Source organism: Solea senegalensis, unplaced genomic scaffold, assembly GCF_019176455.1.
Source record: "Solea senegalensis isolate Sse05_10M unplaced genomic scaffold, IFAPA_SoseM_1 scf7180000015295, whole genome shotgun sequence".
Lineage (NCBI taxonomy): Eukaryota > Metazoa > Chordata > Actinopteri > Pleuronectiformes > Soleidae > Solea > Solea senegalensis.
The window spans coordinates 1-69,624 of record NW_025321287.1 but is presented as its reverse complement, the minus strand read 5'-3'; the positions used below and the strand labels follow the sequence as shown (position 1 = coordinate 69,624).

General features: G+C 42.7%; 6 protein-coding genes across 8 annotated transcripts in view; 3 read left to right on the top strand and 3 right to left on the bottom strand.

Moving 5' to 3' along the window:
• The window catches only part of kcnh3 (potassium voltage-gated channel, subfamily H (eag-related), member 3), a 75,206-nt gene extending 49,449 nt beyond the window's left edge, over positions 1–25,757 (top strand). The window contains exons 5-15 of the mRNA XM_044017324.1: positions 1,274–1,574; positions 4,074–4,231; positions 5,029–5,230; positions 8,112–8,525; positions 10,348–10,547; positions 11,087–11,336; positions 15,854–16,068; positions 21,349–21,608; positions 23,053–23,153; positions 23,252–23,304; positions 23,813–25,757. Of these exons, the coding sequence (XP_043873259.1) occupies positions 1,274–1,574; positions 4,074–4,231; positions 5,029–5,230; positions 8,112–8,525; positions 10,348–10,547; positions 11,087–11,336; positions 15,854–16,068; positions 21,349–21,608; positions 23,053–23,153; positions 23,252–23,304; positions 23,813–24,712 (3,054 nt within the window). The 3' untranslated portion in view covers positions 24,713–25,757. The remainder of the gene's footprint in view (positions 1–1,273; positions 1,575–4,073; positions 4,232–5,028; positions 5,231–8,111; positions 8,526–10,347; positions 10,548–11,086; positions 11,337–15,853; positions 16,069–21,348; positions 21,609–23,052; positions 23,154–23,251; positions 23,305–23,812) is intronic.
• A 3,227-nt stretch (positions 25,758–28,984) lies between these two features.
• armc8 (armadillo repeat containing 8) lies at positions 28,985–41,769 on the bottom strand. The gene is made up of 22 exons (XM_044017314.1): positions 41,712–41,769; positions 39,775–39,851; positions 37,259–37,330; positions 36,257–36,399; positions 36,067–36,164; positions 35,847–35,939; positions 35,626–35,706; positions 35,470–35,545; positions 35,307–35,397; positions 35,155–35,215; positions 34,576–34,776; positions 33,640–33,735; positions 33,467–33,549; positions 33,297–33,378; positions 32,819–32,905; positions 32,460–32,552; positions 32,175–32,324; positions 31,751–31,846; positions 31,496–31,591; positions 31,295–31,367; positions 30,965–31,058; positions 28,985–30,453 (listed from the first exon to the last, which is right to left on the bottom strand). Exons 1-22 carry the CDS (start codon positions 41,754–41,756, stop codon positions 30,420–30,422), a joined length of 2,022 nt encoding a protein of 673 aa, XP_043873249.1. The 5' UTR covers positions 41,757–41,769; the 3' UTR covers positions 28,985–30,419.
• Positions 41,725–47,924, top strand: dbr1 (debranching RNA lariats 1). Of its 3 annotated transcripts, none has more exons than XM_044017315.1 (9): positions 41,725–41,856; positions 43,990–44,210; positions 44,303–44,427; positions 44,511–44,591; positions 44,678–44,763; positions 45,341–45,565; positions 45,643–45,720; positions 45,798–45,943; positions 46,838–47,924. In XM_044017315.1, the coding sequence occupies exons 1-9, from the start codon at positions 41,725–41,727 to the stop codon at positions 47,616–47,618; spliced, it is 1,875 nt and encodes a 624-aa protein (XP_043873250.1). In that variant the 3' UTR covers positions 47,619–47,924. The 3 variants fall into 3 exon arrangements, with proteins under 3 accessions (XP_043873250.1, XP_043873252.1, XP_043873251.1); XM_044017317.1 differs by lacking the exon at positions 41,725–41,856 and adding an exon at positions 42,004–42,060; XM_044017316.1 differs by lacking the exon at positions 41,725–41,856 and adding an exon at positions 42,830–43,051.
• A 2,005-nt stretch (positions 47,925–49,929) lies between these two features.
• Positions 49,930–56,146, bottom strand: rab5b (RAB5B, member RAS oncogene family). The gene is made up of 6 exons (XM_044017311.1): positions 56,063–56,146; positions 54,750–55,057; positions 53,132–53,283; positions 52,923–53,045; positions 51,234–51,327; positions 49,930–50,709 (listed from the first exon to the last, which is right to left on the bottom strand). The coding sequence occupies exons 2-6, from the start codon at positions 54,913–54,915 to the stop codon at positions 50,579–50,581; spliced, it is 666 nt and encodes a 221-aa protein (XP_043873246.1). The 5' UTR covers positions 54,916–55,057; positions 56,063–56,146; the 3' UTR covers positions 49,930–50,578.
• A 400-nt stretch (positions 56,147–56,546) lies between these two features.
• On the top strand, positions 56,547–66,923 carry lcmt2 (leucine carboxyl methyltransferase 2). The gene is made up of 14 exons (XM_044017318.1): positions 56,547–56,763; positions 57,387–57,511; positions 58,118–58,199; positions 58,281–58,461; positions 58,547–58,703; positions 59,212–59,401; positions 59,475–59,582; positions 60,020–60,107; positions 60,189–60,407; positions 60,959–61,216; positions 61,292–61,389; positions 65,437–65,624; positions 65,776–65,911; positions 66,442–66,923. The coding sequence occupies exons 1-14, from the start codon at positions 56,713–56,715 to the stop codon at positions 66,604–66,606; spliced, it is 2,046 nt and encodes a 681-aa protein (XP_043873253.1). The 5' UTR covers positions 56,547–56,712; the 3' UTR covers positions 66,607–66,923.
• A 4-nt stretch (positions 66,924–66,927) lies between these two features.
• crygs2 (crystallin, gamma S2) lies at positions 66,928–68,888 on the bottom strand. Its single transcript, XM_044017319.1, has 3 exons — positions 68,788–68,888; positions 67,919–68,161; positions 66,928–67,265 (listed from the first exon to the last, which is right to left on the bottom strand). Exons 1-3 carry the CDS (start codon positions 68,794–68,796, stop codon positions 66,993–66,995), a joined length of 525 nt encoding a protein of 174 aa, XP_043873254.1. The 5' UTR covers positions 68,797–68,888; the 3' UTR covers positions 66,928–66,992.
• Positions 68,889–69,624: the final 736 nt, after the last annotated feature.

The following is a 69,624-nucleotide window of genomic DNA, read 5'->3' as shown; positions in this document are numbered from 1 at the left end:
TCAGACTCATAAATGGAGGATTTATTACCTGAGCCATGATTTCCACCTGCTTCACTTTCGGCTCGCTGTGAAAACAGATATCTAATAATTATCCCCTCAGATTTTTTTTACTCCTTCAAACGTCTCCAGGTCTCATCAGAGTTATGGGATTAACGCTCAGCATCATTTTCAATCAGCGCTTCATTAAATCTCTGCATTTAAACACTTAAAATGAGTGAGACGCAATTTTCTCTGCCATAAAAATCAAATATTTAAATATAAACAATATGATAATAATAACCACATCATAGTTTGGTCATAACAACTAAAAAAGAGGATGCATTTACTGTTATAATATGGTAATTATCACAAAATGATTCTAAGGAAGACTTCTTCACAAACTCCATGTGCCTTTCAGTCAAAATAAATCAGATTAATGCAGATTATTGGTCACATGTTATGTTTTTACGTCTCCAGGTCTCATTAAAGTTGTGAAATGAGTGAATCACAATTTTCTCAGGCTATAAAATCAAATAAAAACACTCAAAAGTCAAATATAAAACAGTATGATAATAATTATCACATCATAGTTTGGTAATAACAAAAAATGAGGACAATGTTACAATATGGTAATCATCCGTTTTTATTCACAAAATAAAATAAAATACAATAGTATTCTGATAATACAGATTACAACATGATGGAATGGAGACTTCTTCATAAGCTACAGTAAAAACAAATCAGATTAATGCAGATTATTGATTATTGCATGAAGCACATTTTTCCATATTGAGCTTTTTAAACATCTCATCAAAATTATTATTTTTTTCAACGTTCAGCATCGTTTCTATGATTTTCTTAATAATTACCACGTCAAAGTTAGGTAAAAATGTTTGTGGAACATTAAAGAGGATGAATTTGAATGTTTTAGTATGGTAATTATCCATTTTAATAATCATCATAAAATGCTATTATTACTATAATACAGGTTAGAAATGATGGTCCGATTAATGCAGATTATTGGTCACTTGAAGCTCAAACAGATATCTAATGTTCCTTTTTGAATGTTATTGTATTTTCAAATGTCTCCAGAAGTCTCATCAAAGTTTTTTATAATGTTCAGCATCATTTTCTATCAGCGCTTCATTAAATCTCTGCAGAGAAACACTAAAAATGAGTCAGACGCAATTTTCTCTGCTATAAAATCAAATGAAAGCACTTGAGTTTTTTTTATTAATGTAGATTTTAATAGAGACTTTTGAGTGAAACATAATCCCTGTGTCGTCCAATCCAGAACATGTTCGGGGACAAGCCTCCAATCCCGGAGTACAAAGTAGCCGCCATTCAGAAGTCCCGCTTCATCCTCCTGCACTACGGCACCTTCAAAGCCGGCTGGGACTGGCTGATCCTGCTCGCCACCTTCTATGTCGCCGTCACCGTGCCGTACAACGTCTGCTTCACGGTGGTGGGGGGGAGGGACGAGGGCGGGGCCAGCAGCAGCAGCAGCAGCAGCAACAGCAACAGCAGCAGCAGCAGCGCCCCCCGCAGCCCGCCCAGCGTCAGCGACATCCTCGTGGAGATCCTGTTTATTTTAGGTGAGTAGAAGGTTTTGAAACGGTGAAGTTAAACACGTGTTTGAACGCGTTGTGAGCGCCCCCTGCTGCTTAAATCTACTTAAGCCTTGTAATAATATCTTAAGAACATGTTCACGTCTTTGTCTCACTGTTAGACAAACTTTTCTGTCTGAAAACTGAAGTTTGTAAACCACTCACTCTCTCACACCAAAGCCCATAGAGAAAACCAGTGATTTTAGCTCACGGGGACACAGGAGCTGCTGGTCCTCTGCTGCCTCGTGTGGTCACTTTGTGTCACTGGTGTAAATCAAATACATTGATTCTAAATGCCAAAGTCACAAAATAACACATTTGATTTTACTGATGGCCACAGCTGTGGATCAACTACTCCTGTGTGCTGTGATGTCAAATCGATGATTTTCTCTATGGACTTTGGTGTAGGGAGGAGGGGAGGAGTCTATGGTTTCTTCATCTCTCCATTAAACAGCCCTTTTTTCAGACTACAAAAATCCACCGCTGCCTCCGTCAGAGAGTTAAACTGGGTAGTTGTGTCACTTTGGTGTTTAACGTCCTTTGTTCAGATTTATATAAATGACATAAATCCAGCAGACGAGGCAGCTCCTGTGTTTGGTGTGGGAGATAAAGACATTTTGTAGACGTATGTGGGTGTAGATTATTCTTACGTGAGCCTTTTGTGAAGTGACAGAAATCTCTGTTTTCCATCTTTATACAAAAAAAACCCTGAACTAACCCTTTTAAACGTTGTTTGTTGACGTCGGTAATTAACAACACTGTAAAGTTCGGCAAATCTGTTCCATCGTGCGCCTCCTGCGTCGGGAAGCTCTCGCTCTCTGAGACGCCGTCACTCATAATTAAAGTTGCGTTGAAGTTTTGTAACGACGCACACACACACACACACGCACACGCACGCACACACACACAGCAGCGAAAGGAAATGAGTCATTCATACATTTACGTCTCATTTCCTCAAACACAAACAGTCGTCGTCGTGTTTGTAGGAAAGCGGCGCGGACGCTTTTCACTGGACAATTTCCTTTAATGGAAAAACAGCGAACACGAGCCGCCCATCAATAAACGTCTGCAATTAAATTATACGAGCCACACGCACTTAAACGGCCCGCTCCTCTGCGTCGATATCCCATTTGTTGGAAGGAAGAGGCCGGACTGTTTATCAATGCGCTCGCCCGTTCAAACGTGGTGGATTGAAAAGTGCCTCACAGGCTCCTGATTATGTGTTCATTTCCATTCATGTGCTGCTTTTAATCATCACTTCACCGCGACGTTAGGGCTCATTTGAGTCGAAGCAGGGGTGTTTCAAGAGACCCCAAGCAGAAGGGGCCCAAGCCAGACCCATCTGTACTCTTGTGTTTTAATCCAGAAGCATTAGTGCGCTTCATTATTCATAATTTGATTGAAATTAAGGAGCCTTTATCGTAAAGGGCTTCATTAAGGGGTTTCCAATTAGAGTTCAAAGTGATTTTTTTGTGCTGACTCCACTCTCAGCGCCCCCTGCTGCTGAGAACATGACGCTCACTGTCAGTGATCAGGCACAAGTTTATAAACCACTCACTCTCCCGCACCAAACCCCATAGAGAAAATCATCATTTTAAGCTCACGGGGACACAGGAGCTGCTGGTCCTCTGCTGCCTCGTGTGGTCACTTTGTGTCACTGAATTGAATCTGAACAAAGATTTTCAAAAGCCAAAGTGACAAAATCAGACATTTGAACTTAGTGATGGAGGCAGCAGTGGATCAAACACTCCTGTGTGTGTGTGTGTGTGTGATGTTAAAATCACTGATTTTCTCTATGGGCTTTGGTGTGGGAGAGTGAGTGGTTTACAAACTTCAGTTTCCTGTTGGAAAAGTCTGTCTAACAGTGAGATAAATATAGATATATAACAATATAATATAATATATCCATATTTTTCAGTATATTAAAGAGCACATATCAGTTTTCTAACTAGTATCTGACGTTTGTAAACCACTCACTCTCCCACACCAAACTCCATTGAGAAAACCATCATTTTAGAGAGACAAAGTGAGAGAAACTTCAGTTTCCTGTTGAAGAAGTCTGTCCGACAGTGAGATGAAGCTGTAAACACGTTATTAAGATGCCGAACACTGAAGCTGGAATTGATTTGATATTGTTAATGTGGCAAAAATGGGTTTTTATCGACATAAAAAGGCTGGTTCACTCTGATAAATTCATAAATGCAACACCGTGCGTGTCAGTTATGGCCAGTCACAGTCGTTTTGATCAATATTGAGATAAATTTAAGATAAATCATCGACTGAAAGCTTGAAAGCTCAGACTCTGTGACTGGACTCACACGTGACGACCACTGCTCTCCATGTTATCATCACCATGTCGTGGTGTGTCGGCTGAGCTGCAGCTCTTCTTGTTCTTCTTGTTCTTCTTGTTCTTCTTGTTCTTCTTGTTCTTCTTGTTGTTCCTGTTGTTGCTGCTGTTGTTATTGTTGTTGTTGTCGTCCTCTGCAGACATTGTGCTGAACTTTCGAACCACTTTTGTGAGCACGTCGGGTCAGGTAGTGTACGACGCCCGCTCCATCTGCGTTCACTACGTCACCACCTGGCTCTTTGTCGATCTCATTGCCGCCCTGCCCTTTGACCTGCTGTATGCTTTCAACGTCAGCGTGGTGAGTCTCCTCTGTGTGTGTGTGTGTGTGTGTGTGTGTGTGTGTGTGAAGCTGCTTAATTCCCCTCATGTCCTTGTTTATGCAAGACACAAACAAAGAAACTCCTGCCCAGGAGCAAGGAAATGGCTGAAGAGTGTGAATTAATTACATATCAAACTGTTTTTTGTTTTTTTTTTCTTAAATCAAACTGTTTTTTTTATTGTTTTTTGTTCTAAATAACCCACATGAATAATGCACAGCCACACTGGAGTTACTGCAGGTCGCATTAATCTCGTTCTGTGCTCAGAGTAAAAAATCACTACATAAGAAATTCAGACTCATTTTTTAAATTCAGATTTTTGAAAAAGCTGAATTAATAGAACCTATCTTAAGAAGATGTTTTCTGCTTTATTTTACCTTTCCTGACAGAAAACTCAAGTTTGTAAACCGCTCACTCTCCCACACCAAACCTCATAGAGAAAACCAGTGTTTTAAGCTCACAGGGACACAGGAGCTGATGGTCTACTGCTGCCTTATACAGCAAGTTTTTGTCATTTCAGTCAATCAGAACAACGTATTTCAAACACAGAATTCACCTCTTAACACATTCAAACTTAGTGATGGAGGCAGCAGTGGATCAACAACTCCTGTGTGCTGTGATGGTAAAATCACTGATTTTCTCTATGGGGTTCGGTGCAGGGAGTAAAAAGGTTTTCCAAACTTCACAACCAGCACCATGTACATGATTAAAGCTGTAAAATGTAGATTTGTATGTCATGGACACGTAGACAGAGACGCGTGTGTGTCCGTCTGTGCAGTACTTTGGCGTCCACCTGCTGAAGACAGTGCGGCTGCTGCGGTTGCTGCGGCTGCTGCAGAAGCTGGAGCGTTACTCTCAGTACAGCGCCGTGGTCCTGACGCTGCTCATGTCCATGTTCGCTCTGCTCGCACACTGGATGGCGTGCGTGTGGTACTTCATCGGACGCAGGGAGATCGAGAGTCCCGGCTCCTGGGATATCGGTGAGTAGAACTCTTAGTTCGTAGTTTTTATTTCTCAGTGCTTTTAAAGTTGAACAAACACAACCTCAGCTGAACTTCTATCCCACCAAGCAAAAAAAGAAAAGGCTGATCATAAAAACAACGAAATAAAATGATAATCTGGAGATTATCGTAGTTTAAAGGGAAACAGAGACAGGCAGGAAACGGGGTTTTAACAGTTGGTTGGTGTGTGTGTGTGTGTGTGTGTGTGTACAGTCAATATCCTGTCAGTGTCAGGGTCCGGAATTTAATTTGGTCCGATTTAGTGATTCTACAGCGACACAGTTAAGCTAAAAAGCTAAAAAGCTTCTCTGCACAGGAAATAATTTAGAATCAGATGAGCGCTGATCAGATTACAGCCTCAGTGTGATGAGCAGTGGCTGCGGTTTTTACATGAAAAATCTAAATCGGTCTCGTCTTGAATCAAACACAAGGTTTTTAATAGGATTTAATACATTAAAGTGATATTTTAGACGCTTTAGAATACGATACAATAATAAAGAAATCTGCTCTACAGTTCAGGACCATGGACAGCGACAGGGACGCTGCTGTCCGTGGTCCTGACCTTGTGTCTCCAGCTCTTCTTCTTAAACAGCTGCAGTCACAGCAGAATTTAGTTGAAAGACAAACAGATGAGAGAGGTTTTTTCTTTGTGTTTGTGAAGGAGAATAAAAAGCCCAGAAAGTTAAAGGAGAGCAGAGCTGAACTGAAAATGTTCCAGGATGTTTTTGTCTCATATTCCCACAAGACACAAGACAGTGTGTCTCGCTCAGTCTGTCTGTCTCTCTCGCTCTGCAACTGAGTGAAAAGTTGAATGTTGTTTACTGAGAAAAGAACTGACTTAGCTCCCGCGAGAAATAAACGAGAGCAGCGACGAGTGAACCCGGGTGTTTTTTTCAACTTTTCAATGTCATTTCTGCTGTTCAGTCGTATCTGTGAGGCTGTTTGTAAACAATTATCAGGATTAACTGCGACACAATACTCTATGAGGAGATAGAATCAGATTAGATGAGATTACAGTACAATACAAAACGATAAGATACGATAAAATAAGATACAATGACCTTATAATATACCTCATAATATGCGATACAATGATAAATTATGATACAATACGATAAAATAATCCAGATTAAGATACCATACTATATGATACGATAACACAAGATTGCGATACAATACAAAAAAAAGTTACGATACAGTAAGATACAATAGGATAAGATAAGAACATCAGTATAATATCTTATCATATATCGTCTGTTATTGTACCGTATCGTATAGTATCATATAGTCGTAAACTTATAGCTTAATTTACAACTAAATAGTATCATATCTTTAAAGTAAAAAGGAAAAAAGATAATAAAAACAAATCTAAAATGATCGTGAGCTGCAGTTTGTTCTGCTCTGCAGTTCAGGACCACGGACAGAGACAGGGACACTGCAGTCTGTGTCTCTGTCCGTGGTCCTGAACTCGTGTCCTGAAGCTTAAAGAGAAACAAAAATACACAACGTCATCCTCTGCTTTTGTGTTTTTCTTTGTTTTAGTGACGGAAACTTCAGAGCGGGGTTATCCATTCATTCATTCATTCATTCATTTATTTATTTAATAGAGGGAATGCAATTGTACAGAGCATGAAGCTGATCGTTATTGCTAATTTTCAACTCCAGTCACTCAAGTTGGACTTTTGTAAAATACACTATAAAAAAACAGAGCACATTCACATATCTCTCAGAACAGACTGAAGGTACGAGGTCAGGACCACGGACAGAGACAGAGACGCTGTAGTCTGTCTCTGTCCGTGGTCCTGAAGTGTAGAGCAGAACAGGGAACAGCAGGCACAAGTGTCTATAATTCTTCTTCTTAGTATTTTGTTTGTTTGTTGAAGACACAAGGTCAGGACCTCGGACAGAGACGCTGTGTGTTCTCTTTGTCTCTGTCTGAAGTGTAGAGCAGAACAGGAAACCGCACACTGTACTTCACTTTATTGTTTGTTTGATGGGAGGGACAATGCAGTTTAACGTACTGCAGCTTTTCTATGTACAATACAACTCACATTACCTGCAAAATAAAAGATTTTATGTCTGAAAAGCAGATTTTTTTACATCTAACATTCACTGTGTGACCCTCTAGAACATATACTGTGTATATTCCCATTTACTAGTGTTTTATTTATTATTTTAGCACATTATTTTGCTCCTCGTGTGTGTGTGTGTGTGTGTGTGTGTTTCCTGTCGTAGTCACTTCCACGTTTCCTCTGTGCAGCAGCAGATGAAGTTGAGTCTAATGACACAGTAATTAGGAAACTACTCAGGTGTTAAATCCTCTATAATGTTGTTGGTTTAACTGCCTGACTGTGACTCCACTGTCACTTCTGCTTATTTATGCTGACACACACACACACACACACACACACACACACACAGGTAGAGCTGTGTGTGATCTTAGAGATCAATGAATGGCTCCTCTCATGTTGTATTATTCATTCTCTCTCTCTGCTCACAAACATCCCTCCCTCCTCCTTCTTCACTTCCTACTTCCTACCTTGTCTTCTTTCCCTCCTTGCTTCCTTTCCTTTGATTTGAACCATATAATAAATGTTGTTCCTGAAGCCTGATAGGACGCTGCTGCTTTGTGTTTCTGATTTTCTGCATGTCTGTGCTCGTCCTCTCACTGAAAATGGATAGAAATGTGAATGTTGTGATGATTGAACGACTGTAAACACTCACACGTCAGGTTTTCCCAATAAAAAGCATAAAAGTAAAGGAATATTTATCCTCAGGTAGGGGCTCTTATTTTGAAAAACTGTGTCCTCTGAGCCTGTGTGTGTGTGTGTGTGTGTGTGTGTGTGTCTCTTTGTCTCAGGTTGGCTGCATGAGTTAGCCAAGCGTCTGGGTACGCCGTACTTCCTGTCAGCTCTGGTCCCGCCCACCGTGGGCAGCCTCTCGTCAAACAGCAGTGGCGGCGGCAGTGGCACTGGAGGAGGAGGAGCCAACAGCAGCCACTGGAACATGTTGGGGTCAGAGGTCATGGGTCAGGGCTCCTGGAACTCCAGCCAGTATTATGGGAACATGTCGGGGGGCGAGGCCACGGCAGTGGCGGGCGGCACAGGAGGCGGGGCGCTGGGCGGGGCGCTGGGCGGTGGCCCGTCCATGCGCAGCAGCTACGTGACGTCGCTCTACTTCGCTCTGAGCAGCTTGACCAGCGTCGGGTTCGGAAATGTGTCGGCGAACACGGACTCAGAGAAGATCTTCTCCATCTGCACCATGCTCATCGGAGGTAAGAGAACCCTTCTGTTATTCATCCATTCATACATTCATACATTCATCCACCTCAGTGTAAAATCGCTGGTTTTCTCTATGGGGTTTGGTGTGGGAGAGTGAGTGGTTTACAAACTTTTTTTCCTCGTGTCTCCTGTTTTCACTGAGCGTGAGCCTCTGGTTCTCAGCAGCAGGGGGCGCTCACATCACAGTCAGTACCTCATATAACCTCAGTTCTGTCAGAGATATGTCGACTCACAGCTGAGCACGCTGTGTTCTGTCCACTCTCTGAAAAATTTACCCTTTTACACACACAGGATAATCTGTCTTTTAACTTTTTCTCTCATAAATGAATAGAATGATGATGTCACCGTGTTTTTGGCTCGGAAACCATTTGTCGCCTTTGAGCATATTTTATTTATTTATGGTGTTTTTACATTTGTGAAAGTTTGTCTGATGTGACGTCCTCGTCCTCTTTGTTCTCTTCAGTTTCTTTGTTCTTTGTTCTGAACTCAATGTTCAGGAATAAATAAATAAGTATTTATAAAGGGGAAAAATTGCAGTTTTAAAGACGGCAGTGTTTGATCGTTCTTTGTTCTTTGCAGATCTTTAAAAAAAAACTCTAGTTCACACATGTTAATAACTCTTTTTTTCACTGCAAAACAAGCTACTTTTTATTGAGTTTATTTACTTTCATGTGCTAAAATCCAGTCTCCTACTCAAAATCACTACAGGAGAAAACTTTCAGAAAATGTTCCAAAATTATCATAATATTTTCCAACATGTTCATTCATTTTTTACAAAGTTTTCATGAAATTTAAAATAAAAAAATATTTTTAGAATAAAATTCCAGTTCTCTTAAAAAAATTCAGAAAAATGTCCAAAATTTTCATAACATTTTCCAAATAAAAAACTCAAATGATTTTTACCACCAAATGTTGACTTCATCTTGAATTGTGTCCACATTTATAAATAAAAAGGGACCATCTTTCTTCACCTATTAATATTTTACAGTCAAAAATGACTGATGACATCTTCAAATGTTGAGCTGAGTTCATCTTTAAAAAAGCTCATATGACAAAAATCTACGCCTGCTTTTGTCTATGATGTGTTTTTGACTGCAAATTAACTTTGTGTCACTTTGTAAAACCACTCACTCTCTCACACCAAAGCCCATAGAGAAAATCAGTGATTTTAACATCACACACACACACACACACACACACACACACACAGGAGTTGTTGATCCACTGCTGCCTCCATCACTAAGTTCAAATGTCAGATCTTGTAAATTCTGCATTTAAAATTCTTCATTCAGATTTATCTCAGTGACACAAAGTGACCACACGAGGCAGCAGTGGACCAGCAGCTCCTGTGTCACCGCAGCTATTATCACTCATTTTCTCTTCTCGTTGTTCCTTTCTTTTTTTTTAAAGATGAATCATTTTAAATGTAATTGACTTTTTTGTTCAACACAGACAGATACTGTCTCACCTGAAGTAATTTCTTGTTTTCTTTTTAATGAAAGCTGTCTTTGTGTGAATATGAGATCAAATGGTGTGGTTTGTTGTTTAGTGAGAGAAAGTATTTATTGAACACAAATGTTATTATTATTTCATCCAGTGAGAGAAATAATCCTCTCAAGATGATTCTTTATTGTCATTTTAGCAGCAAAACCATTTTTCGATCTTTCTTCTCAGGACTGATTAAGACAGACAGATGCATTGTGGGACAGAAGCCGGTCAGAGAACTTTAATGACCTGTGCATCATCATTAAAATCACATTTTCTTCTTCTTCTTCTTCTTCTTCTTGTTCTTCTTGTTGTTGTTGTGTGGTGCAGCGCTGATGCACGCCGTGGTGTTTGGTAACGTGACGGCCATCATCCAGAGGATGTACTCGCGCCGCTCGCTCTACCACACTCGCACCAAAGACCTGAAGGACTTCATCAGGGTCCACCGGCTGCCCAAGGCCCTGGAGCAGCGCATGCTCGAGTGTTTCCAGACCACGTGGTCCGTCAACAACGGCATCGACGTCAGTGAGGTGAGGACACAAACTGGCCTGTGTGGACACTTTAGAAGCCTGAGACATGGAGGAGACACATTTCATCTGCTATAAAATCTGCACCTGCTTATGTCCAAAATGTCTTAAGAATGTTTGTTTAGCTTTATCTCAGGAAACTGACGTTTATAAAACCACTCACTCTCCCACACCAAAGCCCATAGAGAAAATCAGTGATTTTATTGATTTTAGTGATTTTATTGATCCACTGCTGCCTCCATCACGAGGTTCAAATGTGCTATTGTGTCACTTTGGCTTTCAAAAGTCTTCATTTCTATTTATTTTCGTGACACAAAGTGACCACACGAGGCAGCAGAGGACCAGCAGCTCCTGTGTCCCCTCGAGCTATAATCACTGATTTTCTCTCTGGGCTTTGGTGTGGGAGAGTGAGTGGTTTTATAAACGTCAGTTTCCTGTTGGAAAAGTCTGTGAGACAGTGAGACAAAGACGTGAACGTGTTCTTAAGACATCGTAGACTTAAGAAGAACTTAAACGCTAAACTCCGCCCCTCGTGTCCTCAGCTGCTCAAAGATTTCCCCGACGAGCTGCGCGCCGACATCGCCATGCACCTGAACAAGGAGCTGCTCCAGCTGCCGCTGTTCGAGTCGGCCAGCAGGGGGTGCCTGCGCTCCCTGTCCCTCATCATCAAGACGTCGTTCTGCGCTCCCGGCGAGTTCCTCATACGACAGGGCGACGCCCTCCAGGCCATCTACTTCGTGTGCTCGGGGTCCATGGAGGTCCTGAAGGACAACACCGTGCTGGCCATACTGGGTGAGTCTGACGGGACGTTAAACTCGCACGTATGTGACGCGGTAACATCTTTTTGCTCCTTAAAAATCTCAGTCCTCATTAGGACCAGGTTTTGTTTTGACTTGTTTCAAAACAAAACCCGACACGACAGAGCAGAAACATCACTGCAGAGGGTGTTTCTTCAAGTGTTTGAAAGAGAATCTTTGATGAATCCTGTAAGTGTGAGTGTGTGTTTGTGTTGAGAATTCTGACTTTAAACAACAACAACAACAACAACAACAACAACAACAACAACAAACCGGGAACTAGTTCACATTCTGACTGTTGTCCCGACAACAGAGCCACAAACATCTGAGACGGAGAAGTGTGTGTGTGTGTGTGTCTCTGGAGGACGTGAGGGCGGAGTTGTGTTCCACTGAATCCTAATATAAACCAGACTGACTTGCAGACGCCGTGTGGGAGGGAAAAAAAGCAGCAAGAGTGGAGATCTGCTCCACTTTTTTCCTTTTTTTTTCTTTCTCCACCTCAGCCGTGAACATCACATGACATGTCACCACTCCCTCTCCTTTCATGAGTTCATATTCGTTAATTAACAGCCGCCGCCGTGCGTAGAATCCTCATTTACTGCGACAACTGTGACGGTCAACACGTGCGTAACAGTCAGGATTCGAGGGATAAATCGCCTCATGAAAGACAAGAAAACAACGAAGGTGACGACCAAACAGTCGTTTAAGTGTCCACACGCACATAAAACGCCGCTCATGAGGAAGATTCAGCATGAAAGTTCATTCATTAATCATTAAGATATATATTTACTGTATATATACATGTCCAGTCCACAATAAAGTAAGATTATGTGTTTGCTGCTTTATTTAATCAATCATCACACAGGAGTTGTTGATCCACTGCTGCCTCCATCACTAAGTTCTAATGTCTTATTTTGTCACTTCGGCATTTAAAGTCCTGTGTTCAGATTGACTTCAGTGACACAAAGTGACCACACGAGGCAGCAGAGGACCAGCAGCTCCTGTGTCCCCGTGAGCTAAAATCACTGATTTTCTCTATGGGGTTTGGTGTGGGAGAGTGAGTGGTTTACAAAGTTCAGTTTCCTGAACTGAACACGTTCCTGATAAACACGTTCTTCAGATATCATAGACTTAAACTGATTTTATCACACAATTCCTTTGTTAAGAGGCTGAAGTCTGTTTTTACAACATGTTCAAAATGGTAAAAAAGGAATTGTAAATTGAGTGTTCGGACAAATTGTTGCACCTGTGACAGCACGGTCGTCTCTGTCGTCGCCTGCTGTTTCACGGGGGCTGGAATCTAATTTCCTCTCATCGTCGCGCTTCACAGCCTCTGCATCATTAATCCCACAAAGTGGACTGAGCTGCACCGAGCTGTGGTTGAGACACGGGGACAGAGAGAGACATGGGGACAGACAGAAAGTCAGTTTGTGGAAAGGTCGAGGGTCGTATTAATGGTTTGTACCTGTGTGGGTGTGTGTCTTTGTACGTGTGTGTGTGTGTGTATAGATCCGTCTTCAAATGTCAACCCTCAGGCTCATGTTTGATTTTCAATCTCACACACACACACACACACAGCTATTGATGAAATGCAGTGCTGCGCTGGTATTAATAATAAATACATTTGTACATTATTTAAACAGCGTGATTATGAATGCTGACGTGTGGGCGGAGCCGAGAGTCATGCAGCGCTCAGGAAGTTTCCCTGTGGCTCGGCCCAAACACCACACTGACAGAACTGCAGAGAACACAAGGTACAAGAGGAGGCAGTCCAAAACATCACAGGAAACACAAGAAAACATTACAGAAAACATAAGAAAACATCACAGGAAACACAAGAGAACATCACAGGAAACACAAGAAAACATCACAGGAAACACAAGGAAACATAAAGAAAACATCACAAGCAAGAGAACATCACAGGAAACACAAGAAAACATAAGAAAACATCAGGAAACACAAGAAAACATCACAGGAAACACTAGAAAACATCACAGGAAACACAGGCAAGAAACATCACAAAACACAAGAAAACATCACAGGAAACACAAGAAAACACAAGAAAACATCACAGGAAACACAAGAAAACATTACAGGAAACACAAGAAAACACAAGAAAACATCACAGGAAACACAAGAAAACACAAGAAAACATCACAGGAAACACAAGAAAACACAAGAAAACATCACAGAAACACAAGAAAACATCACAGGAAACACAAGTAACAACGGCAACGGGGACATACTGGTAAAAGTGGAGTGTTCCAGTTGTAGTAGGAAGTTGGAATTTCAGGATTTCAGATTCCGAACTCAGGACAGACAAACCAGTCGGGCCCAACGTTACTTTAGTGTCCCAGTTTCAGGGGCGGGTGCGCCATTGCTCACCATTTGCTCACCCAGCTGTTCAGCTTCAGGAATCAGACTCAGAGTTTTTCCCTCATGCCAAATCTGAGGCTCTGTAATGAGGAACTGAAAACATCTGAGACGTTGATAAAAACAAACGACTTTCATACTTTCTACTGTGACTATTTTTAATCTGTCATCCTGAGCTGCTGCCTGTCATGTATGTGTGTGTGTGTAGATAAATAAAAATAATAAAGACGCTGTGTAGAAACAGACGTTGTTTTCTTGTGAGGAGCCAAATGAAGCGACACAGATCGGGGGATGGGGGGGGGCTTAGGAGGAGGAGGATGGTTTGAAGAAGATAACAGGATGTGGAGGTGGTGAGGTTCAGAGGAGGACGGCCGCATCCAATAACTGCTGTTGCTCACGTGGTGTTTCCTCCCAAGCTTTTCCTCCCCCTTCCTCCCCCTCCTCTCACCCCAGTTCCCCTGAACTAGTCTTCTCCCGTCTTTCTCCGCCACCACGCTGTGTCTCTCTGCTTCCTCATCTTCACATTTTCTCCATCACCCATTTTATATCCCTGTGCTTCACCCTGCCCTCCCTCCCTCCATCTTGTCATCTCTGCTCCCTTTACTTCTTTCCTTTCCTCTCTCCTCAGTAGCTCCTCAAACCGAACACTGCAGACAAACCTCTTAAATGAATCTTGAACTTCACAGACGGTGTCGTTTTTTTCATGTGTCCCTGCTCTGTGTGCTGGATTAAAACAGAAGTGTGGTTATATGAGGTCGTGGTTCATTATCAGACTGTGAAAACATTGGTTTCCAGCAAGGACGCAAGTGAGAAACTGATTTTAGCCAATTAAGAAAAGGCTCAGCAAAGAGAATCTTCATATATTTACAGCTACATTTCACTATTTATAGACTAGAAATGGAAGTTTGTGTTTTTGTGCTTTGTTTTGTCTCCTCACACCAAACCTCATAGAGAAAACTAGTGATTTTAACATCACAGCACACAAGAGTTGTTGATCCCCTGCTGCCTCCATCACTACGTTCAAATGTGTTCATTTGTAAATTCGGCATTTGAAATTCTTTGTCCTGATTGACCTCAGTGACACAAAGTGACCACACGAGGCAGCAGAGGACCAGCAGCTCCTGTGTCTCTGTGAGTTAAAATCACTGATTTTCTCTATGAGGTTTGGTGTGAGAGAGTGAGTGGTTTACAGACTACGGTTTCCTGTTGGACAAGTCTGTCTCACAGTGAGATTAAGACGTGAATGTGTTCCACACTCTGAACACAAGAATAATCCTGCAAGAGGAAAAGAGACAGAACTGAGTCTCACTGCAGAGACGCAGGAGACGTCTGTTAATCTCATAAATGTCCACCTATGTGTTTGGATTAGTAATTTTAAAAAAATAGATACTGGATTATCTGTTTGAATGTAGGGACTGCTAAAATTTCAAAGTCCTTAATCTCAGTTTGTAGTTCTTAATTTTAGTTAAAATGTCTTTATCAAAGTTCAAAATTATTAATCCCAGTATAGAGGTCTTAATCTCAGATTGTACTTTTTAACCACAGTTCAAATTTCTCAATCTCACTTAGAGGTTTTTAATCTTAGTCAATAGTTGGGTTTTTTCCTCAAAAATCCCTAATCTCAATTTGTAGTTTTAAACCACGGTTGGAAGTTCTTAATCTCAGTAAATTCTTTATAATAGTCAAAAGTTTTTAATCTCAGTTCAAAATTCCCAACCACGATTTGTAGTTCTAAATCTTAATTTGAAATTCTTAATCTCAGTAAATTCTTTATAATAGTCAAAAGTTTTTAATCTCAGTTCAAAATTCCCAACCACGATTTGTAGTTCTAAATCTTAATTTGAAATTCTTAATCTCAATCCATAGTTCTTAATATCAGTTCATACATCTTAATCTCAGATTTTAGTTCTTAATCTCAGTTTGAAATTCTTAATCTCAGATTTTAGTTCTTAATCTCAGTTTGAAGGCCTCCTTTGTTCTCACTCTCATTCTTTAAACCTTGTCCTCTCTCTTAATCCCTCAGCATGTTTGATGTTCAGAACATCTTCCTCTCGTTCCCTCGGGTTCTGAAAACAAGTGAAAATAAACTGGATGTGATCATGTCTTTCTCTTACATCTGCTCCTCCTCCTCCTCCTCAGGTAAAGGAGATCTTATTGGCTCCGACTCCCTGACGAAGGAGCAGGTGATCAAGACCAACGCCAACGTCAAGGCGCTGACCTACTGTGACCTGCAGTACATCAGTCTGAAGGGTCTGCGTGAGGTCCTGCGTCTCTACCCCGAGTACGCCCAGAAGTTCATCAGCGAGATCCAACACGACCTCACGTACAACCTGAGGGAAGGTCACAGAGCCGACGTGAGTCTTTCCTGAAACCACTCACTCTCCCACACCAAAGACCACAGAGGAAATCAGTGATTTCAACATCACAGCACACATCTGCTGCTGCTGCTGCTGCTGCTGCTGCTGCTGCTGCTGCTGCTGCTGCTGCCTCCATCACTAACTTCAAATGTCTTATATTGTAAAAATCAGTGACACAAAGTGACCACACGAGGCAGCAGAGGACCAGCAGCGGTTTGCGGTTTACAAACTTCTAAAGTTCTGGCACACAGAAGAAGAAGAAGAATTAGATTTTATGTTCTTTTCTCTCTGGATAAAATCTAAATATATGCAAAGAAATATGATTTGTTTTTGTCTGGTGCTGCGTCTGTGGCTGGAGCAGCAGCAGCAGCAGCAGGGACAGACAGAGACAGACAGAGACAGAGACAGAGACACGGGGACAGGAATAGCTCAGTGCTGCTGTTTGAAGTTGCCCTGCTGCTAAAAATAGAGTGCGGGGGAAGCACGGTCTCTCCCTGACTGGCTGCTTCCCCCTCAGCTGCTGCTAAGATTGGATCCTGCCTGATATAAATAGCTCAGTCAGCCGAGGAGCAGAAAAGAGGAGGAGGAGGAGGAGAGATGAAGGAGGGAGGAGAAGGAGGAGGAGGAGGGATCTCAGCTCTCATCTAATTTCCCAGCTGCTTTCTCTCATATACACGAGTCCTTCTCTGCCACTGCAGTGGTGTTTGACTCTGCAGGGCACGTGTGTGAGCGGGGTGTTAAAGTCAGACTGTGTGTGTTCATGTTCATGTATCCTTGTGAGGACCAAACAGAGGACATTTTGTGAAAGTGTCCTCTGTTTTCTGCTCCTCACAATCATTTAAAATGGCTGTTTATGAGTTGAGACCTGGTTTTAACATTACAATATGGTTAGAGTTTTAGATGAGTGTCCTCACAAATAATGCTTGACAAGAATGTGTGTGTATGAAGTATAGTAGTAGTGTTAGTGTGGATTTTACAGCAGGGTTAGTGTGGATTTCACAGCAGGGTTAGTGTGGATTTTACAGCAGGGTTAGTGTGGATTTCAGCAGGGTTAGTGTGGATTTTACAGTAGGGTTAGTGTGGATTTTACAGCATGGTTCACAGCAGGGTTAGTGTGGATTTTACAGCAGGGTTAGTGTGGATTTCTGGGGTTGTGGATTTCACAGCTGGGTTAGTGTGGATTTCACAGCTGGGTTAGTGTGGATTTCACAGCAGGGTTAGTGTGGATTTCACAGCAGGGTTAGTGTGGATTTTAGGGTTAGTGTGGATTTTAGCAGGGTTAGTGTGGATTTCACAGCAGGGTTAGTGTGGATTTTACAGCAGGGTTGGTGTGGATTTCACAGCAGGGTTAGTGTGGATTTTACAGCAGGGTTAGTGTGGATTTTCTGCCTTAAACAAACAACAATGTGGATGTTGTCTTTAATCAGCAGCTTGTTATGAAGACAAACTGTGTGAGACACGTCCTCGTACTGTTCATATTTACTGTGCATGGTTTAAATTAAGAACGGCTGCTCCTTCTTCTTCTTCTTCTTTGAGCCTCACATATGATGATAGTTATTTTACGGACATTTACTCCCCAGACCTGCCTGTCTCCATGACAACAGCAGTGGTGTCATTCTTATTTTCCATACGTTGTGATGGTTAAGGTTTGGATGAGACCTGGTTCACACCTGAATGTTAGTGTGAGACGTGTTTTTCTGCCGTCTCATGTATTTTTCAAACATCCCCTCACTGTCATGGCTGAGACTCCGGCCGAGTCTGGATACATAATATAGCATAAATATTAAAAATTATTTTTCTCTCCGTGTGTGAATAAACAAAAGTCACATGGTCTTTTTGCTTCTTTCAGAGATAAATCAGTAAAGTGAGCAGAGACGTGTGAGAGGCTGAGGATGAATGTTTTATTTATGTGTGGACGATTTATGAACCGCTGCACGTCCTGACTGTATATATCAGGTCTGAGGAGCACGTGTGTGTGTGTGTGTGTGCCTTTATTTATATGTTTGTGAGGACATTCTGTCCACGCCTCACATCTTTAAAGGGCTTTTTCAGAGTTAAGGCACTTAGTTGTGATGGTTAAGGTTAGATTAAGGGGTTAGGGAATGCATTATGTCTATGACGTGTCCTCACTAAGGTATGAAAACAAGTGTGTGTGTGTGTGAGCCATAAGCCTGCAGGAAAACAAACTAACACTCAGAGAATCAATCTCCAGAGGAAGAATGTGTTCACTTTGTGGAATAAATAAACAATATGAGGCTGTTTTCAGCGTCGCCCCCTGCTGACTCTCACTCACTCTCAACCCTGATCATTTCTTTACCTGAAGACTTTTCCAGAATCACAGCCAAACAAAAACAATCAAACAAAGTGAGACTGGACCACGTTAGTGTGGATTTTACGGCTGTTAGTGTGGATTTTACAGCTGTGTTAGTGTGGATTTTACAGCTGTGTTAGTGTGGATTTTTCAGCTGTGTTAGTGTGGATTTTACAGCTGTGTTAGTGTGGATTTTTCAGCTGTGTTAGTGTGGATTTTACAGCTGTGTTAGTGTGGGCAGCTGTGTTAGTGTGGATTTTACAGCTGTGTTAGTGTGGATTTTACAGCTGTGTTAGTGTGGATTTTACAGCTGTGTTTGTGTGGATTTTACAGCTGTGTTTGTGTGGATTTTACAGAATGAATCTTTTCAGTTTGAAAACTAAGGCTGAATTTTAGTCTGGACAAGACTTTTGAAAATGAAAACATTTCTTTTCCTGATTGTCCCTTATCCGCCACAAATCAAAGCTTGTTGAAGATAAACAAAACAATCGACAGATGAATTGATTATGAAAACAATCGTTAGTTGCATCCCTGATATCAATGTGTCACACACACACACACACATTAACAAACAGAACACTGTGTTTACTCCTGTTTCACACAGCTGAACATACATCTGCTTACTGTACATGTGTGTTTTGCACATGCTGTCTCTCACACACACACACACACACACGTGGCAGGACACACTTACCACCATCACCGTCTCTCCTCCCCCGCATCACTGACTGATTCTTGTATTTTTTTGCCTCAGGAGCTGCAAGAGCTAAGATTAGAAACAGTCGAGCTAAAAATACATTACATTGCCCCCGGGACGTGGGCGGGGGGAGGGAGGAGAATGCTGAGCAGGCAGAAAGAACGAAAGCGAGAGAGGTTTGATTAAATGGAGGGAGCAGAGGCGTCTATATGATGAGATGCAGTCATCGGCCTCTGTGTGTGTGTGTGTGTGTGTGTGTGTGTGTGTGTGTGTGTGTGTGCGTGCGTGCGTGTGCGTGCGTGTGTGTGTGAAACATGACTTTATCCACACGTATGAGCAGAGGAACGACAAATGTACAGAGAAACATCATCAGCTCCTGTTTTCATTCATTTATTTGTTAGTTTAATAGAAGCAGCAGAGATTGGATTGTAATGAGTGTCGACGTGTAAAAATATGCCAGATTATTTTAAATTCAAGATCACACAGTGTCACCAAATGTCGTACATGCGACGACTTGGTAAAAATGTACGAATGAGCGTGGTTTGGTGTGAAGAGCATATTGAATCTAAAGGACTTTGTTATTCAGCGTGTAAATTAATAGCAAATTCAAAAGACTAAACAAACACGGAAACTCACGATATTTACAGATGAAAGTGGTTTGGTGAGTGGGCGTGGCTAAATGATGTTATCATCATCTGTTATTTCAGTCTAAATGAGCCTCGTGTGGTCACTTTGTGTCACTGAGGTCAATCTGAACAAAGATGTTCAAATGCCAAAGTCACAAAATAAGACATTTGAACTTAGTGATGGAGGCAGCAGTGGATCAACAGCTCCTGTGTGTGTGTGTGTGTGTGTGTGTGTGTGTGTGATGTTAAAATCACTGATTTTCTCTATGAGCTTTGGTGTGAGAGTGAGGAGTCTGGAAGTTTCAGTGATTCAGCATCAACATGAATTATTCACCTCATCAGCAGCATAGCATAGGAGCATAGACTGTGTGTGTGTGTGTGTGTGTGTGTGTGTGTGTGTGTGTGTGTGTGTGTGTGTGTGTGTGTGTTGTGAATGTTGCATGAGAAAATGATGAAACAAATGAAAGAAGACATTTGAATAAACCATAAATATAATAACACTTTCTCATCTGTGATCACTGGAGGGGAAAGTTAGGGACGTGTCTCCGACTCCTGTAACGTCTCATCTGTTATTTCAGTCTAAATGTGACACTGAACGGTTTGTACAAATGATGACTATTTCACTGCAAACAAACGTCCCATAAACATATCAAGGCAATGTTTCATTTTTAGAAGAAAAAGTACCACTATTTTTAATGATGTTAATAATAATAATAATAATAATAATAATAATAATTACTGTCACAGCAACACTAAAAAATGAAATGCAAAATGATGAATAAATAAATAACAATCATTAGCTCACTGTCTCCTGAGACGCTCAGTTGACAATGTTTACTGGCAGAAACAGTTATTTATATTATTGTCTTTGTCTGCCACCTGCTGGTGCAAACGTGTCACTACATCCCAGACTGTGAAACCATCATCAGAGCAGCACAAATGTAACTATCAAATACACAAACTTGTATATTATTAATAAATAAAGACATAAAAGAGGTCATCAATAAAAAAAACTAAACTTGAGCTTCCAAGTGTCAACAAAAATAAAGTTTCATTGCTTTTCTGAGCATGAAAATCTGAATAGCCTCTAATAAAATACACAACAAATAATCTGCACGTGTGCTGCAACATGATGTTATATATGTGTTTATTTGGCAAATATTAAATATAGTAACTATAAGTATATAATCATTTTTATATGTACTTAATGCAAGCATCTTGTTTTACAGAGGTGGCCATCTTGTGCTGCCATGTTCCTACAGTGGCCCTGTATGGACAAACAAGCACAAGCTTACAACACAAACACAAATGTCCTTTCTGGTCTGTGAAGGCCACCGTAGTTCCACAATATCACTGCCACCATACAAAGAGTGCTACTTCTTTATCGTTAATAGCACTGGGATTTTATCGCATTCCAGTGGATAAGTTGGAAAAAAACAAACTTATCTCTGGCTTTGTTTGCAATACCAGATGATTACAACTCTCTACGGTGTATTTGTTTTTGTGCACAAACATCGTAGAAACGCGTCTATGATAAAAACTCTGTACGACTGATTTACTGTGAAACAAACCCAGTAACAGGTCGGTGAGGAAAAGTCCGATGAAACACACCAACGCTAACAACGACTCTCTGTCTCCCTCAGGTGGACTGGGAGAGTAATGGCGGCCTGGTGAAGAAGCTGCCATCGATCCGCGAGGACGAGGAGGGCGACGAGGAGCAGAACCCGGGCTATCGCGCCCCTCGCTCTCCGCTGCGGCTCAGCAGAGGCATCAGCTCGCCCGTCCGGTCGCCTCTGCTGCCGCCGCGACCGTTCCGCGCTCCCTCAGAACTGTCGCTCCGCCCCACGACGCTGCAGATCCCGGTGGTGAGCTTCTGCGGCGCGCCGCCCGAACTCAGCCCCAGGTAAAAACACACAGTGACTTACATTCATTTCCTGCAGAGTGCTAATTGCCTAACCTCAACCCTAACCCTAAAACCAGGTCTTAACCCTGAAAAAAGCCCTTTAAAGTTGTGAGGAACAGAAAGTGTCCCCACAAAGATATAAAAACAAATAACACACACACAGACAGAGTAAACGACTGTGAACCATAACCAGAGAGAATATGGAGATGAGACGAAGCAGCCTGATGCTGCGGCCTAGGTGTTGGGTTGTCATGGCAACCGGCAGAGCACAGCGCTGCTGCTGCTGCTGCTGCTGCTGCTGCTGCTGCTGGTGGAAGGTATAAAGATTTTCACACCACTGTGTGCAGAGTAAACATGTGCAGAGATTAATAACAGGCAATCGGCTGTGCAGTGGTGTGTGTGTGAGTGAGTGAGTGAGTGAGACGACAAACTGCTGACAGAGCCTTATCACTAATCTTAACCATAACTAGTTAATGACTAACCCTAACCTTAACCTAGCCACAATTCAAATCTTATCCCTAAACTTAACCAGTTCCTGTAGAAATGAGGTTCTGCCTCACTAAGACCAGGTTTTAGTCTCCACGAGGACTGCTGGTCCTGACAAGGTTGGTGTTTATACACGGTCCTTAAGAGGCGACTAAAACAGGTACTCACAAAAGCACATATACCTATTTTTGCACAGCTGCATTAGTGAGGACACTGAAAAATATGGGACAGAAAGTGTATACACACAAGTACACACACACACACACACACACACACAGGTTTGCACTGCTACTCTTGTTAGGACTTCCATTCATTTTGTCAATCCAAACAAAACCTCGTCCCTTTATTAGTTGTTGAAACTGAGTCAACCTTTTTTGTGAGTCGAGAATGCTGAGTCATCAATTTCCAACTACTGTTTTCATTTTTAATTAGTTGGAAATGATGAGTCAGCAATTTGTCTGATCCCATTGTTTACCAAATCCTAACCACAATTAAAATTCCCGTTGAGAATGCTGAGTCATCAATTTCATGATCGATTTCCTTGTTGCCTTTATGACTTGGCCACCAGTTCCAATGAGGTTCTGCCTCATTAGAACCAGTTTTTGGTCTCCACAAGTTAGGACGATTGGTCCTGACAAGGTCGGTGTTTGAACACGGTCCTTAAGAGACAACAAAAACACACACACACTTGTTTTCACACAGCTGCATTAGTGAGGAAACTCAAAAATATGGGACGATAAGTGAGGACCAACCAAAATACCCTGAGTCAGCAATTTCCAACTATTGCTTCAGTTTGTAAATTAGTTGGGATTGCTAAGTCATGATTTTCCTTTGATGACTAACCCTATCACCTAAATCCTACTTTAACAAATTTGCTTTAGATATGAGGTTCTGCCTCATTAGGACCAGGTCTTGGTCTCCTTGAGGACTACAGTTTAAACCCCGCCCCTCTTCACAGATTCGTGGACGGCATTGAGACAGAGACGAGTTCCACGTCGACGCAGAAGTTTGAGTTCAGCCCCAGTCTGTCACCTGTGGCTCCGCCCTCTCCGTATCCAGGTAACACACGTGACCTCACACACACACACACACACACACACACACACACACACAGACACAGCCTGGAGGATTAATGTGTGTATGTGTGTTGGTTGCAGGGAGTCGTGAGCACTTGGAGATCAAACACAGTGTGTCCAAACTGACCGAGGAGGTGAGTGTTTATTAGCGTTTATTATATTTACAGTATGTGTTAATCTGAAAATAAATAATCTAATCTAACTAATCTAAGGTGTGTGTGTGTGTGTGTAAGGTTTAAAGGTTTTGACTTGAGTTTACATGACCCTGCATTTATGAAAAAGGTCTATTTGTAATGCTGACTCAGCAATTTCCAACTACTGCACTCCTGTTTTCTTTGTGAGTTGGGAATAATGACTCAGCAATTAATAGTTATTGTTTTCCCGTTGTGTTTTGTTTTATTTAGGAATGCTGAGTCAGTGATTTACAACAACCTTTTTCATGTATTTTTATTAATTAGGTGGCAATGCTGACTCAGCTATTTCTAAATAGTTTCTTTCATACTTTCTTTGTTAATTGGGAATAATGAGTCAGCAAATTAAAATGATAAATATTCCCATTTTCACCCTTTCGCTCTCCCCACCCCCTGCCCCGCCCCCCCATCTGCCCCTCCCCCCGTCTCTGTGTGTCCTGTCCTGACTCAGATGAACAGTCTCTCTAAACAAGTGTGCAGACTCAGTCAGGAGCTGCAGGAGATGACGCTCCTCCTTAAGCCCCTCCTCCAAACAGCGGCACAGCCAATCCTGATGACCATGGTGCCAAATCTAACCCCGCCCCCCAGCAGCGCCGGCCAGCTGTCGACGAGCGCCTCCCTCACGACGGCATGTCCCGCGCAGAGAGCGGATGCTCGGTCTCTGTTGGACAGTGGAGACAGCGAGACGATGGACTTGCCGCGGTGTCTTCTGCCGACGCCACACGCCACAACGGCCTTTCACTCGTCGGCGTCGCAGCCGTGCGGTCACATCCAGATCTCTGTGACCTCTGACCTCCTCTTAGCTGAAGACAAACTCCCTGACGGGTCCTCGGAGACACGGAGCGTCCACGTGTCCTCCAGTAACGGCGCCTGTCCTCTGCAGGACACGCCTCCCCCGCCCTCTCACACGCCCTCACCCTCTCTCTCCTTCTCCATGTCTCTCTCGTCCTCACCCTCTCTGTCCCCCTGTCAGGGTCCTCACCCATCCAGACCTGCCAGCTGTGTCAGCCGAGGCCTGCTCCCGCCTCCTCCCTCCCAGGACACGCCTCCGCCGCAGTCGTCCGCCCACTGCTCGGCCCCGCCCTCGCTCTCCTCCTCCCCCGGGGACCAGCGGCTCAGGCCGTCCCCCTCCTCCACCCCCGTCCCCTCCTCGTCGCTGTCTCTGGACTTTAACTCGAGGACGCCGCGGGCGGACGCCGCCTGGTGCGCGTCACAGCGCCGCCACCAGGACACCAGAGTCGGTGAGCGACCGCAGGAGCTGGAGATGCACGAGTGGGGGCAGCAGGTGAAGGAGGGGCGGTCCTCCACCGAGAACATCAGCTTCATCGATGAAGAGGAGCCGGCGTTATGAATGAATGAGTGAATGAATGAATGCATGAGGGGGGGGAAAACACAGTAGCAGGGGACGGAAGAGGCGGGCCCAGCTTCACGCAGGAAGTGCTCAGAGGAGAAACACCTGTGCGGTCTGAGACACGGTGCCACCTGGTGGTGCGACGGTGTGACGAGGAAACACAGCACAAACTGTCGAACACAAAAAAACAGCATCACAGCTTCTTTTAAAAAAAACCCACTTCCATTCATCGCTGGAGCCGAAACAAGCTCCGCCCACTTACACCAAACTCATACTTTATCTCTTTTTAGACCAGTCAGGATTTTCCCCGCCTCTTTAAAGGGCTGGTACACACGTCTTTAAGCACAGCACAGGATCTGAACGACGGTGCGTTTCTTTTGTAGTCGGAATTTTCCAGAGTTACGAACTGTGAGGTCGTACAGGTCCAAACACTGAGAATTTCACTTTTAACGTTATGTACATTTACAATGAGTTGTAGACAGAAGTCGGGATTTGCCGAGTTACGAGTCTGGAAGATTTAACTGGAACGTGACCTCGGGTTGGAAAGGCGGAGCAACTTCACAAACCCTGACACACAGGATTACAAAATGGCTTATGGTTAATCGTAAAAACACTCTACTATACTTTTACCATTCATTTGAATCAGTCGTACACATATGGTGTGTTCCATTTGTTGTCAGAACTCGGATTTCCAACTCAGACCGTATTTGTTAGCATTGGTATTGCTAACCATGACTAATCTAAGATATTAGATTTTCAGCAACTCAACTGGAACCCGGTGAAGTATTTTTTTATTTTTTAACCGTGGACGTGTTGCGACGCCACATTTCCGTGACCAAAATACCAAATAGAGCTCTTTCGACTCTTTTATCGCAGAGCTCTTTCATCGACTCTTTTATCGCAGAGCTCTTTATCGACTCCTTTATCGTAGAGCTCTTTCATCGACTCTTTTATCGCAGAGCTCTTTCATCGACTCTTTTATCGCAGAGCTCTTTATCGACTCCTTTATCGTAGAGCTCTTTCATCGACTCTTTTATCGCAGAGCTTTATCGCAGAGCTCTTTCATCGACTCCCTTTTCGCAGAGCTCTTTCATCGACTCCTTTATCGCAGAGCTCTTTTATCGTAGAGCTCTTTCATCGACTCTTTTATCGCCAAGCTCTTTTATCGTCAAGCTCTTTTATCGCCAAGCTCTTCATCGACTCTTTTATCGCAGAGCTCTTTATCGACTCTTTTATCGACAAGATCGTGACTATACATTTGCGTTTGTTTTTTTTCCCCCGACTTCTAAACTGGAGTGCAGTGAACTCTGAGGTGACGTCACTCCCAGTTCTGACTTCCGATGTGAATGGAACGCACCATGGTGAACGTGAACTCTACGTTCGGTCTCAGTCGTACGTATCAGATCAGGTCGTAACGATTTCCTTATTTTATTTGGATGTTTTTAAAGGGTTAGTTCAGTTAAAATTCGGATTTTACGAGGTTCTGCTCTGAGAACCAGCCTGAGACACGGGACCTCAATAATACCCATAAAATCTACGTCAGCGTTAAGTCTACATTGTCTTCAGAACATGTTTCACGTCTTTATTTCACTGTGAGACAGACTTTTCCAACAGGAAACTGAAGTTTGTAAACCACTCACTCTCCCACACCAAACCTTATAGAGAAAATCAGTGATTTTAGCTGCGAGGACACAGGAGCTGCTGGTCCTCTGCTGCCTCATGTGGTCACTTTGTGTCACTGAGGTTAATCTGAACAAAGGCTTTCAAACACTGAAGTGACAAAATAAGACATTTGAACTTAGTGATGGAGGCAGCAGTGGACCAACAACTGCTGTGTGTGTGTGTGTGTGTGTGTGATGTTAAAAACACTGATTAACTCTATGAGGTTTGGTGTGGGAGAGTGAGTGGTTCTCAAAGCAAAACTAACCGACGTTTTCAGTCAGAAAAGGTTCGTCAAGCATCGAGAAACAGTGAGAAACATTTGCTTTAGATGTCGCAGACTTAAGCGGGTGTCGATGTTGTGAGACGAGGCTTTTGTTAAGTGACTAAAACTTGTTTTTTCTTGCCGTCTGTGAGAGAGTTTGTGTCTCAGGCTGATTCAGGGAGCAGAAAACATGAAATATCTCTGTTTTTAACTGTGGGCAGAAATTTCCTGAAGTAGTCTGGGTCAAAGGTCGGGGTCGCGTGCCAAAGACGTAACGCAGGATGTAAGGAAGCCGTGTGGCGGCGGCGGCGGCGGTATTCTCGTCACCGCTGTGACTGTTTACAACCAGCCTTTACAGCAAAGTCCCACATCAGTCCTGAGCTTTAGCCATCCAGCCATTTGTGCCTTCTCCACACAAAGACTCAGACTTCCCCCTCGAGTCCTTCACCTGTTACCTGCACACAAGCATTTGGATCAATACAACAACATTTACACCAGAAAAAGCCATAAACATCACCAACAGAGAACAACTGCACCTTCATCTCAGAGATGTGACTCTGTCTGTTTGTTTATTTATGAGGCATGTCTGTTCTTTATTTTCTTGTAGGGGAATCGATTGCACCTCTGGGAGACAGTTTACTGTTTTAAACAATGTAAGGCTACGTCCACACTGTGAGTCTTACTGGGTTTATTGCTCAGTTTTTCCATCAGTAAAAGAGTCAGCTCATGAAATCTATGTCAGTTTAAGTCAACGATGTCTTTAGAACACGTTCACGTCTTTGTCTCACTGTTAGACACACTTTTCCAACAGGAAACTGAAGTTGTTGTTATTTTGTAGACCGCTCGCTCTCCCACACCAAACCTCATAGAGAAAACCAGCGATTTAACATCACAGCGAAACAGTTGCTGTTGATCCACTGCTGCCTCCATCACTAAGTTCTAATGTCTTATTTCATGACTTCACTTATGAAATTCTTCATTTAGATTGACCTCAGTGACACAAAGTGACCACACGAGGCAGCAGTAGACCAGCAGCTCCTGTGTCCCCACGACCTTAAATCACTGATTTTCTCTATGGGGTTTGGTGTGAGAGAGCATTTTTGAGTCTGCTGTGTGAACGTAGCCACAGTGTAACCTTACCGACATTGTATGTAGCACACACACACACACACACACAGTTTCCTTCATCTACATCCTGTCCTTCACATACACTGAACACCCTGAACAACTCCATTACCCAGAATGCATCACTCTGGAGGTCTCAGGACTTCTCTCTCTCTGCTTTCTTTTCCTCTCGTGTTGTTGACGTTTTTTTTTTTCACCATGTCACTTGTAAAATAAGAAGCGGTCACTTTTTCTGCTGCTGGACTGAAACACAAACATTCACAGAGTCCTGGACCCGGTCCTGGACTCTGCAGGTTACTGTGGGGGGGGCGGGGTTTAAATCCAACTGCATGTCACAGCTTCTTTCTGCATGAGAATGTGCCTGCTTTAGAGCTGTGGAGGGTGAACTGTGGTCGTCCTGCAGGGGGCGCCAGGGTGCAGATGTATTTTATTATTAACGACTACTGTTACATAAAGAAAATGCTTCAGTACCAGGATTATTACATATTCTGTCTAACAATAAAGAAGTGTTGTTTTCTACCACGTCAGACTCCTGTGGAAACATTCACTCACTCACGACCACCACAGGGATTATAATCTGCACTTCAGCCCACGGATGGAAAAAAGATCAGATTTCTTCACAAGTTTTCATTCTACTCTAGTTCACTTTTTTTTTAAAAATACGAAAAATTATTTTTAATTTTAGTTGGATTAAGAAAATGTGGGAAATTAGTTTTTTTTATCATGTAGCAGAGGACATTAGTTTTTGATACCGATTTATTTTTTTGCGTTGTTGTGATACAAAACTGCAGAGGTTTTTAGTTTCCTTAGAAACTCGTAAATGCTACGTCAGAAAACTACGACATATTGTATTTTCGACATATTGTAATTTTCACCAAAAAAATCTATTTCTTTTCTCTTCCTACGACCTGAAGATGGCGGCGAATTCATCAAAATGCTGATTTGACACCTTTCAATCATACTGCACGTGGTCATATTGCGATTTCCATTTTTTGGGATGAATTGTTCCGCCATACTTCGCAAACCATTAGCTAAAAAAAACAGTGTTAAACCCTGCGCTATATCACGTTAAACAAGCTTAAGTTATGAGTTGACGTAAATCAGCGTTTTTGTTTTGTTTTTTTCTTCGTAAAACTCACTTATTCACACGTCACGAGTTTGGAGAAGAAAAGTTTTTTTCATCTTTGTTTTTTAAAGAAATGAGACTGACACAGAGGACAAAGTCTTCTTCAAGTCTGCATATATTTTTTATGGTAACATTCATTCATTCATTCATTCAATCAGAGCTTCAAGGTGAACGGGTGAAATGTGAGGGAGCGACGGTCGAGAAATTTCGCGATAAAGATGAGGATGATGAAGAAAAAAAAATGAGTCAAAAAGGGACGAAAACATCGCATTTTCACTGAGGATGCACAAAGTGCTTTTAGCCTCCAGGGGGCAGTCTCACGTTGCGCTAGCTTTCTCTTCATAGACTGTTCATTAAAAGTGGGCGTGGCCTTCTGCTTCACAGTTTAAATTTGAACGTTATTTACAAAATTGACGTCATGTTCTTCTGACGTAGACCTGAAACTAGTCTGGTTTTACGATTTATCGATGATTAATCAATCACTAAATCAATCGTCAATTATCAAAGTGTTTGTTTTACTGATTCAAGAAAATGTTCCGATTTTTTCAGCTTCTTAAACGTGAATATTTTCTGTTTTCCATTATTTCGAGATGACGACGTCCATTTTTACTAACAGTCTAAGTTTAAAACACACGCAGCAGCAGGAGGAAAACAAACAAACAAACAAACAAACAAAAAACGTAGGAATTCCATGGATCACATGACCTACACTCAGACGCTCCGTCTTTTCCCATTGGGATCATAACGATGTTCGGGAACAGGAACCAGTGCAGACGAAAAAAAACAAACAAACAACAGAATCACGCTAACTCCCGTCATTCACCGCGATCAACGTCCGACACGAGGGACAATCTGCTGAGTCATGGTTCAGAGGGTGAACGGGGGGGGGGTTAAAAATCCAAAAATATATATATTTATGTTCATATTTATATATATTTATATATTTACGAGGTATGTATCCACAAAAAAAAACAAAAACAGAAGAAAACATTTGAAAATAGACTTTAGTCTCTTGTGTTTTCCACACGTGTCCTCGCTCGCGTTTGACGAGGAAACGTTGTTAATATTTAGTTGTAAATATTAGTTCAAATTAGCAAAAATAAAAGTGGGATTAAAAGCCGGCGCTCCTGTGTCAGAACCTCCGACAGCCGCGTCTCCGTCATCCAGGAGTCCGATAGGCGGCGGCGAGGCGGCGCTGGCTCCTCCTCCTCTCCAACCACAAAAAAAAAACTAAAAATCATTTTTCAAACAAAAAAGAAAGAAAAAAATCACTTTGTCCTTAAAGAGAAAACAAACAAACACGTGAAATCCTCGTAACCGTTGATTTCCCAAAGACCACGGCGTCAAGGCGGAGGGTTAGAGGTCAGCGGAGGTCGCCAAAGGTCATCAAAAAAAAAAGAAAAAAAAAAAGGTGTCTCTGTGCATCAAAACAACCTCAAAATTAAACAACCAGTGACGCCCCCTCCTGGCAATTGTTATGTAGGCTGGCAGTAGAAGACTCCTCCTCCTCCTTCTTCTTCTTCCCCCTGTGGTCATGCGAGGTACTGCTGCATCGCCGTCTTCGCCCTGAGAGAAAAAACATCACAGTGAGTTCATGACTGTGTGTGTGTGTGTGTGTGTGTGAGTGTGTGAGTGTGTGAGTGTGTGAGTGTGTGTGTGTGTGTGTGTGTGTGTGTGTGTGTGTGTGTGGGACAGTGAGTGGTTTACACAGCAGCACACACAGGCCAGGCTTTAACTTTAATAGAGTAGAATGAATGAGTGTGTGAGTGAATACGTGAATGAGTGAATACATGAGTGAGTAAGTGAATACGTGAATATGTGAGTGAGTAAGTGAATACGTGAATGTGAATATGTGAGTAAGTGAATACGTGAATATGCGAGTAAGTGAATACGTGAATGAGTGAATATGTGAGTGAGTAAGTGAATACGTGAATGTGAATATGTGAGTGAGTAAGTGAATGAGTGAATATGTGAGTAAGTAAGTGAATACGTGAATGAGTGAATGTGAATATGTGAGTGAGTGAGTGAATACGTGAATGAGTGAATGTGAATATGTGAGTGAGTGAGTGAGTCTCACCGGTCACTGAGGTTGGCGTCAGACGCCTGGGTCAGTTTGTGCAGAGCGTCGATGAAGCCCATTTCCTTCAGCTTGTCCTGACGCTCTTGAGAACCTGCAGGTGGACGTCAGAACCAGAGGAGGAGTTACTCACTCATTCATCTACAGTGTCATTATAGTGAACAGGTCAGACATTCAAAGGTTAAACTGCACCAGTGTCTTTAAATATGTACAAGTTTGATTTACTGTGGACTAAATCAGTGTTTCCTAAACTGAAAGTGTCCACACTTCTTCCTTCCCTCCTCTTCTCTCTGAACCCTTTGTTTCTCTCGCTCTCTCTCCGTCTCTTACCGTCCTCCTCGTTCCAGATCAGGTTGGAGACACAGAAAGTGGCAGCGAGCTGCAGCTTCACGTTTGAATGTCCCTGCATTTTCACACAACACAAACATGTAAACATGTAAACGTGTAAACGTGTAAACAACATTCAGAAACAGAAGAATAAAAACACTCTTCACCTCATTAAACATAAAGAATAAACACTAATGTTGTTACCATGTAGTATTTGATTTTCTGCAGCATGTCGTCGTTGGTCATGATCAGATCCTTGGCTGTGTTGCCGTCGGCGATGTTAGAGAGAATGCACAGCGTCTGACAGAGGAGAGAGGAGAGGAGAGGAGACGAGAGGAGAGGAGACGAGAGGAGGTAACATCAGCAGTTTCTTGTTTCAGGATTCAGATAAAAACAGAAATAACGGACGATTTTCGCTCAGATCTACAGACGCTGTGATGACATCATCACTTCACTCACCTGCTCCTTCACCTCGATGCTATGCTCCGCCTCCAGGATGAGAGTCACCGCCTGCATGATCTGTTTCCCGTGAGAACTCATGATCTGGTCGATGTGCTGGCAGACAGACAGACAGACAGACAGACAGAGTCAGTTCTCATGCTGCTGCTCATGTTTGTCTTTCTTCTTATTAGATTTAACAGGAGGAGGAACGTTGAGGTGAGTTAGTGCTGCTTCACTGTAACCACTTTATTAGGAACACCTGTTTAATCTCATCACAGCCAACATAGAGAGCTTTATTTTCACTGTAAACTTCATACAAGAACAATTACCTTCATAATCATTCATCTCTCCATTAATTGTGACATGTGATGAATAGGAGGATTATCTGTATCTTTACAGAATCTGATCTGTGTGTGTGTGTGTGTGCGTGTGTGTCTCTCACCGGGCGCGTGGACAGCAGGTTCCGCAGTAAACCCAGCGTCTTCATCAGGACGTTGGTGTCGGGGTCTGACAGCAGACGGAACAGCTGCTCTGTGCCGAGACATCGGACGATCTCCACCTTCACCTTCTGATCCGCCTGGAACGCCATGTTCTTCACACACACACAAGGTTTGTGATTAACTTAATAATAATAATAATAATAATAATGAAACATGTATTTAAAACATTTACCTTGAAACCAAGTCCCGACACACGCACACACACACACACACACACACACACTTACCATCAGGGCCCAGATCCCGTTGACCCTCAGTGCTGGACTGTCACTCTGGGTTAAACTGCATAGTAGTTCGATCACTCCTGACTCCAGGATCGGCTGCAAACACACAAACACTGATTTATTTATTCACTCAGAGGCAAAAGAAACAGGTTTTTTAATTAAGAAAGAAAATAGTTTTACAACATACTTGTTCATATCATTAGATGTTGATGTTTATATCAAGATATAAATCAAATCAATTATTCTGTAAGGCCGGGGCCATGTGGCTCATCAATAATACAACGTAATAAGATTAGACTGAGACGAGCAGCAGATTCAAGATTAAAATATAATCCAAACTCTGTGTGTGTGCGCGCGCGTACCTCTTTGCTGGGTGAAAACTCCAGCAGTAGATTGCATAGTGTGGATGAAGCCATGACCAGGATTTCATCTGGAGCGTTCTGCAACAGCTGATAGAGAGAGATTAGATTAGGAGAGATGGATTAATGGATTTATCCCTGAGGGAATATTATTAGGGTTTTTATAGCATCTTAAGACACGAGCTACAAAAAACAAGCACGCAGTAAAGGAAACATGCTTTAAAAAGTGCATTAAAATAATAATAAAATAGATAAATAACTATGTGTTTGGAACCCAACGTCTCTTGTTTTACTGAATTGACCAAAATGGCACAATATAGTCTCAAATGATCCTAGAAATAATCATATATCATAAAGTATTAAGTCGTAGACGATACAGTGATATACTAAAATAACTTCCTGTTACTTGGTCGTCTGAATTTTACATCTGTTTTCACTTTAGGAGGAGCAAAATAATCTAATCTGATTGTAGCTCACTGACCTTCATGAGCGGTTTCCACACGGCGTGGTCGTGGAAGCTGGTCCTCAGCTGCTGCACTGAGCGGGAAAGACTGTGAAGACACCTGGGAAAAAGTTTAAACAGCATTTTATACCAATGAAGAGACAAGAGACACACAAACACGCGTTAATGTGTCTTTCTTCACGCTGTACCTGACAGCAGCCAAGCGCACTTTAATGCTGGATTCTGAGAGGCCGCTGACGATCCTGTCCATCATGTTCTCCGTCTCTGTAATCTGACAAAAAAACAAAAAAAACAATCTATAAATGTATAAAATTATAAATGTTTGTAAAACACACAAAAACAGAAAAGGAGGGACAGTTACTTTTTTGCGGATGTCCTCGTCGTTGGAGCCGAGCGAGGCGTAGAGTTTGAAAGCAGCTTGTCGGAGCTCGTGCGCGTGTTTCAGGTCGTGATCCAACTGTGAACGGCAGAGCGGGTGAACGGTTAAAGTCACAGTACGTCGTTTATCCGATCAGTCTGAATTTTCTGTCACGGGTAGACGATCACCCAAGTATGTTCCCACTCAATTTTGGTAAGAAACTGCCCACTGATGACGTCATAAAACGTGATCAAACTTTAAAGAAATCCTATTCTTTCTCAATGGGTGAAACTGTAAAAAAACCAACCTAAAATTTCTCTGTCAAAACACATCAGATTTTAACAAAATTTGGTATGTGTGTGCAGGATCAGACCCTCTACCATCAGACTAAATTTAATCCAGATCTTTAATCTAGCGGTTGTAAATGTCACATGGTTCAGTCCCATTGAACCACTTCAGATGTGTACTATATCTCAGTGACATCTTAATAGATCAGGATGATTGCTTTGTGACGTGTAGGTGACCACCAGAGTATGTTCCCATTCAGTTTTAGTACGCATTGACCCACTGATGACGTCACTATGAAATCTTCAAGAAATCCCCATCTTTTCAAATGGGAAAAACTGTGAAAGAAACAATCATATCACTCTAACAGCTCATCGGATTTGAACAAAATTCGGTATGTGTATACAGGATCAGACACTCTACAATCCTGCCAAATCCGTAATCTGGAATAGATCTGGATTAAATTTAGTCTGATAGTAAACGTAACATGGTTCAGTCCCATCCAACAAGTTTTAACAGCTGTAAGCAGGTAAAGTTCTGCACAGTTCCAGTGAAAATGTCAACATTCCAGGTGCTGGTTTGTAAAAACACAGCGTAACACCATCCGTATGCTGTGTTCTTGATCTGAAAACAGGCCCCGCCCCCTGGACCCACCCTCTTGATGTCCGTGATGGCCGACACAGAGCTGGGGTATTTGAAGTAGTCGGCCAGCATGGCCACCAGGTGGTCGGTGGTGCTGGCGATCCGCTGCAGCTCCACGTCAGGCTCCATCAGGTAAGCCAGCGTCTCTGCGCCCTCCACCCGCTCCTCCAGCAGATGCTCTTTACTGCACATGCGCACCAGACACGGCAGCGTCTGGATTAAAGAAACGACAACAGACACGGAAAGTCACGTGTACAGCGTGTAAAGAGTTCATTCCATGTGTGTTTTTTTTAAAAGCAGTGTAGTGTTTGTGTTCAGCTGATCGAACATAAACAGCCTAGAAGTGAAGAGAACCATTTGAAGTAATAACTATGTGAATCCAGCAGGGGGAGCTCTGAGCATAGCTTTGACTTTAATTGCACTCTCAACAGTGACGTTAACATTATTTAACTTTTGATCTGAACCGTGTTCCTGAGCGAACGATCGTGGCATTAAAGCTTCTGAAATGGAAGTGTTCTGGTGTTGGATTTTGAAGGTCTTTAAGGAGAAAGTGTTTCGTTTGATTCATGGAAAGTTTCAGCGGAGACCGACCTTCAGGACGATGCAGCTCTCGTCCGTCCTGATGGCTCCCGCTCGACACATGTACGTTAAACTGCGACACAAAGACGAGAGGTTCAAGGAAACGTGTTTGTTTGTAAATAATAACGATGAATGAATTGTGGGGTTTACTGTGTGTTGCTTACCATTTGGCTGCGGTTAGCTGCATGTCTATGGGCTGATCCCTTTGCATCATTCTGACAAATACCTGAGAGAGACGCTCCCCGTCCACCAGCACTGCAGACAGAAGACTTTTAACATTACAACTGTGTGTGTGTGTGTGATGGAGAGAAGAGGAGGTTTCCTCACCGTTCACCAGCGTCATGGAGACCTGAGTGTTCTCATAGGCCAGGACTGAGAAACACTTTAACGCCTGCATCCGGACCTGGAGAGGACAGACAAGCACGTTATCGCTTGTGTCAGTCAGACAGACACAGACTCACTGATAGACAGACAGACAATGACCTTATATGAGGGGGAGATGAGCAGGGGGGCGATGTTCTGGATGGCACCGTGGTTGAACAGAACCGTCTGGTGCTCGGGCGTCTGCGGGGAAAACAAGCAACGACAACAACAACACAAACATCAGAACGTGGAAATCGCGACGCAGCTAAAATTAAAAACCGAGCGTGTGCGCGTGCGGTGACGCCGCGCGTGTGTGTCTCTGACCAAATACCAACAAATACCTTACAACAGTGGGAGAAGATCTGTGTGGTGTACTCCTGCGTTCTCTGCGAGCGGCTCAGGAGAGACATGAGGTGAGGAATCACAGTGGGGTCCTTTAAAAACACAACAACACGATTTTCACTTGTTTTCTCCTCTGTCTGTGTTTGTGGGCATATTAGGACATATTACATTATTAAATAACAATAATAAGATGATAAATGTCGGATGTTGTGAACCTACAGTGTAGAGCAGCTGCACAGGAGTGACTGGACTGATGAAGACCGTTCTGAGGCATCGGAGACAAGCTTCGATGAAGACCAGGTCTGGACACAGGAGACCTGGAGAGACAGGAGAACACGTTCAGACCAGGGTCCACACACACACACGTCAACAGCAGCTCTGAGTGTGTGTGTGTGTGTGTGTTTCAGACCTTGTAGAAGAGCAGGGATGATGTGACAGTCCACCAGGGACTTGATGTTGTTCTCAGTGCCCATGGCGAGGCTGCCCAGAACCACGGCACACTCGCTCCTCAGCTCCAGACTGGACGAACTCTGCTGGAGCAGGTACAGTAACCTGGACCACACACACACACACACACACACATATACGCACGCACGTCAGGTCCAAGGTCTTCATGTGAGTTTTCTGACATTTATTCTGATCTGATTTATAAAACATAGGCTTGATTTTTCTTTTTTTTTAATTAATAAGATAATTTTTCTTAAATTATTTTCAGTTTTTCTGAATTAATGAGATTTTATTTCTGGATTTTTTTTGCTTTTTTTTAAAATTTCTTGATTTTTTGCGGCTTTTATATTATGAAATAAAAACATTTCTTGATTTATTTTTTTATTTTTTTCTTGATTTCTGTCCTAAATTAATAAGATGATTTTTTGGCTCTATTTTCTAATAAAGGTATTAATAAGGCCCTGGGTTTATTTCATATACAGTAATTATCTTAATAATTATCTTGATAAAAGCAGGAAAAAAGAATGGAGAAAAATTATTTGATGTACTGTATTTTTCTATTTGTCTCATTAACTTGTTGCCGTGAAAATGCTGCTTTTTAATGACTAAAATGGGACGGCCATATTTTGTTTCCAGACCGTTACATTATTATATAATATGAATTTGTCCTCAACACACAGTGTGTTAATAAAAGAGGTAACATCTGTTAAAAATCTGCTGTTTCCTTCTATTTATAGGGTGAATAAAATGGGTTAAGGAGGCGACGAGAGGCGACATGGGAGTGAAGAGCTGCGACAAAGAATTCAGAGGAGGATCAACAAGTGTTTTTGAAAACAGGCTGCGGCATTACATTTAGGTCTCATTGACTTATATAAACAGAGTGTGAAGCAGCAATAAAGTGTGTATGTGTTGAGCAGAGACAGGGACAGAGAGTCAGAGACAGAGAGAGGGAGAGTGGACATACCTGGGCACGGCTCCCAGGACGATCAGATTGGCTTTCTGCTTGTTGTTTCCAATGACGGCGTTCTTCATATCACTGTGAAGACAGAGCACAGTTTCTTCTCAGTGATGTATTTGACAAACATTTGACAGATGGACTAAAGGTAGCAACACAAAAGTTTAACTTCAGTACGTTTATATGCTTTAAATCACAATGTGCAGCAGATTTCTTTACAGCAGCAGAACATCACATCAGTTCACTGTCAAAGTCACTGCAAGTTTGGAATTCTAATTCAAATACAGTTTCAGATGAAACCTGCTCTACTTCTTTGGCTTATTCACAGTTTAATCAAACTAAGGCCATAGTCCGACTAAGACAGACAATCAGTCAACTTGCCGAGTCGGATTATACATGTGGAGGAGAAAATTGATATATTGGCCACGTAGGTGGCGCTGTGTCTCCTAATAAGTAAGTGGAGTCTATCAGTCCGACTCCAGTCCGATGTATAAGCATATACATGCAGGAGTAATCGGACTATGAATCACATTACCCAGGTATGTTAGTCCGACTAAGACTAGCTCGATTTTAGTCGGACCAACGTGTGACTACATGACATGAAGCTAACTGAATTATTGTCTTAGTCTGACTAAAATCTGACTTTTAACATGCTTTAAGCTTAAAATTAATATAATATAATTTTGTCAATTCCGTGTATTTTTTTTGTCATTATATGTGATATATAGTGTATTTTACAAATGTGTAAACTATAGTAAATGATGATTGTCAATGCAACAGCGTTTATAACCAGGAAGATTCATCACAGATATTTCATCTTCATGATATGATGATCTAATGTAATCTTGTCTCCTGTGATGATATAGATCATCCACGTTTCTCAAACTGTGGTACGTCAGCTTCCTCTGGAGGTAGTTGGAGGAAAATCACAAATACTCTTCTACTGTATAGACCAGGGTGTGTGAGCGGCGTGTAGCTGAGGAATCTTTGACCACAGGGTGTAGAAAATGACATAAATAACAAAATAATTTAAATAAATTCAATAATAATAACTTTATCTCTCGCTCCATCTTCATTTAATTTCACGATACCAGTGTGTGAGGAAGAGGAGGATGAGGACAGAATGTTGTTGGTGTTCTCAGGTGGAACCACTGATATTGATCAAATATTGATATATTACACAGCCCTGTGGAGGAGTTCCATTCAGCTTCCTCAGTTTTCAGGGTTCATGCTGCCTCACACTGTCCTGACTGACATGAACTGAACAGTTCATCAATAACACCGTCTCCTCCTGCTCAAACACGTCTAAATGTCTCGTAAAATGGAGACCGCACACAGACAGAGTCCAGTCCAAATATGATCAGAGAAACCACAGAGTCGCAGACTGAGCCTGTTCAGCTCTGCAGGAGTCTGATGATATCAAATGGCAGGTGAGTGGCAGTGAGTGGAGCTAATGGAAAAGTACAGCTGTATTCAGTCAGGTGTTGGCGCGCGCCGTAACCACAGTTAGCCTCGTCTCCTCCCTTTTGAAGTCAAAAATAGCCACGTTATCGTCACAGTTCAGGTCACTGGCCGTCCAGACAGAGAGTGAAAGTGAGACGGGAAGAGAGATGAGGCCAAGTCACATGAAAGGCCATGTGTGTGTGTAAACATCAACATCATCTACAGCACTGGTCAGCAACTGGTGGCTCGGGGCCAAAAGTGGCCCACCAGCATTAATATCCGGCCCAACAGATGATTTTTACGATACATTTTATGATAAACAAAGAAAACTTGTTTAATACAACACTCTGAATCTACTAAGGAGGAAACTAATGATAATCTTTCATCAATACATTGATTAATCTGTTATTTTCTCTACTAACTGATGAGGTGTTTGGTTCACAAAACGTCAGAAAATGTTGAAAATGTTGATCAATGTTTGTCAAATCTAGAATGATGATGTTCTCAAATGTCTTGTTTTTTTCCAAACAAAAATGAATCCGTTTCACATTTAAGAAGCTGAAAAATCACAGAAACTTGTTTTAATTCTTTTAAAAACAACTCAAACCAACTAATTATCAGAATAGTTGATTTAGTAATTGATTAATAATCAATTAATTGATTAATTGAGTAATAGTTTCAGCCCTTACCAAGACTGAATCATTTTGGTTTGACAAGCTTTTTTTTAACTAACAATTACAAAAAAAGTTGCAGCATGAATTAAAACTCTGACACTTGTGGTGTACTAGAGGAGCAGTGCCGGCGAAGTGGGAAGGGGAGGTGCTAGAATTTATGTGAACAAATTACAGGTCATAATAAATTTGTTTGAACTTTGTTTGAAAAGTGACCTCCCTATCACATAATAGGGAAAAAAATAACCTATACAGAGTGGCTCAGCAGAATTAAGTCCACACTCTTCCCGCGAGCTCGACAGTGGAAATGCCAAACAACACACAGTCATTTACAGCAAAATGAGTCCAATCTTTGTGTATCATATCCTGACATAACATATACGTGTGTAGGTATGACGCTGCATGACTTACATGACTCCCTGCAGCACTTTCTGTGGGTCGGGGTCAAACAGTCTGTCAACATAATGCCGACTCGTGGCAGTGACTTCCTGCGTGAGGACAAATAAAACGGACAAATTAGTGGGAAAAACAACAAAACTTTGCACCAATAAATTCTCATCTCACATACACACACACACACATAACAACAACAACAACAACTTTAAGGTCATTATAAAAGCAAATTAACATTTAAAAGCCAATATTAGATTGATTAGTGATAATTTAGTTGCTTGTGCACACTCATGGGTCCACATTTGTGCAGCATCATTGCACCCGGACCCTTTAAGAGCTGTTAAACACATCACCCAGTGGCTGCATGTGATGTGACCCCAGAAAATTCTGTTTACATCACTGATAGCTCTAACTGGAACTTTCCACATGACCCCCAGAGGAGTAAAACCCCAGCCAGCAGATGAAAACAAAAACAACCACAGTCTGAACCTGCAAAAAACAAACCTGCTTTTACACATTAGATCAGAAACAGACACTGATGAGCTACTTCGAAGAAGATACACAAAATATTAATACAGGGCTCTTTCTAAAAATCATAAACAGATAAGGTAGGACAGGATAGGATAAATAGTCATTTATTATGATAATCTTTTTCTGATTCTCATATTTTGTGTTTAATCCATTGAGTTTAACGCTATTAACAGAATGTATTGGGCAACATGTAAACTAGTGTTTCCCACACATTTTATATGGGGACCCACTTTTAAAAGTGACAAACTTCTGTGACATAATGTACAACTGTGAACAGTGAGCAAACGTGTGCATAAACCTTTAAAGTTGCTGTCCTTTCTGTAACACTAATGCAATATTATTTGGAAAAGATTAACCAGAAATTGAATCATTTTAAAACATATATAGCTATAAAAATTTAAAAGCCCAAAATAGCTAGAAATACTATATTAGGAAGTACAATATGTGCAATTTTCATACAGACTTATACTCTGTTATTAGTGGTGCGATTTTTATATTAACTATTTTATTTATTTATTCATAGGTTCCGCTCGTCTTTATTGAAAGAAAGCCGCACAATTCATTCATTCATTATTGGTCTTATATAGTGCTGCAACAATTAATCAATGGATCAGTGAATGCATCGTAAACTATACTGATCATCCATTTAATTGTTTTTTAATAACCAAAACAAGCCAGGAGACTAGCTTCTGTCTGAAGGGTCCGTTCACGATTTTGATCTCAATTTTTTTTTTTTGCTGCCACTTTAAATTTAAGCGATTATACACAAAACGCCCACTTACACCTGCTAAATAAACGTGTAAATACATGCTAGTAGGTGGCTAACTGTTACTAACAGAGCTATTATTTTATCATTGGAGAAAACTCCTGGAGGCAGGCTAGTGGCTACGCTAGTGGTTAGCTTATTTTTAGCTAGCTTAGTTCGCTTCTGTGATTTGCAATCTCCGGAGATTACTGTCGAGTGTCATTTCACGTTTGGATTAAAGAGCGGGGTCCTGAAAAACTGCACTGTGGGTTATTTAAATGAGTGTGGGATTATTTGAGCACGAACAGCGGTGACAGCGCTGTCACTTAGCAGTTAGCTGCTAACTCATTCCCCCCAGTGACACTGACAGCTACTTCCGTCGTTCGGTTTGTATCTCTTCACACACCGGCGCGGCGGGCGGAAGTCAGCCGCGCGCACTTAACGTCACGTGTTTGGAACGTTCCCGCCCGCTCGGGCAGTATCGGCGTATAAAACTAACCAGCGCGAGCTACGTATGCGCGCCGCCCCAGGTGCTACATGTTGCAAAGGCTTTGAACTTAGCTTCACGTGCTAACAGAGGGCATAAACCTCCACAGTTTCACTGGCCGCGGCCAAGTAACCGCTCCGTGCTGGAGGTTTAGACCGGTGGGGGTGTGACGAGAGGCGGAGTGGCACTCACAGACAGCACGCTGATGCGGAGAGGGGCCTCCAACAAGCACGCCATCTCTCTTCCCACGATGGAGCGCCCCGGTCGGCGCAGCTCTCCGCAGACACTCCGCCCCCCAGAGCAGCAACAGCAGCTGACAGTGACGGGCGGACTGTGTGTATGTGTGTGTGAGAGAGAGAGAGTGAGCGGCGCCTGTGTGGAGTTACTGCGGCCTCTCAGTCACGCAGCTCCCGCAGCAGCAGTGCGGCAGAGCGGCGGTGTTTCTGTGCGGGGCTGAGCTGCGACGGTCACCGGCAGCAGAAACCAACCGCAGCGCTAACTTTAGCTAAACTGTCTGTCTCACTGTGGATTTGTTGATTAGGTAAATATTGTTTATACACGTGACGTCGTTTGGCCGCTCATTCTGGAAGTTTCGACACAAGCAGCGACCTGAGCCATAAAAGGCAAATATTCTACTTGTACATGAAATTATATATGCAAATATATAATATTAAATCTTATATTTAACCCCCAGGCGTCTGCAATCTAGAATTTTTTTTCTTTTTCTTTTTTACTCCAAAAGAGTGATTTTTTTTTTTGTTAAATGGAGCAAAGAAACCAGGAGATTTCACTGAAGACTACCATCTTATTTCATTAAGAACAAAAATGTCGACTTCCAAAAACATTACACATTGATATGTTTTCTGCATAAATCTCTTGATTAAAAATAACTAAACTAAACATTGTTATTTTTCATATAACTCGTGTTTTTTGGGGTTTTAAAATTAAATAACTTGCATTTGAAGGGTTGAAATCTTAATAATTATTAAAAATTTGATAGTTTTCATCAGGACTGGAGTTGATCAAATGATTTAATCCAAAAAAAAGGAGATTAGTTTTTAATCTGTACTACAATTATTGCTGTTTTTGAAAGTGGAAATTTTTGTCCATAGTGACTTAGGATGGTAGTAAATTCACATTTTCTGGTTTCTCTGGAGTAAAATTCAAGCCCAAGCCTTATTTTTTTTCTCTCATGTAAAATCCAGAAACTACGAGATTTTTTCCAGGCATGTTTTTTGCTTATGGAAATCTCGTAAAATATTACACAAATTAAAACATGTATTTCATTCGTTTTGTATCATTTCTTTTAGCTTTGTGTTGAATCTGCCGCACACAATCACAGTTGTTTTACCTAAGCCAGTGACGTACTTGCAGCGCACGCGCAGACGGTGACAGACGCGAGGTGGGAAAATTCGTTCTCGCTCGTTTTTGTAATAATACGAAGTTCCCTCATCTGCGTAAAAATGATTTTCAGAGTCAGTTTGTGAGTTTGGGACGGATTAAATCGGATTAACACACTCTTCTTTGTCACAGTAAGTGCTCATTGCGTTAGCATGTTAGCTTGTTTTCTGTGGGTCGCACACTTGTGTGTGTGTGCTCGCTGTTATTAGCATTAGCTTTACAGTGACATGCTGCCTTCAGGTGCTGATTTTTACTACTTTAACGTCAAATAGGCGGTTCTAGCTGGACGTGCTTTAACTACGTGCTATGAGTTTTGGCAAAAAACGTTAACGAGACGTTTATTTGTAAATGAAAGACTCTACAAAGTCACAGATATGAGCTGAATTTACGTGTCTGAAGTTGTGTTTACGGCAACGTAACTTTCAGTTGTTATTGCCGTTAGAGTGCCTGCCTAGTACTTTGTGGAATCAACCTTTACAACTTAGCACGGTTGATGATAGAGATTAAATGTTTGGTTTGTGAGCATCAGGAGGCTTTCAGCAGCTCCCACATTTAGATTTGTGAAAAACGGCTGTGAATTGACAGACAAATGACAGTTTTAAAATCCCCCTCGTCTTCTCTTTTTCTTTTTTTAAAAAAACTGTTTTAATATGGGAGTCAATGGGAGGTTTGAGCAGAACTCTCTGTGCTTTTAGGTGATTTTAAGAAACACAGCAAATCATGCGAAAATGAAAACAACACACAGGGTTAGACGACAACCATAGCAACGTTTTTATGTAGAAACTGTCTGTGTAGGTTGGAAACAGCAGAGTGTTTCCCACTCTGGCCACGCCACACACAGTCATTATAAAATCTGAAAACGTCCCAATAAAAGTACAAAAGTTAAACTGCGATTGTTTAAAAACCATAATATGTATCAAAACTATGATTTAGGTGAGAAAGGCCACGTTTCCAATTCATGTGTATGTGAACATTTTTCACAGATTTTTTGCTGAGAACTCTACTCATCGGTGTGCATTGCAGAGCAGGCACTCTAATAAATGTCACTGTGAATGCTGTTTTTTTGCAGCTCGCCTCACGTGTTGGCGCCAGCATGAAGATCGCGGTGGAAGGCTGCTGCCACGGTGAGCTGGACAAGATCTATGAGACCATCGGCTACCTGGAGAAGAGGGAGGGGGTGAAAGTGGACCTGCTGCTCTGCTGCGGAGACTTCCAGGCCGTGCGGAACGAGGGAGACATGAAGTGCATGGCGGTTCCGGCCAAGTACAGGACGATGCAGACCTTTTACAAGTCCGTGCTTTACTTTTACTTCTTTACTTTACTTTACTTATTTAAACCTTTAAAACAGCGGGAGGTCAGAGTTTTACTCTTCGTTATTTCAGATATTACTCTGGGGAGAAGAAAGCTCCAGTTCTGACCATCTTCATCGGAGGAAACCACGAGGCGTCCAATCACATGCAGGAGCTTCCCTACGGAGGCTGGGTGGCGCCAAACATCTATTATCTGGGTACAGACCTGCAGATAAACTCAAATAAATCAATAATAAACGTCTGTTTATTCCCGGGTTTTGACTCCACTTTGTGTCCTCAGGTTATGCCGGGGTCGTCCGCTACAAAGGGATTAGAATCGGTGGATTATCGGGAATCTTCAAATCTCGCGACTACAGGAAAGGTGAAGTGTTTGATGGACTGCGTGAACGATTAAAAGTCGTAGACATTAATTCAATGTGTTTTTGAGAATTATTCTTTTTTTTAAAGGTCACCATGAATTCCCTCCGTACAACCCCGACACTCTGCGGAGTGTGTATCACATCCGGAATATTGAGGTTTTCAAATTAAAACAGGTAAATATCACAACGTCAGCTTTAAGGTACAAAGTTAAACTGGTTATTATTGTTTGAAAAAATTCATTTGTGTTTGCCCAATAAACACAATTTAATTTTTTTATTTTTCACTTAAAGCCCACATAGACCGGAAGCTCCAATTTTACGCTGCGTTTGTGTGTGTATCTGCGTCATGACCTCGTTTATGAAACCCTAAAGTTTCAGAACAAACAGTTCAGCCACTGCTGACAAAATAGTGTTGTATTGTTTTCCTGGGCTCTGCGAAGCGGATCGGCCCTTCCTTAATTTGATGTCGTCATCAGAAATCCTCACCACTCCTCTCACCACCGTAGCGCCTCCTGGTGCGGGCACTAGATTTTCATTTGCGTTTTACCAGTTTATTTAAACTAAAGTTACCAAGTTAAATGAACGCCATTTTATGTAACTTGTTCATTTTCACATCAACTCATTAATTTAATTCAAACTAAATGAACAGATGTTCATAAACCTTATGTGAACGTAAACAAATCCTTCATTATTAACTTAATCAAAGTCATTATGTTAAGTTTGTCTCCCCTTTATTCATCGACCCTCTCAGATCCAAATGCCCGTGGACATCTTCCTGAGTCACGACTGGCCTCGGGGGATCTACTACTACGGCAGCACGGAGGAGTTACTGCGTAAGAAGAGGTTCCTGCGTCAGGAGGTGGAGTCAAACACTCTGGGAAGTCCTGCTGCAGAGGAGCTGCTGGCTCACCTTCAGCCCAGCTACTGGTTCTCTGCTCACCTTCACGTCAAGTTTGCTGCTGTGATGCAGCATCAGGTGAGAGTCGCTCTGTCTTCTCTGGAGTTTGAAATCTGAAAGCCTTTTAACTCCACGGCGACTGCTCTTGTCTTCAGGCTAAAGGGGACGCCGCTCCAAGAGTCACCAAGTTCTTGTCTCTGGATAAATGTTTGCCCTACAGGGAATTCTTACAGGTGAGAGATGGCGTGTTCTCCTCGGATACAGAAGCTTTTCAGTCGATGGTTTTAATTTTTGGACTCTTGTGATGCAGATAGTGGATGTCCCAGAGAGACCGGGTTCATCCGAGGGTCTGGAGTACGATCCAGAGTGGCTGGCTATCCTGAAGGCCACCAACAGTCTTCAGAGGACAACCCCTCACCCCTGGAACCCACCGGAGAACAACGGCCTGCACCAACGGTACACGAGTTCAACCTGTTGTTAATCCTTCAGATTATTATTCTCTTTGTGTCTTTTGCACCCTACGTAAATGAGAGAACTCGTTCGAGCGCGTTTGTCGCATAAAAAAAACGTAATTTTTAAAGCTTACTGTCTCGAGTGAGTAAACACGTGTTTAACCATGAAACTCGTACCTTTAGGGGGCGACACAACTCACTTTTTTCAAATGTTTGAGTGCCGCGATGACGCCTGCAACGATAACTCGATTATTACTAAAATTTTTATAAGAATTAAAACAAGTTTTATCTGATTTTTCAGCTTCTTAAATGTGAATATTTCATATTTAATGTCCTGCAGGTTGACTCCCCGATGCCACGCTGCATGTGTCGGGTTATGGAAGTCTCTTTTTAGCACCTTTTTTTTGCTGTAGTGTAAAGATATCATAAAATGATTACATTAGAATAAGGAACAACTCCTTGGTGTACCTTGGAGAGGTTATGTCATTTTTCAGCTTCTTCAATATGAATATTTTCTGGTTTCTTTTCTCCACATAAACAAAGAAATCATCGTTTCCAGGTTTGACAAACAATGATAAACATTTTTTTACATTTTCTGAACCAAGCGATGACTCGTTTAACGGAGGAAATGATCGACAGATTAATCAAAATGAGAATAATCGTCCGTTAACGTCGTAGTTTAAAATCCCGAGTTCTTGCCTCCTTGCATAAATCTGCAGTCTAAATACTGGGTCTCTGGTTTCACCACAAACCGTAAAAAAAAAACCCCAAAAAACACTGAAATAACTATGACGTGGGGGCATTTCAGCCACAACACCCTCAGTCTGGATGAGGAGAGTGACAAAGTCCCACAGCAGCTCTTACAGTCGTGGTTTTAATCCCAGTCTATGTTCGTCAGGTGGGATTACAGAGTGTCAGAAGTGGCCATGATGCAGGTGGTGGAGGATCTCAGCGGAGAACTCGCCGTGCCGGACAACTTCAGCCGCACCGTGCCGCCCTACGACCCCGGTAGGCCGCAGTACCACGCCGCGCCAAGCTGTGGCACCAACCCCCAGACGACGGAGCTGTGCGCCACGTTAGGCCTCACGGACCTCTACGCTCAGGTCGTGCAGGGAGGGGAGGAGCCGGGCCGAGTTTTGGGCAGCACCGGAGGAGAGGAGGAGGACGACAATGATGAAGAGGGGAATGGCGCGGACGAGCCCAGCGAGTATCCGACAGACACGTCGGGATTGTCGAGTTCCTTTAATCCGGATGAGATCACCATCGAGGACGAGTGGGAGGAAGAGGAGGAAGAAGAAATGAAGGAGAAAGAAGCAGCAGCAGCAACAACAACAACATCAGGAGTTAATCTCTCTGAAATCCACACACCGAGTCGTATGGTTCTGCCCGAGCCCAAGTCTGACGTCTCACCCATTCACATGTCCCGCCTCATGAACCTGCCCCCTCCCTCACACTCCACCCCGGCTGCTCCTCGCTCTCACTCTGCATCCGCAGAGGGGGGCGGAGTCTGTGAGGGCGTGGACGAGGAGGAGGTGGAGGAGGGCAAGGACGCGTCCGCCGCTGCGCGTGTTTTCAAACGCACCAGCGACGAGGCCGGAGGTCCCGGCAGCAGAGGCACGACTCCACGCATCAAACGCAGGAACCAGGTCATCTACACCGCGGAGGAGGACGAGGATTAGAGGTCAGAGGTCAGGGACTCCTTCTGAATCAACTCTGCTTTAGTTTCTATTGATTTGTGGGACTTTAATTTATGTGTTTATCGTCAGCTTTTTATACAGAAAAAACATCATGAGTTATTGAGCTTTGAGTTAACTGAAGGACGACTCTGATTTCTCAGCCTGGGCTCCGTTTTCCTCTGTTTTAACGGGTCAATGATCAACGGGGATCAGGACTGAGCGACAACAGGTTACCTGGCAACCTCAAAATGAGCGGAAGAAAAAACAGATTTTAGTCACTTTGTAAATGATTCTCCCTCCTGCACCAAACCCCATAGAGAAAATCAGTGATTTTAGCTCTCAGGGACACAGGAGCTGCTGGTCTACTGCTGCCTCGTGTGGCCACTTTGTGTCACCGAAGTAAATCCAAACAGGATTTCAAGCGCAAATGTTGCAAAATAACTCATCTGAACTTAGTGATGGAGGCAGCAGTGGATCAACAACTCCTGTGTTCTGTGATGTTAAAATCACTGATTTTCTCTAAGGGGTTTGGTGTAGTGGCGCGTGGAGATGAAAAAGTGACACAATATCCAGTTTCCTGGCAGAAAAGATGATTTAATGGTGGGATAAAGTGGCTAAAACCTCATTTTCCTTTCCCTGGCTGCTGGACGTGTAAAAAATGTCACACATTAAATCTCAGTGTGATGTCAGACCACAGATTTACGTCCCCGTTAATCATGAACGCCCCATAAAACAAGCGCGGGAGAATAGTTTTTTTTTTTTAAAGAATCCCAGATTGATCCTTTAACAACTGCACATGACACGAGCGTCGAGTCTCTGCATCATTTTCTATCTACACAGAATTTTACACCTGTGAGAATTTACGTTGTTTTTATATTTTTTAACCCAAGAAAAATTAAATTTTAGAGGACGGATTTTTTTTTATTTTGAGTTCCTGCTTTTTATTTCACTCTCACACACACATATGTGTGTGTAAAAAATATATATATATATATATATATATATATATATATATATATATATATATATATATATATATATATATACATATATATATATGTTTGTAATTTGAAGACAACGGCAACAATTAAAGAGACTTGAAAAATGACATTAACCCCTTTTTCTGTTTAATTCCTTCATACACAGTTGCACAGCCACAGGAAGCAGAGCCATTCATTCACAGCTTTATTGAACACTTCACAGACAGTAGAACACTGAACCTGCTGGAGAATGAACACATGAATGTTAGTGTTATTTTTTAGGGGAGCAGATGATTTTAGCTTTGTTGGAAAATGTCTTGTCGCAATTTAATTTAATTTAATTTAATTTAAAGTTAAATAATTTGTGGGAAATAAAGCGGTGTTTGCTCGATTATTCGTTCCCGGAACATTCAGCGTACACTTTCGTTAAAATCAAGACAATAATATATTTATATATAACATACAGTGTATTCAACAAGTTCTCTTTACATCCATACAAAAAGCCAATACAGTAGAGCCTAATAATAATATTAATGACAGGGTTATTGTTATTTAGCGTCAAACAAAGTCCTGAACATGATCCGGAGAAAAGGAAACGGGAATAGGCACTTCTGTTTTCTTTTTTCTTGCGTGTTTGTTTTTTTCACTTCTTTCCTCATTTCTTCAGCCAAGCTTTTACGACGCTTACGAAGCACAAGACTAAAATGTCTGCCAGAAACTCAGCCTCGGGACGCGGGGACAGGCGACGGACACATTAAAAAAAGACAAAAATGGCCAGATTTTCTTCTTCTTACCTTCCTGTCTAAAAGAAACCGGCCTCCGATATTTTATTCATCTGATTTTAGGTCATTCAAGTTTTACAAGCATTTAATACATAAATACTGTCTGAATGAATAGAACTCACTGTTGCACAGAAGTTTGTAAACCACTCACTCTCCCACACCAAAGCCCATAGAGAAAACCAGTCATTTTTAGCTTGCGGGGGACACAGGAGCTGCTGGTCTACTGCTGCCTCGTGTGGTCACTTTGTGTCACTGAGGTTAATCAGAACAAAAGATTTCAAATGCCGAATCGAGAAAATAAGGGGTGTGTGTGTGTGTGTCTCTTTCTCTATGAGCTTTGGTGTGGGAGCGTCGATGGGTTATTAGGTCAATATAAGGTGGCAATAATATTCTTAAGATATTGTAGACTGAAGCAGACAGCGTTCTCAACACAGGGGGGCGCTAAGAGTGCATGACCTCCTACAGCCACGCTTAAAAAATCATTTTCACTCAAGCAAACCACTTTTAAAAAAAAAAAAACTGAGGAAAACTACGTAAAAAGGAAACATTCCATCGTTAGAATTTATGTTTAATTGTGAGTGTGAGTGAGTGAGACGTGAGTCAAAAACACAGCGAACGAGGAAATGAACGCGTGCATGCGACTGATTTGCTGTGAAACAAAAAAGAAGAGACATGTTGTCTTTGAATCCTGTGTCAGGGTTGCTCTGATTTCTTCAATTTAGGAAGTGGTTTCCGACTTCCGGCTACAAATGGAACGCAGGGTTTCTCGCTGATTCTGGATCAGGAGGAGACAAAAGCAAGCAGACACAAGCTCTGGTACGAGGAGGAGGAGGAGTTTGACTTCTTTATGGTTTTCTGTCATGGCCGCTCTGCTCAGGCTGTACAGTATTTTTCTTTTTTAAACACAAAGAAACAGGGTGACTGACTGAGACGTTGCAAGGCAAAGAGTTTAAACGAAAGAAAGTTTACAATAGGTACCAAATACGACAGCAGGCTCCTCCCCTCCTCACTGTCGTTCGCTCCATCTCTGTTTCCTCTTTGATTTTCTTCTTGACAGGAGGATGAATAGAGAGGGGGTGGGTGAGTAGATACCGGGCCTCTCGTTGTTTCGCTCCGGCGCTTGTGCGTTGATGATATTCGGGGCTGCTGTGGTGTGTGTATGGTGGAGCGGTGGTCGGTGGAGCGTGGCGTGGTTGGAGGTCTAGTTGCCGCTGCTGCTGCCGCCACCGCAGCAGGCTCGGGTGGAGTGAGCGTCCGGGTCCTGCAGGTTGACTCCCCGATGCCGCGCTGCGTGTGTCGGGTTCTGGGTGTCTGTTTTTGGCATCTTTTTTGCTGCGGGGTGAAGAAAATTGTCAAGTCGTAGTTTTCCTGATTGTTTCAGCTTCTTAATTGTGAATATTCTCTGGTTTCTTTGCTCCATAACACAAAGAAATCATCATTCAACATATTATGGATCAAAAGCATCATTTAATAGCAGAGTTTGTCATTTTTATTAAAACCTCCGTCTAATTATTGGGCTTATTGTGTGGTGTAAACAGGGTTTAAGGATCAGTATTGAGGCCCCTGCTCTTTAATGTGTTTATGGATATTTAGCATTTGAAAAGCTGGAGTACATATGCCAGGCCTGTGTGTAGCGCTGTAGCACTGCTACTAAAATGCATCAGAATCAGAGAAGAAGATGTGGAGCATGTACGGCTGTGTACAAACTCTGAAGAGGTGGACCTATAGCACATGACATTGTTTTCCCAAAGTTGCGTTATTTTAAACGCTATTTTCCACACCAGCATTTTAAGGCCCAGAAATCCCACTTCCTGTGGATAAAAAGCTGATGAGAATTGTAACGGAAAGTGGCTCACCGATGGCCAGGAAGAGCTCGTTGACGTTCATGGCCGTCTTTGCGGACGTCTCCATGAAGAGCAGTCCGGTGTCTTCGGCGTACGTCTGGGCTTCCTGCAACAAAAAACACAAAAAGTGAGTGTCAAAGGTCAGAGTGATGCTGTTAGCGACTGTGGCTAATGGAAGCAGCTACGTTCATACTACATGACATGTTGTCTTATGATCATGACACAATTAGCATTGGGAGGTGGAGGGAGTGTGGGTCACGCATTCTCCATCTTTCACTGTGTTTTATAGCAGTTAGCATCTGTGATGTTACATCACAATCAGCCATTTAACTCGGTCTCTCTTCATTTCGCCTCAAACTCGAGATGTTTACAGTTTGACCGTTGAACTTTTCCTGTTCAGTTTTTGCCGCCTTTTCCTGTCCTCGTCTCTGATTGGACTGAGTCCTGTGACGCATCGGAAAAAGGCGTCAGCAGGTGTCTGCGACTTTAAATATTACGCCTTTAGCTATAGCTAACTATCTGCTAATGAACGGTAACTGGCCACGAGTTAAAGACGTCGACGTCAACCTAATTATTGGGCTAAAATACTGTGTGGTGTAAGGGTCAGTACTGGGCCCCCTGCTCTTTAATCTGTTTATGAATATTTAGAATTTACCAAAACTGGTACTTTTTTATATTTTTACAAATATAAACAATAATAGCTTCAAATGGGACGATGGCATGTGCCTTAAATACGTCACTTTAAAAAGGAAAAAAACATTGCATCACAAACGAAATAAAACCTATCTAAGTTATATGTTGTTATGTCATAAAACATTTGTGTTGTTCACATCACGTCCCTGTTTGTTTAGAGTACACAGTGATGCGTGTCAGTCAGGAGTCTGTTTTCTTTACCTGCCTCGACCCAGTGATCAAACAGAGACGCTGAATATGTAATGTTTATGTTTAAATATGTAATGTTTACATAGAAACAGCGGAGCCTTCCCGACCTGACGCAGACCATGATCTAGTTTCTAGTCTGCAGAAACTGCAGTCATAACAACAAATCAAACCAGGACGAGGCTAAACCAGGTGACTGTGTCAAGTCAACCTCTACGCTGATGATACTGCCGTGTTTGACACTTCTCTAACCAAAGACAAAGGGTGGAAAATACCTGACAACTGAATGTTTCCTATCAGTGTGGGTCTGTGTGCTTGTGGCTAACTGGCCCGACCTCCTGAAACTTTTAAGTAACAAAAAACGTCAACAATCATGAGCCACAAAGACGTAAGAGTATTTTAGTTTGAGTCAAATTAGCAGTCATTAAACACATATAAACACACACAACGCCTTCCCAACTTGTCGCAGACCCTGAAGTCGTTTCTAGTGTGAAGCAACTTTGGTTATACGATGCAATCAGAGACAAGGAAGAGGGAAAAGCTGCTAAACCAGGTTACTTTTGGTGCTAAACACTACGTAAAGTCAACATCCGAGTCCAATCCCCACATAATCGGCAATCGCTCAAAGTGTACTTCCACTGGCCGGGTGGAAATTCTTTTTAGAGTCACCAACCAATCAGAAACCAAGACGAGGAAGAAGCGGCAACGTCTACGCTGATGATACTGCTGTGTATCTTATCAGACTACAGGCCGCCTCCCACTCCCATCCGCAATTGTTATCATCTGTTAACGATTAGTTTAGGACTCCAGGAGGAACCTTACCTCGTACTCGACTAGTCTCTTCTCAGCCAAGTCGGCCTTGTTTCCGGCCAGAGCGATGACAATGTTGGGACTGGCCTGCCTCTGCAGCTCCTTCACCCAGGCCTTGGCTCTCTCAAACGTCTCCTGCAAGAACAAAACCCAGGTCGGGTTCAAGTGCGGATGTACTCAAATGTCTTGTTTTATGAAAGATCGTGTGTGGAACACCGTACCGGCTTGGTGATGTCAAAGACGACGATGGCGGCCTGAGCGCCCCGGTAATACATGGGAGCGAGGCTGTGGTATCGCTCCTGACCCGCGGTGTCCCAGATCTCAAACTTCACTGTCGTGTCGTCCAGACACACGGACTGAGCCAAGAAAGCAGCTGACAGGAGAACAACAGCAACAAGGTGAGCGCTGATCGTCAAACCTGGCGTCACTCAACAGTGTGTTTACTCGGGTACAACAGTTATTATTAACCCGGTTACTCAACCATGCACACGTCGTCTGGCCCAAAAATAAAATCACACACTTGAATATTTAGTGGATAATGACACTGTGTTTTTGCTTTGATGAGGTTATAAACTGTAAATAACCTGATTCTGTTACTCTGTGGAAATACCTTGCAAAATCTAAAGGTAACTTTAATATTTAATTAATTGATTATTTATTTATTTAACTAGGCCAAACAGAATGCAGGGTCTTCTGAGGGAGTGGGGAAGTAAGCACATTAACAAGACGTTTACAAAGACACGGCTAAAGCTCACACACACACACACAAAGGACGAGCAGTCTGAATGACAGCAGCATTTGTCTTTTAAAAAAGACAAATGCGATTCAACACCAGGAATCAAGAGGACATGAGGTCTAAGGGTGTTTCATACTAGATTTATCTGGCCAACAATGACCTCACAGGTGACCTCAAGTTGACCCCTGCTCAGCAGAATCTGATTTAAGACGAGAAACGGCCTCAGAAAATGGAAAAGTTGCCACATAATGTCACGTTTGTAAAACAGGCTTATATTTTAGTCCGTTTCATTGAGGTTATTATGTTAAAACAGCTAAAAAAAAATGTAATTAAATTGTAAATACTGCTTTTGTTGCATGTAACGATTTAACGTTAAAATGTGTTATTTGCGGTTATTTGCTTAAACAAACACCTGAGAACTGGTGTGGTTAACAAAGAAAACCTTAACTGTCAATGATAGTGTGTGTGTGTGTGTGTGTGTGTGTGTGTGTCAGTCTTAGCCTCTGATAATCTCGAGTTACACAATCCTCAATAATTTAATGGTACAAAGATGTAAGAGCGCTTTAATCCGAGTTCAGCGCTCACAAAAACTCTCTCCAGGACTCGAGTCTGAACTCTGGTGTAAAAATGCTGGCTCATGCTCCTCCTCCTCCTTCTCTTCCTCCTCAAGCCATCTTTCAATATTTGAGTCTGATAAACCCTGGTGTTGTCATGTTATCTTTAATGTTATTTCAACCACTGCTGGACACCCTGTGGCCTAGTGGAAAGGAAACTTGGCTTGGAAACTAGAGGGGTTGCCGGTTCCCGCCAGGTCAAAGGCCCAGGTACTGCTGAGCAAAGTACCCAATCCCCCACTGCTCCCCGTTAATTGGACAATCCACTTGATGAATGTTCTTCCTGTATATGTGTGTGTGTGTTTGTGTTCTCCAGGTTCTCCAGGTACTCTGGTTTCCTCCCACATGCAGATGAGGTTCATTGTGACCCCGCCTTTCACCCTGTGTCCGCTGTGATTGGCTACACCTCCCTGTGACCCTCACATGGAGGATAACGTGGTGAAAAAATGAACAGTTACTATTTAAAAAACCAAAGCATCTGGTCCTCACCTCCTATGGTCGTCTCCTGGAACTCGTCAAACTGTCCCTTGACGAAGCGCAGCACCAGGCTGGACTTGCCCACGGCCATGTCGCCCAGCAGCACCAGCTTGAACTGGCAGATCTTGGTCTGTGGCAGCGAGCCGTTGGTGCGGCCTCCGCTCCCTCTGGAGCTCATAGCGGGACGGGACGGCCGGGGGACGGGGCGTCCTCCCTGCAGCGGAGACTGGAGCTTTTGTGGTCAACGCTCCTCCAAAAACGGACTGCAGTCCAGTCTCACTGTCGGCGACCTCTTGACCTCTCTTTTCTCCTGTTTTTATCTGTGTGAAGACATCAGAGGGGAATAGTTCATGAGATACTAGAGCTACAACCAGAGATTATTTTCAGAAGCGATGAATCTGTTGATCAGTTAATGATGTTCTCACATGATGGAGCAAAGAAACCAGAATGTTGGGAATATTTTCAGGTTTCTTTGCTCCATAAAACAAAGACATCAAGACTTCTGAGAACGTTGTGATATTAGGGAAACATTTTGGGAACCAAACAACTAAATACAAATGAACTGGATCATTTTTTTAAGCAGAATGATGAAGCAGGATGTTTGTAAAGATAAAAATAGAGCAGTGAAATTGTAGCTTTAGCATTTTGCTAATTACATTGCATTGTTTTGTTTTTATTATCTGGAAATGATTAATTACAAAGTGACACATCCATCCAATAACTACCTTTATAACAGTATTAAGGCTTTAACGAAGGATTGACTATTAATTGATTACTACCAATATTTTCTAGTTTCTGTGATTTTTCAGCTTCTTAAATGTGAATATTTTCTGGATTTCTTTGCTCCACATAAACAAAGAAATCATTCAAACGGAATCATCGTTGTTTTGGGGACAAAAACAAGACATTTAAGAACACAGTTTCAAGGTTTGGGAAACATTTGACAACAACAACAACAACAGCAGCATTGCTGTAACAACAGAATGTCCCAGTTCTGGGATCAATAAAGAACGCACGTCCACATTTATCTACACGTTAAATAAAATGACAGACACAATTCGTCCATTATTATCGGACTCCACAGATGCGTCACTGGCTCGTTCACGCTGTCCGCGCTGTCTGTCGTTCTTGCCGTCATACATGTTACCACATCGGCAGCCTTTTTCTACGGCGTTACGTTGCTAACGGGACAGCGATCATGAGCTCGGGACGAGACCAAAAATGGACCCAGGCTTCGCGATTTCGACGCCGAACCGAACTCACTGTCGCTATCTCTCCGCCCGAACAACATGTCTGTGCCGCGGGGAGGGGAGTCGCATATTTACCGTGGATGTGGTGGTTTCGGCGCCGCGGCTACAGCAGCTTCCACTGTTGACAGTTTGGCTATCAGCTGGTTAACACACTTCCTGTAAAACGCGACGCATGCGCACACAGTGACGCATTGTCAAGCCGCATTCACAAGGTTTGACAGACGACGTAGACCAATCAGAACCCGCCAAACCGTTACGTAAAATAACAAGTAAGTATTACATATGCACATAACTATTATTGAATGAGTTGAATACTGAAGAAATTCCAAAAATGTTGGAATAAATGATAATTCACGTTCAGTTTTTTTATTACATCAGTTGCAAATGTAAAAGGATCGAAACGTTAAAGTAAAAAATGACTTAAAAATGAATATGTCTATCGCAAAATCACATTTCCGGGCTTTGGATTCCACGTTTATTTCCGTTAGAATGAACGACTGTGATTGATGCAAGTCACTTCCAAGCCGCTGGGGGCGCAAGAGCAGGCCAGAGAAGGCGGGAGGGAGGCGGTTCACCGGAAGTGTGTACAACATGGCGGATGTTTGAATCATTTGGATCCGTGGACTATTTCCAAAAACATGGATGTAAAATAAACTTCCCGTAAACTTTATTATTTTAAATGTTTTTAATAGTTTTACTGAAGAGTGACGACGCAGTTTTGTGACATGATGCCAACGACGAACAGAAGGAAACAGAAGCAGGGCAAAGACACGGCGGTAAGAGAGAAGAGAGCTACTTATTTACTCAATTATTTTTACATTAGGCAGCCTACTTTTATGTTACTGTGCATGTGTACTACTACTGCTACTACTACTAGTACAAAACGCAGGGACGCATCGTGTCCTCTGTATTTGTTTGTAAGACATTGATGTAAAAGCACTGCGTTATATTTAAATATTTCCACTCTTCAATGTAAGGCTTCCCGCATGTATTTATCAATGTTTTTAAAGCAGAATGATACATATACAAACAACAATAGAACAGTTCAATTGCAGCCTTAGCAGTTTTCTAATGGACTCGTTTCAAATTTAGATTTTTATTAATTGTTTTCTAACTTTATACATACCGATATATCCATTGAATAATTACATTTATAATAGTATTAGGGCTGCAATGATTATTAATCAGTTATTAAATTCATCAGCAAATCATTTCATAATCAACTTTTTAATAATCAAAATACATTTCTCAGATTTTGCAGCTTCTTAAATGTGAATATTTTCTTTTTTTTGCTCGGTATTTTTCCACTGTTACGTCAGTGATGAGTGTGAATGTTTGCTGATTGTTTACACTCACGTTGGCTCTGCTTGTTTCTTCTGTTTATTGTGTTGTGACTCAGGTTCAGGGAACCAATGACAGCAGCGTGGTGAGTAAAGTGTCTGCGGCGGCGCGGGGATATTTCCACGACCACTTCATCCAGCACTTTGTGTGCAAAGTGTCCAGGAGAGCACCGCTCATCAACAGGTCAGCGAGTCGTATGTCTGTCGAACTGTGTTATAAATAAGTGTTATTCAAACCTGATAAGGATGATGTTCTCAAATGTCGTTTTTCTCCAAAAACCAAAAAATGATTCAGTTCTAAAGACATCTTTGTTACATGGAGCAAAGAAACCAGAAAATATTCACATTTACGAAGCTGAGAAATCAGAAAACCTGTTTTTCATTTAGTAATTTTAGATTAATCGAGTAATTGTTTCAGCCCTAGGGATTAAGGCTGTGACCATCTATACTGTGGATTAATCCAGAAATCAATCCATGAATTGTTCCTTCCCTCATATCAGAGAAGATTTTCATTTAATGGCCAACAAAGCAACAAAAATACATTGACTTAAAAAATGAACTATGTTTCATTAAAACTAGTTTCCTGGACTTATGCTATTGATTATTGGCGTCTAATATCGGCATACCGATCAAACTGATCGTAATAAAGTGTAAATAAAATATTTTTCTCGATATAATTTTCTCTCCTGTAAAAACGTATATGAAACTTTTTTTTAGTGAAAATGATGTTAAATTTGACTCTTTTGGACAAAATATTGCTCTAATGACTTTATTTGCTTGTGTGGTTCAGAGGCTACTACGTGCGTTGGAGAGCTGTGGATCACTGTGTGAGGAGGTTTCTGCACGTGACTGAAAACTGTCCTCAGAGACAGGTAATGTAACAGCACGCTGTGTTTTAAAAACATCGTGAATGTCCTCCGTCTTTATCTCTGTCTCTCTTTCCTCTGTATTAGATTTTGTCTCTGGGCGCCGGCTTCGACTCGCTGTATTTCCGCCTGCATGCGGACGGAGCGCTCGCCAGCACTGTCGTGTTTGAGGTGGATTTCCCGGACGTCGCGCGGCGTAAAGCAGCTCTGATCACGTCTAATGCTTCACTGAGGGAGACGTTAGACCCACAGTTATCTTCTCCTACAGGTTTGTCTCTTAAGAGTATGATTTTGTCTTTAGTTTTAAATGGTTTAATGAGGTTAAGTGTAAGTGTGTGTGTGTGTGTTGTCAGGAGCTGTGTACGTGTGTAGTGCTCAGTATCGTCTGCTGGGTCTGGACATCAGAGAGGAGTCTCAGGTGAAAGAGGCTCTGGGCTCAGCAGGACTGGACTGGGCCGTGCCCACACTGATTCTCTCTGAGGTCGTTCTCACTTACATGGAAACAAAATGGTAATTAATCACTATGTGGTTTAAATATGTGAGCTGTGTGGGTTTTATTCATCAGTGAGTTGGCAGTCCACGTCAGTTTAAGTCTCTCTTAAGAACACGTTCACATCTTTATCTCACTGTGAGATGGACTTTTCCAACAGGAAACTGAAGTTTGTAAACTGGAGCTGAAACAATGATTCGAATATTAATTATCGTGATTATCGTCAACTACTTTGATAATCGATGAATCAGGTTTGAAGCTTTTTTATCATGATTAAAACAAGATTTTCTGATTGTTTCTTCAATGAGAATATTCTCTGGATTCTAACATACACAGAACATACACTGATCAACATCTTTTAACATTTTCTGACATCTTATAGACCAAACGATGACTCGAAAGAGGATCTTTAGCTCCACAGTAACATATTCATGGTAAAAGCCAAGACAAAAAGCTAAACATTGTCTCACTCCATATAAACGATGATCTGCGTGCACTCACAGCAGAATGTTTTTTTTAATCTTCCAGGTCAGACGTCGTCGTCAGTTGGGCAGCGAAGCTGCTGCCTCACTCGCTCTTCGTCATGTACGAGCAAATCCGTCCATGCGACCCCTTTGGCTCGATCATGCAGGATCATTTCAACAAACTGAATTCAACACTTCACGCGCTGCGACAGTATCCGGACGCGGCCACACAGACACGCAGGTTCCTGGACAAGGTCAGTGAGTGGATACTGACACGTGGTGTTGGTAACTGTAACTGATCACCTGTGTGTGTGTCTTTGTCTTCAGGGATGGGAACAGTGTGTGTGTCTGGACATGAATGACTTCTACTTGAGGCTGGTTCCTGAGGAGGAGCGGCGCAGAGTCGATGTCCTGGAGCCTTTTGATGAATATGAGGTGAGATACTGAAACGCAAACCACCTTCATTTAACATGTTTTCCATTGTAGTCATGAATAATTAGAGTTCTCCATCTTCAACTAATGCCACTCTACTACCAGTGTGTGTAGGATGAGGAGGATCATGAAGGATGATGAGTCTGTAACGTTTTACTGAGAGGGATCAGTATTTCCTTTACTTGCTATAAAAGAGTTTGACAACTTTAACTGTGTTAAACCAAACAGTCTTGAAGGAAGTCAATACGAAGATAGGTACAAATGTAATACAACAACAAAATAGTATTTTAGTGACATAAAATGACATGTTTGTTTGTCCTATCACAACATTAAGAACAGAGTTATTAATGTCATAGTGTGATTTAGATACAAAGAGAACAACATGTGACCTCACAGTCTGTCTTTGTCCCTGTGTCATCGTCGTCGTCCCCCCACCCCAGGAGTGGCACCAAAAATGTTCCCACTACTTCATCCTCACTGCGTCTCGAGGCTCGTGCACGGCTCAGGCTCTCCTCACAAATCCTCCAGGTAACTTTCATTCGAATCACGTTTTTAAAACATATTTAATTTAGTAGAAAGACTGAATAATGTCTGTGTGTGTATCTCCAGCGGCAGCTGTACAGCCGTCCCAGGGGGTGGCCGTGCTGGGTGTGAGCGCAGTGTCGGTTAGCGTGGAGGGTCTGGGGATGGCGTCCGCGTCTCTGAGCCCAGGACGCCTCCTGCTGACAGGAGGCTCCAGCAGAGGAGGCAGAGGAGCAGCGAGTCGACTCCTCCTCAGAGACCGAGGAGACTGGAGGTCCGTCAGTGTGGAGCCGTCACAGGATTTAGGTAATAATAGGAAATCATGGACTTAATACTGTCCCCTTTTCTGTTCAATATTGTGTTGATTCTAAAACAATAAAAATAAGGTCACTCCACCAAGACATTAACACTTCTGCCATATCGGTAATCTGAATTAGATGTGGATGAAATTTAGTCTGATTGTATAATCCTACATCCCCTTTAAAAATTAAAAAATCATCCTGATCTGTTGAGATATTAATCTGAACAGGTTCAATGGGATTGAACGATGTTACATTAAAAATGACCACCAAAACTGTAATCTGGATTAGTGTCTGATCCTGTATACACGTACCAAATTCCATTCAAATTGGATTAGTTGTAGACAGAGATATTTTTTTTACAGTTTTGCCCATTATAAAAGAATGTGTATTCTTGTAAATATACTTGTGTTTTGTGATGTCATTAGTGGGCGGAGTCTTACCAAAATTGAATGGGAGAATACTTGGCTGATCACCTACCTGTGAACCATGACATAAAATCCAGACTGATCCAAACTGTTGCTGTCTCTCGTGTGACGAGATGGTTGTGTCTCTCAGGTGTGCGACTCTACCACACGGTCACGTCTCTTCCTGGTGGAGGTCTGGTGGTTTATGGCGGTCGCTCCTCTCCTCTCAACCCAATCACAGGCCTTTTTAAAATCACCCTGGACCCCTGTGATCGCCCTCCTCCTGCAGAATCTGAATCTGAAGACCGAAATGTCGTGAAGCTCTGTGTTGAGCAGATGCTCTTTTCGGACGACAGTGCGCTGCCGCCGCAAAGATGGCGGCACACCGCTACGATCATCAGTCACAAAGGTGAGGTGGAAGGTCATTCTTTCCCTCTGAGTCTCCTGCTCATAAATAACATGTCCCTCTTTATTTTCTCTACAGGAGAAGATTTTCTGTTTGTCTTTGGGGGAAAGAATCAATGTGAGGCTGCTCTGAGCGACGCCCACTTCCTGTGTGTCGACCAGCAGCACTGGACCGAGGTTTGACCCACTTTCTCTGGTTCTCAACAAAGTTTTGAATGTGTTTTTAAAGGACCAGTTTTGGTTTTTTTTTCAGTTTTTTAAAAAAAATTCAAACGTTCCCCACTCAAGACCCGTGTCTTTGTAGGTTGATAAGGACAATTTTCAAAAACTTTTAAGAGCCTTTAATTTTTTTCCAAATTCACAAACTTTCAGTGATTTCAAGGTGGCTTTCCATGGGACCCTTGAAAGTTTGTGAATAGACAAAAAAAAGACTAAATATAGTAGTATAGATGCCAGGCCTGTAGGTGGCGTTGTAACCCTGCCACAGAGAAATATACCAGAAATCCTTGTTTCCATGTTTTGGTAATTTCCTGGCAAAAAGCGCCCTCCAGTGTCTTGATATGGGATTGCAGTAACTGTTTTAAACAATAAAAATCTGCAAAAGTTTTACATATTTCATGCAACAGAGACGATACAGAGAGTGTGTGTGAGTCTCGTATCAGGCAGACACGGATAAAGAGAGAGCTACACAATGAATGTTGTTCTTCAAATTCTATTCAAATTTCAGATCATAGACAGTGGTGGTTACAATATGTAGGAAAAAAGAATCTATAAAAAGTACTGTGTAACATACTGACATGCTAGCATGGCCTATTAATATGCAATTAATATGTGTTACTGTGTCGTTTGAGTTTTGTCCTTAATGTCGGAGTATGTTTTACCTCATTTCTTACACATCTTCATAAGAAGTAATGCTAAAGCTAGAAAATGTCTATCTACGACGAGACACCACCAGTATTTTGTGGTACTAAAGTTTTAGAATTTTGTCACCTGCACAGTTCCAACGCAGTTCCCGAAAAGTGCGGCGCATTTGTGCGTCATTCGTGGTCTCGCATCATTTCAACTTTGGCCTCATACTGTGATATGGAAACCAATCAGTGTCGAGATTCACAAATTGGTTATGTGCCAGACAAGAATTGAGATTCAATCCTTTTCCTATCGACCTATGGTTGAACCCTCCGTTCATCTATCCATCCAACTTCTACCGCTTGTCCGAGGTCGGGTTGCAGGGGGTAGCAGCTTGATCAGAGAAGCCCGGACTTCCCCTCTCCAATTGAAAATAAGATTTGTGCGGACAATAAATTGCTTTCCAGAAACCTGAGAGTTTGGTTCCTAGTAAGGACCAATAAAATAACCATGAACCCTTATGTTGTCGTTACTTGGCCAGATTCCATGATCTACCACGTCGCCAGAGAGGTTTTTACTTCAGCTCGAGTTGTGCGTTGAGAAACACTCGGGTTGATGATGAAGGGTTGGTAGGACTCTTGGTTCTGCAAGGTTCCAAATGGAACTTGAGCTCCAATGGGAACTGTGCTGGTGCTTGGTGGAAGTAAAGTGCTGTTTGAGTCAGTGTGGACCATGTGGCTCAACACTTTCCAGTCCAGTTTTGTTTTGGTCTTGGACAACGGAGAAGACAGAATGACTCAGGCCTGCTCAGCTGATACCTGTTCTTCTGTGGGAACACTGGACTCCTCCTGCTTCTGCTTATTTTTTTTCCGCCAGCCAAATACACTGCGGCTTTTTTTCTTGCCTTGATTCTCCGAGGTGGTCACCTTCGTGCTCTCCAGAGCCACAAGTTCTTGGTACATGTTGTCATCGAGCTGCTTGTTGCTGGTCTGCTCCTTCTGCGGAGCATCGGCGAGGGACCTGCTCTTTCCCCTCTCGTCGGTCAGCCTGAGCGTGACAATGTGGAAGTGATGGCAGAAGTCTTGCTCGGACTTGAGCTTGCCAGAGAGTTCAGCATTTTTTGCTCTCAGTTCATCCAGTTCGCGATGTAGAGCCTGTGTTTCAGCGCTGGAGTGTTTCACAGCGGCGAGTTCCTCTTGATGGGCAAACGTCTGTTTCTCTAGCTCATTTTTCAATTGTACTCTCAAATTCTTCTCCAGCTGCAGCTCAGAAGCATCTGACTCTCTCAGTTTTGACAGTTGAAATTTGTTTTTGACCTCGTTCTCCAACCTCTCAGAGAGTCTGGAGATTTCTGTCTCAAGGTTTGCCCTGATGCCCTTCTGAACGGTGAGCTGATGGTTGAGCAAAAAGTTGGACATTTTCAGGTTCTTTGTTGTCTCATTTTGAGTCTCTGTCACATGGCCGGACTGTTTGCCAGCCTCCTTAGACCTCTGCCTTGTGGCGTTACTTTGGAGGCTTTCAAACGTCTGATGAGGAGCCTCCGTCTCAATGGTGGACCTCTCTGCGTGAAAACTATTTTCTTTGTATTCCTGCGACTCGTTGCTCAGCTGCAGTCTCCAGGTGTTCTCACTCTGTGGCTCAATGGTGAGAGACTCCTTCTCTTTTGACCAAGATTCAATCTTTGTAGTTTCTGTCTTGAGGCTGGTGGACAACTGGGCCATCATGCAATGGGAACCCTCTGTTTCAACAACGGTGGAATTATCCGTCTGAGATTTCTGCAAAAGGGTGTTTTTGTATTCCTGCAACTCATTGGTCAGCCGCAGTTTCCAGGTGCGCTCGCGCTGTAGCTCGATAGTGAGAGACTCCTTCTCTTTTGACAGAGATGCGATCCTTTCAGCCTCTGCCTCGGCGGTTGACTTGCTCGTCTCAAAGATCTGCAGAAGGGTGTCTTTGTATTGTTGCAGCTCGTTGTTCAGCTGCAGAGTCCAGGTGTGCTTCTCCTGCAGCTCACTGGCGAGGACCTCGTTCTCCTTTGACAGTGACTCAGTCTTCTGACATTTCAGCAGGAGAGTGTCCTTGTGTTCCTGTAACTCCGTGCTCAGCTGCAGTCTACACATGTGCTCCGCCTGTAGTTCAGCGGTAAGCGTGTTCTTCTCTTTTGACAGACACTCAATGGTTTTAGTCTGTGATTTGATCGTGCTGTACAGCCTGGACATGATGCCTTGGAGGTGCCTGCAAAAGTTCTGTCTTATTTCCAGCTGTTGGTTGAGCTGAACGTTGACCTGTTTCAGGCCCGACACCTCGTCTTGGAGAGCCTCTCTCGCAGTGATGCGAGACTCCCTGAGACTCTGCATCTCCTCTTTCGCCTTCATGCGCAACGTCAGCATCTTCTCCATCTTTTCTCTGAGATGTTCAACCTGGTCTGATGGCGGCTGGATGTCCTTGAGACTCTCCAACAAGTCTTCCACCTCGATACCCAAGGCCTGCGCCCCCTCCAGCTCATTTGCAATAGTGTCAACCTGGTTCTCTTGAGTTTTCTCTTCGGCCTTGACCTTGAGGTCCCTGATTTCAGCCGTTAAAGTCTCGCTGGCGTCGTCCCCCATAATCTCGGCTCTCCGTCTTGATCTGCCAGATCTCTCCGTCATCATCATGGTCATTCTTGCGGATTCCGTTGAAGCTCGTTGATGTTCGGTAGAAGATTGTTGAAGGTGGTTCTTGAGTGTATCGTTCGCTCATCTGTTGTAAACTCTTGTTTGTGCTTTCATCATTTTTTTAGGTTTTTATAATAGCTTTGATGTTCCACTCGGTGGCTGGAACCAACCGTGATGATGACGGTAAGTATGTAATGTTTTTAAAAGGCTTTGATATTTCCAACGTGCTGAATCTGACACTGAATTAACATCATGCCATTACTTATTATATAATAGAATTAGTTGGGAATGTCCCAAAATAAATAAATAATTAATAAATATAAGCAATAATTTTTTGAGGTCTTCAGTGGCTTTGGTTCATGGTGTTCGTGTCATTTGTGGACACTGTCCACTGTCTCTCTCTCTTTCTCTGCCGTTGACGTGAGCTTCCGTGTAGAACAGTGAGCGAGTAAAAGTTAAAACAAGAGAGAGCAAATGACAACGTGATGTCCACTGGGAAATTAAAATTCCAGGAGCTCTGTCTCACCAAAGACAAAAGAAAAAAACTGACTTTGACCGAGATCTCACTTGTCCAATAAAAGTGGACACCATCATGGACGAAGATGCTCTTACAAGTTGTCCTCCCGTCTTAAAGCTGTGTCGGCTGACTGCTGCTTCCTGACGACCTCATGAACTCATGGATCTCATCGGACTGGTTTATATAAGTGTGTGTGTGTGTGTGTTACAGATTCCAGTAGAGGGCGCTGCTCCTGCGGCACGTCACTCCCATTCGGCGAGTTCATATCAGGGAGGTGTGGTGGTGTTTGGAGGACTGGACAGAAGCTCGGTGCCTCTGGGGGACGTGGTCTTGTTAAGGCCCACAGACGGAGGGTTCATCTGGGAGAGAATAGAGGTGCAGCCTCCTCCTGTCCCCAGGTCTGTCCACCGTCCTGTCTCTACTGTATCTACTGTCTGTCCACTGTCCTGTCTCTGCCATCTCTACTGTCTCCTCTGTCTCCACTGTCTCGTCTGTCATTTTGTCTGGTCCTCCCCCTGGGGGGTTAAGACTCTCTGTGCTTTGTTTCAGATACTCTCACTCCGCCCATGTGATTGGAGATCAGCTGGTGTTGGTGGGCGGAGTCTGGCTGCATTCAGATGGCGTCCCAGGTGTGGCCATAATCGACCTCGCCACACGGGGCAGCGTGGAATTCCGTCTGGACACGGTGAGGAATTTAATTTGTCAAACACTGCTGTTTGACAAATTAACCAAGTTAGCATGTTAGCAAGTCACAGGAAAATGACAGACAATAACTTCCTCCACTTTGGAGGTGGAGCTTTAACAAAAGGCTCAGTGGGAGGGAGTGTTTTCTTATCAACACTTACTGACCCCAGCTTTAACTCATGACTTCCAAGGTTTCGCCGGCGGAGCTTTAACAAGACGGCCAATGGGAGGGCGTCGGATGTATATGTAGCATTTTGTTGCCGTTTAGCCGTCTATTCTCTATTTTTGTGTGGGCGGAGCTTTGACTAAAGGGTGTACAGGAGCGGTGTGGTTAATTTCTCAATGCTTTTTTAAAGTGTAGCTTTTCCACTCTTACTCTCCCGAGCTTTAACATTTGGGTCTAATGTGACACTCACTGCTCTTCACCACAGTATAAATGTTGATAGAGCTCCCCCCTCAGGTTGTTTAGAGCAGTGATTTTATTGTTGTGACAACATGAGACTGAATAATCCATCACTGTGTGATCTTCAGACGTCGGTGCCGTGGCCTCTGATGCTTCACTCCTTCTGCTGTGAGCTGACGGACTCGGAAGAACCTGAGCTGATCCTCATCGGAGGCGGAGGAAACTGTTTCTCCTTCGGGACTCATCTGAACCCTCAGCCGGTCACCGTGGACCTCAGACCTGCACTGACTTGACACTTCCTCACAACAGTTTGCTCTGAAATTCCTTCAGGGACATTTGAAAGGATGAAGTAGACAAATTAAATTAAAACAAAACTCTTTTCTAACTTATCTGTTTTCTGTACTCGGTAGTATGGATAATCTGTTTGGTTCCATTAGAAGTACAGCTCCACAAAGCAGAACTCTATTTCTCTCCAAGATCTGAAAGGTTATTATGGAATTATTGATCAAAAACGCCAGCTTGAAGGACTCAGTAATGCTCTGAAATCATGTCATTGTCAAATGTTCTTTGAGAACTGATGCTGAACAGACATTAAAATAATCAAAACAAAGGTATTTTCTGGACAGGTTTTTATTTGTGAGACCTCAGATTAGTGCTTTTGGTTTTTTGGGGGTTTGGGTCACTCAGAGAAGCGCTTGAAGGACTGGACCGTGGCGCTGACTGCACCCCAGTCGCCAGGCTTGCGGTACTCCCCCTTCTCCAGGAAGTACTGGCGTCCACGGTAGTTGGGGTTCTCGTAGAAGACCCAGCAGCCGTCGAACACCTTGCAGGAGTTGACCTCCCTCCAGCGGAACTTCTCCAGAAGAGAGGGACAGTCGTCTGTGGCCTCGAACGCCTGACCACCAAAGTCCGACTTCTCATAGAGCTGCATCTTGTACGAGGTCCCGCTGGTCTGGAACAAGGCAGGGGTGAGGAAGGGAAGGGCAGCGTGGGGTGAGAGAAAAAAGGGGAGGGAGGATAATGATACGTTCCAAAGTTCAGGGGTTTGTTCCTTCAACAGGAACTCAAGATTTCTGTGACTTAATTCCACTTCTGTCGTGTTTGTTTTCACAGTAAATTAGAAGTAGTGTTCAATTTTTATCTGTAAACATGTCGCTACGATAATCACGCGTAGAGTTCTGCTATGGCTAACAATGTCTTGCCCCAGATGCTTCTGCGACTGATTTTTCCCCCGACAGCTCGACTGTGACACGGTCAACTTAAAAGTTACCCAGTATATATCGAGAGATGGGATTGTTTTAGCTCACCTGTCGTCAAAGACAAGTGTAGACTTCGTAAAATGCGACATAAACATTGTCACCAACTTAGCGACCTTGTCAAACTCCCTAGTAGCAAGTTTTTTGGAGCTGTAGAATTCAGTTCTGAAGCTTTCGTGCGGGAACTGATAAATTATTGTCAAATGAGTTCACACAATGTTTATTAACTCTAACAGTCATTTTTTTATGTCTTTAAAGGTTACGTACTGCAGCTTTAAACCTTTATCTGCCGCAGATCGATATAAAATTGGAGGAAGATTGCAGATTTCAGGGCCGATGTTTGACTTACAAAGTGGATGATCTTGCAGGAGCTGATGCGGTCATTGAGGCCCATCCAGCGCTGGTAGTCCGGGTACTCTCCCCTGGTCAGGACATACTGGTAGCCCATGAAGTTGGGCCTCTCGTACACCACCCAGGCCCCGCTCTCCACCCGGATGGAGTTGCAGCGGCTCAGGTACGAGTGGAAGTCGGAGCAGTCGCTGTCGCACTCATAGCGCCGGCCCTGGAAGTTCTTGTCCTCGTAGAAGACGATCTGGAGACACACGAACAAATGCCGGGCCACTGTTTTAGCTCCTGCATGCAATCTTCACTCAACTGAAGAGTGTTTGAAGGTGTGTCTGAGGTTTGAAAACATGACTGCCGAGCCACAGAAACAAGTCCACAATGTTTTGAGAACATGTTCATGTCTTTATCTCACTGTTACACAGACTTTTCCAAAAGGAAACTGAAGTTTGTAAACCATTCACTTCTCATAGCAAACCACATAGAGAAAATCAGTGATTTTAGCTTGCGGGGACACAGGAGCTGCTGGTGTACTGCTGCCTCGGGTGGTCACTTTGTGTCACTGACCGAAGGATTTCAAAAGCCAAAGTTGCAAAATAACACATTGGATGTAGTGATGGAGGCAGCAGTGGATCAACGACCCCTGTGTGCCTGTGAGCTAAAAATGCTGATTTTCTCTATGGGGTTTGGTGTTGGAGAGTTAGAGATTTCATAGAGTGACAAAAACCTCAGTTTCCTGTTGGAAACAGAGACAAAAAACATGCATATTCTGACAACATTGTAAACAGAGCTGATGTAGATTTTATAACGCAGTTATTTCATTGAGAGGCTAAAATGGTGTTTTTTCTTGATTTGTTGACCCTCGTGTGAACTCACCCTGCCCATCTTGGATCCAGTAAACTTGACGATGATGATGATGAAGATGAAGATGGTGGTCGTCTTCTTGGGGTCTCGGTGTGGCCACGGCCTTTTACCGATGCCCTTTTTATATCTGTGCTTTTCCCACGTTCATCAGCAACAATCGCTTTGTCATGAAAGTCCGATCCAAAAATTGAGTCAGTGATTCTGCTTCTATTCAGCTGCATCCAGAACAGCGAGGGAGGATTTACTTTACAAAGAGATGGTTAAGCATCCACTGACCCGGTCCAGTGCCCCCTCACCCCTTCACCCAGTCACCCACACTCACCCCACGCACACACACATACTCATGCCAGCTGCACCAGTTTCTGCTGACTCATGATTTATTTCTGCCTCTGTGGCTGCTGCTGCATAAAACGCATGCATGTGACTCATCAGTGCCACCATGAGGCTCATGTTGGTGTTTGTCCAAGAACACAGGCTCTCTGGTTGTAAATGTGATATTTCATATAGTATAGTATGTGATCCAAATTGTGAAAAGAAAAGTCATACTTTAGTATGTGATCCAGATTTTGACAAAAAAGTCATAGTTTAGTATGTGATCCAAATTTTGAAAAAAAGTCAAACTTTAGCATGTCGTCCAAATTTTGACAAAAAAAGTCATACTTTAGTATGTGGTCCAAATTTTGACAAAAAAGTCATAGGTTAGTATGTCGTTCAAATTTTGACAAAAAAGACATACTTTAGTATGTGGTCCAAATTTTGACAAAAAAGTCATAGGTTAGTATGCCATTCAAATTTTGACAAAAAGTCATACTTTAATATTTGGTCCAAATTTTGAAAAAAACGTCATAC

Bases quoted from the DNA above. Each gene is read 5' to 3' on its own strand.
- dbr1 (XM_044017315.1), top strand. From the start codon at position 41,725: ATGCGGAGAGGGGCCTCCAACAAGCACGCCATCTCTCTTCCCACGATG. The intron at 41,857-43,989 runs GTATGTGTGTGT...GTTTTTTTGCAG, and splicing joins CAGTGACGGGCGGACTGTGT to CTCGCCTCACGTGTTGGCGC. The intron at 45,566-45,642 runs GTGAGAGTCGCT...TCTTGTCTTCAG, and splicing joins CTGCTGTGATGCAGCATCAG to GCTAAAGGGGACGCCGCTCC.
- armc8 (XM_044017314.1), bottom strand. From the start codon at position 41,756: ATGGCGTGCTTGTTGGAGGCCCCTCTCCGCATCAGCGTGCTGTCT. The intron at 32,906-33,296 runs GTCAGTGAGCTA...TCTCTCTATCAG, and splicing joins TGTGGAAACCGCTCATGAAG to CTGTTGCAGAACGCTCCAGA. The intron at 31,368-31,495 runs GTAACAACATTA...GTGAAAATGCAG, and splicing joins AGAAAATCAAATACTACATG to GGACATTCAAACGTGAAGCT.
- rab5b (XM_044017311.1), bottom strand. From the start codon at position 54,915: ATGAGCTCCAGAGGGAGCGGAGGCCGCACCAACGGCTCGCTGCCACAG. The intron at 53,046-53,131 runs GTACGGTGTTCC...TTGTTCTTGCAG, and splicing joins TCTTTGACATCACCAAGCCG to GAGACGTTTGAGAGAGCCAA. The intron at 51,328-52,922 runs GTAAGGTTCCTC...TTTTTGTTGCAG, and splicing joins AGAGACTAGTCGAGTACGAG to GAAGCCCAGACGTACGCCGA.
- lcmt2 (XM_044017318.1), top strand. From the start codon at position 56,713: ATGATGCCAACGACGAACAGAAGGAAACAGAAGCAGGGCAAAGACACG. The intron at 56,764-57,386 runs GTAAGAGAGAAG...GTTGTGACTCAG, and splicing joins AGCAGGGCAAAGACACGGCG to GTTCAGGGAACCAATGACAG. The intron at 61,217-61,291 runs GTGAGGTGGAAG...TTTTCTCTACAG, and splicing joins TACGATCATCAGTCACAAAG to GAGAAGATTTTCTGTTTGTC.
- crygs2 (XM_044017319.1), bottom strand. The intron at 67,266-67,918 runs GTAAGTCAAACA...GCCTTGTTCCAG, and splicing joins CCTGCAAGATCATCCACTTT to ACCAGCGGGACCTCGTACAA.